General features: G+C 37.5%; 1 protein-coding gene across 1 annotated transcript; it reads right to left on the reverse strand.

The window, feature by feature from the left end:
- Window positions 1–28,542: 28,542 nt before the first annotated feature.
- On the reverse strand, window positions 28,543–60,704 carry LOC149792932 (uncharacterized). Its single transcript, XM_089968922.1, has 9 exons — window positions 60,591–60,704; window positions 59,649–60,050; window positions 41,796–41,918; window positions 41,139–41,336; window positions 39,068–39,325; window positions 34,359–34,514; window positions 31,355–31,534; window positions 30,906–30,953; window positions 28,543–29,197 (listed from the first exon to the last, which is right to left on the reverse strand). The coding sequence occupies exons 1-9, from the start codon at window positions 60,702–60,704 to the stop codon at window positions 29,093–29,095; spliced, it is 1,584 nt and encodes a 527-aa protein (XP_089825048.1). The 3' UTR covers window positions 28,543–29,092.
- Window positions 60,705–67,633: the final 6,929 nt, after the last annotated feature.

Here is a 67,633-nt window from a genome sequence, read left to right on the forward strand (position 1 = left end):
CACATTACGGCCCTGCTAGGAGGGTTTCCATCCGACTCTCAAATATCACGGATGCGTAAGTCCTTTTGTCGTGCGGTAGCACTAGCTGAGCTTCCTCGATGTCTACATGTCAGTATCACGACATTAAGTCTAATGACAACATCCAGCCCATGACCGAAAACGAAATCAAAACTAGTATCGATTCTAGGAAGAGGGTAGGCATCTTTCTCGGTAACGGAATTTAGAACTTGAGTCCATCCAAAATCGTTTCTTCCCATCTGTGTGGGTTATAAATAATTTTGGAATAGACTAAAAGGACTTACAGGAGGTTTTATTACCCTTTTGTTCTTCATTTCATCGACGTGTGTTAATCTTCTATGGAAGATAGGTCGTCAGTCTGTGCAGCATTTTCTAGACGGAATGTTTTATTGAAATGGCTCTACGCACATCATTATCATCTATTGCCAACACTATAGTAAATTAGTCCAACTAGATATTTTTGGGACCAGCAGTTTCATTTGATGTCAAATTGCAATATAATTTCTCGAACAGCCTAAACAAATATGAAGGTAGATTATCATTGTGTACACCTTTGAAAAAAAGATATCTGGCTTCGATACTACCGCACTGGCTTAGGCACACTACCCTGCAAACGTACTACATTTCTATTCAGATTCAGGTACAGTAGTGGTACTGTCTCTAGCTTTGACACCTGCTCGTACAAAAAAGTTCACTCTAAGTTTTTCGTTTCATACCGAAATATGCATACTAGCTCAAGTTGCGATTCAGTTGCGAGCCTTTTGATGCAGACGCTCGGAATCTATCTTCGTGTGATAACTGCTCTCTCTGCTGAAACTTTGATCTCCCCACCCAAAATGAGACAGTGTCAGCTCACGGATCCGACAAGATAACAAGGAAGTTTTGGCTCCTGCATTCTTTATTTGCATCAACTGATGCTGATGTCACTTATACTGCAATAAATTAAATAAAACTCAAGAATTCTATCAGGATTAATGTCAGCTGCAACAAAAACATGTTGTCATTTTACACTTTCCCTTTCTGTCAAGAACTATTTTAGCAAGGAGTTACAGTGTTAAAATTGGAAGCACTGATGTGTTGGCTGTTAACGGTGCTGAACTTTGGTTTTTCGTTGATCAAATCTCTCCCTCTTGCTGATCATCGAAATGGCAGCACCTTTGTCCGCTTGTACAGTAAACTCCATCCATTACCTAAACAATGAGTGTTCTACCCTTTTATTTTTCATTCACATAAATTGCATGCCTTTTTATATTTATTTTTAGGAGTTCTTTTAAGCTGACCACTTTTACTGCACCGACATTGCATTTGTTTAAGCGCTCGGTACAGTTGCATTCTCTCATAATTTATAGCTTCGTTTGCTGGGAGACGCAAATAAACATCCAGCGCTTTACCATTTATTTTAGCACAGCGCTGAGATGAAATGACCCATCATCCTTTGTTCACTTATCGACAGTGGCATATCTCTCAAACCTGTGAAATATATTTCTCGTCCTCAGTTCAAGAAATTATGATCTTGAGAGAAAAGAAAATTAATATCTGGTTGGAGTGGAGTTCCCAGCCACTCATGTACCGCGTCCCCAATATCAGGGAACATCAATCATGATTACCTACAAAACAGCAGTGTATACCATTGTCTGTACAGTAACCATAAAGTCAGCTTGACTTGAATTAGTAATTACGTCATTATGCTTATGATATTTACTATATGTAGCCCAGTAACTTTTCAGGTCACCGTCCTTAAATCTAGCTAAAATTACCTAATTCGTTTCACATAAAGTATTTAAAACGAATCATATAATTGTATTTCTATTAAAATGGCGCTGACCTGAAAGCTTATTAGGCTATAAATAGAATCAAATTTGAAATGGTATTTATAGTTTCTAGCATAATACATGTACCAAATAGCCCGCCTTCGTATGCGTGTATGTATATGTTTCTCTCAAGATTGGTTGTATGATGTATTATCAAAGTTGGAGAGGCTTTCGTTTTGTTATATATCTGTTGGTGTTGTTTGATTTTATAAATAAATAAAAATTCCGATGTGCAGAGCAGTAGACAACAAGGGTTTCTTCTTTTTAAAATTAGTAAGTCCCTAGCGCTTGGACACCATGACTGAGACGACCGGACTGAGAAAACCAGGCTGAGATAGGAAAGTAAAGGTAGCAAAACCGCTAGATTTCTCTGTCGCATGGGTGAAGAATAATTTGTCCTGCACAAATGAGACTTAGATGATTACTTTTTCAAGGGCTGATTAATTATTTCTGCTAAATTGTTTTAAATATTGTTATGTATATCTATATTTTCAGTAACTTCTGGTGTATGATTTTATTTAATTTTCATAATTTTTATTTATGGTCGTAAACTGCATAGAATATTTTTTTAATTATAAATTGTGTGTGTAATTTGGCTCTGTTGAGAACACAAATCACGTGCGATCTATAAATAGTTGTTTACCTTCGTGTCGACAATTAGTAATAATAATCGTATTAATAAGACTTAAAATGGCGCGTATGGCATAGTTTCTCAGTAACTGATGGGATATGGAAGTTTCAAGAAGACTTTTGTGGCTTCCCCATTGGTTGTGTGAGGTCATATGAATTCAATACGTCATGACTTGGTACGTCGTAAATCAAAATGTATGTTGTCACATGAGTAGTAAATGGGGATACCGTAGGGACTAGGGGACTTATCATTAAAAACATGGGTTTTGTACCGTAGGCACTATAGAAACAAATCCGTTGTACTATAGGGACAACATAATGTTATTTTCCCATAGTCCCTAGAGTACAAATAACTTTACAAAAAATCATAGGTATTATAGGGACAAGGAAATTGAACATGGGGAAAATAACATTAGTTTCCCATTGTGGCTCTACAGTCCCAAGGGAATGGAACATGGATGGGTTTGTATAGGGACAATGGAAATTTAACATGGGAATACAGGACCGGTACTTGGGGGACAATGGGACTGTAACATGGTGGGTTTGTCTAGGGACAATGGGACTTTAACATGGGTGGGACTATAGAGAGACAAAAGGTATTAGGACTGTCTAGGGACAATGGTAAAAATCACGCTAGAAACAAAACAAACTCTTGCTTTACTATTCACAAGCCCCTAACCAGGGTGTATTGCCTATGTTAAATTTCCCCTTGTCGCCAGGGACTGTCTAGCGACAATGGGAATTTAACATTTGAATTTGAACAGGGATGGGTCTGTATAGCGACAAGGGAAAATGAACATGGGAATATATCTTGGGTTTGTATAGCGTCAAGGGAAAATGAACATGGGAGATGGAAATAACACAGACAAGAGACAAACACTGAGTTGACAAGCCAAATATAACCACAAGCTCTATTATCCACACAGAAGGGAAGGTTAAATAACCACACACTCTACTATCCACACAAAAGTACGTGATTGCATACAAAACCCAATCATATACTATCAACACAAACGTACGTGAAGGCATACAAAACCCAATCATATACTTTCCACACACGCTAATCATCCAAATCAAACATTAATCTACGATCCACACACGCTAAGCAGCCAAATTAAACCCCAATATACTATCCACACGCTTACAATTTGTAAGTATGTAAGTGTTTAAAAAAAAATTACATGACAAATGGAACATTTCACAGAAATAGGGTGACTACTGATCACAATTTTGGAGAGGTATCTTCACACGGGAACAGATACCCTTAAGATTTTAAACAACACTACTATGACGGAGAGAGAGAGAGAGAGAGAGAGAGAGAGTTATTCCTACTGTAGAACATACCAAGACACTTACGTTTGTTTTTACAGTCTATTTTCGTGAAGAAAGATTCAAAGAAACACTCATTCCACTCAGATAATCACAGCCATAGAAAAAAATCACCATTATTAAATATCACCAGAGTGAACTGCAGATTTAGGCAACTAAAATTCCCTCCTTTTTTCATAACGTGGATGTAAAGTTCTCACAGAATAGTTCATCCAAAATATGCTGTGATGTATTTGACTATAAAACTGATACAATGTCTGCGTGATCGCCCAGGGTACGATTGTTCTTGCGTTAGTTTTACTTTTTTTAATTATTTTATTAATCGACTAGCAGTGAGACACGACTTATCTCGACACTGTGTGAAGAGATACTGAAGTCAATTCGTAGTGAACGCGGTCAGAAAATAAGTCTAGCCAATGAAATCGTTTATGATGAGCGATGCATTGTTTTGTTCCAAGTTAGTTCTTCTAACCGTATCAACTACTGAATGGTCACAGTACTGGTTCACTTTTCTGAAATTGTCAATTTCTTTTTTACCTCACTTAAACATTTTGACATACACACTCACATAGGTGGAGTCAGAAGTGTACTGAGTGGTATGGTTTTTTTTTAAATTGTGAATCTGGGGTTTTTATGAAGTAAATAAACTAAAGTATAGTGAACCTCAAGGATGGTGACCCAAGCTGTCTGTCTATTGATGCGTGTATTTACTTCAGAAGAAATAGGACCTCTAAAACACAAAGATATACGGCAAGCATGATTAGAATGAACACATCGGCAGCTAACTGTAGGAACAAAGGGGGTGTTTTCCTTCACGTCCGTGTAACTTAGAATTTCAATCCTCTTTCAGTCCTCTTTCAAGACAAACTTGTATCCTTTTGTAGGGCTTGAAATAAAAAACTGAACAAACGGAAGCATTTTGCTCTAGATATTTCCTTTTTGCAGCAACAGACTATACAGCATAAACACTGTTACAACAATAGAAAGCCTTAAATCGCCTAGCAAAAAAGTAATCTCCACTTTCACACATTGGTAAATGGAATACTGTTTCTTTTCTAGAGTTTTAGTTAGCCCCTATGTTCTTATTCTACAACAAAGAGACACTTACGTTTTATGCCAGGTCTATTCTGATCCAGTGAGAGTGAAATGAATAGTGGACCGTAAGACCACCCCCCGCCCCTTTATATAGGCGCTTGGTCTGCCATGGAGATAAAGTAGCCCATGGTGTTTAAACTTTAGTCATTTGACGTTTTGCTATCAAGATGAAACGATTGAATCATTTCGAGAAGAAAGAAGAAGAAGAAAGCAAGAGGCAGAAACGTGATCCATCGCCTCGTACCATCGCTGAAGTCTTGGCACAAATTCATGCCAGTGATTTTGAAGATGATATGAGTGAACCAGAATCGAACTCCAGTGAGTCTGCACCTAACCCAAGTTCACCAGTCAACCCTGAAAAGTACTATTGCATTCGAGAGACGCAAAAGCGACCCTCTAGAAAATTTAGAACCACGACTTACAAATACACGGTGAAGTTTAATGATTTCAAGTCCGGCTTACCCTTGGAGAAAGCAAAAGGGTTCATCACCGAGGTGTGGGATTCTTTGCTCACCACACTCAAGCGACAATGTCAACCCAAAGAAGACGATCGCTTGGGACTATCCATATATCACGACGGCATGAAATCCCCTGTCTGGATCGAGTTTATCAGACCCGCAGAACTAACCCCTTCCAAAGTCATGGACAAGATACACCGATGGAAAAGCCACAGTGAAAATGACCCACACATCTCCTCCTCAAGGGAGTGGTCGCAAAAAGGTCTTTATGGTGAACGACCTTCGTAGTATTAAGCGTAGCCTCGTCCAAATTCACAACCCTCAAGACCAGATGTGTTTAGCCAGGGCTATCGTGGTGGGACGAGCGTATGCCGACAAGAACGACGCGGCAGAATGGAAAAGAGCCTGGGAGAACATTCGAAAATCGAACCGAGCCAAACAACGAAACGAAGCAGAACTCCTGTTACAACAAGCCGGCCTGTCCACCCTGTGGCATTCCTGAAATGCAAAAATTGCAAGATGTCCTAGCTCCACTCTACACCTTGAAAGTGCACCCTCAAGAAATGCGTGGGCCTCTGTTGTTTCGAGGCCAAGATTTTAAAGATGGAAAATACATTCACCTTTATCATCACGAAGAACATTTCGATGCCATTACCACCATCACTGCATTCCTAGGATACGTTATTATTGTGCAAAAAGTGACTATGGCTATAACAATCGAGAGCAACACAAGCATTGTGGATCGAAATGCTCAGGATGTTTGGCCTCTCAACCCTGTCTGGACGAAGGACAAAAACAAGTGCACTGTTCAGCTTGTCTGCGTACGTTTGTCAGTCCTACCTGTTACCAACAACATTTGAAGACACAAGGTTCACAGAAGAAATGCGCTTGTCAACTCCTGAGATTGTGCCCTACGTGTGGACAAGGCATACGTACCAATAGTACCAAGGCACACGTATGTAAAGGAAAGAAAAAATGTCACATTTGTCATCACATCGTGGACTTGGAACATCAATGCTACATGCAAAAATACCAATCGCAACAAGAGGAAGATGACAGAAACAAAGGCAATTTCATCTTTTTTGATTTCGAATGCATGCAAGACACCGGTACTCACATTCCTAATTTCTGCGTGGCTCATCGAGCGTGCGAAAAGTGCATTCAAGAACCTATCGTGAGTCATTTCCCTCATTGCAGTAAGATTCATGGAGGGCGTGAAAAAATCTTTCGAAGACCCAAGACGCTAGAAGATTTTGCCCAATGGGTCTTAGACCCCATCGACGAAACGTGGAGCCAAGAGGACATCGAAAGTTATGGTAATTGTCATCGTCACGCCACAGCGATGGCTCACAATTTCTCCGAATACGATGGACAGTTTCTTCTCAGATACTATGCAGAACATGGCACCGAACGTCCTAAAGTGACTTTGAACGGAGCCAAAATCATTTTCATGCAAGTGGGACAAGTACAGTTTAAAGATTCGATGAGCTATTTGGCCATGCCTTTGAGTCGAATGCCAAAACGTTTGGAATGACAGAAATGGCTAAAGGGTACTTTCCACACTTTTTCAATACCAAAGCCAATCAACACGCCGTTCTACCCCATTTGCCTAAGGCTCACTATTACGACCCCGACAACATGCATACCGAACAACGAGAAGCTTTCTACGCTTGGTACCAGGCTCACGCCTCCGACCCTTTTGACTTTCAGAAAGAAATGCTAAAGTATTGTCGTTGAGACGTGGACATTTTACGGCGTTGCTGTGGAAAATTTCGAGAACTGTTCATGGAACACGGAGGGGTCAATCCTTTGAAAGAAGCTTGCACCATTGCCAAAGCGTGTTCCTTAGTATACCGGCAACGATTCATGCCTGAAAACACCGTGGCTGTCATCAGTCCTCAAACGACCAACTATCTCAAACGTCAATACTCGGTCAAAGCCCTACGCTGGTTACATTACTTGTGCGATAAAGAAGACAAATGGATTCAACATGCCGCAACGGAGGAGGCGAAAAGACCATCGGAAATTGTTCCGTGGATGGCTGGGACTTGGAAAACCCCAAGATCGTGTACGAGTTTAACGGTTGCTTATTTCACGGATGTCCCGTCTGTTACCCTGACCGTGGCACTAAAAATCAGTTTTTGCAACGAACCATGGAAGACTTGTACCAGGACACTTGTCAGCGACGTTTGAAGTTAGAACAGCAAGGATACCAAGTGGTGGAAATGTGGGAACACGAATACGATCGCCGTTTGAAAACCGATCCCGAGTTTAAACGTGTTGTGGAAAGTTACAAGCTGATGGCCCCCCTGAACCCGAGGGATAGTTTGTACGGAGGAAGGACCAATGCCACCTGTTTGCTGTACCAAGTCGACGAAGAGAAAGGAAAAGAAATCAAATACTTGGACGTGTGTTCGCTGTATCCCTACGTGTGCAAATATTGTCACTTTCCTGCAGGGCACCCGCAATTGTTGACGGAACACATCGACCTGACCAACATTCGACAATACGAAGGCTTGATCAAGTGCAAAGTTTTGCCTCCCACCGACTTGTACCATCCCGTCTTACCTCACCATTACCAAGACAAATTGATGTTTCCCTTGTGTCGTACATGTGCCGAAACTTGCAACCAAGACCAACCTTGTCATCACACCCAGGAAGAACGAGCCTTGACGGGAACCTGGGTCAGCGTAAAATTGTTCAAAGCTCTGGACATGGGATACCAACTGTTAGAAGTGTACGAAATTTGCCACTTTCCCAAGACACAACAATACGACAAGGGTGACCCCACTGAAAAAGGCATTTTCGCAGACTACGTGGACGCCTTTTTGAAACTGAAGCAAGAAGCCAGCGGCTATCCTTCCTGGTGTCACACTGCCGAAGACCAAATAAAATTCAAAGAGAAATACTGGGAACAAGAAGGCATCCCTTTAGACCACATTGAGAAAAATGAAAGCAGGCGATCGTTTGCCAAAGTGATGTTAAATTGCTTGTGGGGCAAAATGGCACAACGACCGTGTTTACCCAAGACGGAATATTTGACAGAACCTTCCCCCTACTTCCAGATGATTCACGACAAAACGAAATTTATCAAAGACGTGGACTTCGTTCGTAAGGATTTGATCTTAGTCAATTACGAAGAAGATATGAACTTTGTACAAGACGATCCATTTGGAAATGTCATCATTGCGGCTTACGTGACAGTCCCTGCTCGCTTAAAATTGTACGAAGCTTTAGAACTGTTAGGGGATCGCGTCCTGTACTTTGACACGGACAGTTGCATCTACATCCATCGCCCGCGTCAGCAACACCCTAACATCGAAGGAGACCGATTAGGAGCCTGGACAGACGAACATCCTGATGACAAGATTCTAAGTTTCGCGAGTGGCGGTCATAAAAATTACGGCTACGAATACCGTGACAAACAAGGAGAAGTGTACACGAAGTGTAAAGTGAAAATATTGACTCTGAATTATCGTACCAGTCGAGTGGTCAACTTTGGCGTATTGAAAGAAGCCTTGCAGTCTGGACAGGATGAAAACTTTAAAGTGACCACCCACCAACCGAACAAGATTGTACGTTTACCCACTCACCACATCCTCAGTCGACCCTTGGAAAAAGTCTATCAAATCGTGTACCAGAAGCGAGTGCGTCTTCCCAACCACTTTACTTTGTCGTACGGTCACATCGATATTGGACAGTATATCAAAAGGAATCATATGCAAGGCCAATAGTAAATGGTCAAGTGTCAGAAGAACCCGTCACCGAGGACAACCATTCCCTTCAGGACAGGACTGTCGTTTTCATTCCCAAAAGACCCTTTCGGAAGGACACTTGTGTGACAATACCTCATGTAAAGACTGTCAGAACATTACACTCTGTCCCTAAGACATCTTAGTGACCAAACACATGTTTTACAGAGACTTGTTTCTATTTCACTTTGATCGTTTTCATGTGCCTTTTATCGTTGTACATAACTATTTGACTTTGATGTATTTTAGTCTTTCGTGTTTATTTTTGAAACCTCAATAAACGTGTCCTGAAAAAGTATATAAACTCTTGTCTTGTCTGTTTTCGTGTCACAAGTGACATTCCTGACACTATGACTACCTCTGCTGTCTCTGCTCCCTCTTCCTCCACTTTCAAAGTCACCGAAGAACACTTAGATCGTGCCAGTTGGGAGCCTTTGTATCTTCGCCATCCCTTTAACATGCTCATTGCTGGACCTAGCAGTTCAGGCAAAACCGAATTCGTCAAACGTTTGATCGAACATAAACATCATTTGATCGATCGTTCACCTCAACGCATCGTGTGGTGTTACAAAGAGTGGCAATTGGCGTACAGTCTCTTGCGAGAAAGTCAAGGTGATTCCATCGTGTTTGTGGAAGGCATTCCTAAAGAAGACGACGGAATCGTCTCTGACTCCCGTCAAACCCATTTGGTCATTTTCGACGACATGTTAGGAGAAGACGAAGAAGAAATTAAACTGTGGTTTACGCGCAAAGGGCATCACCGTAATGCCAGTGTCGTTTACATCACTCAAAATTTGTCTTAACAAAGTAAAGCCCATCGTACCATCAGTCTCAATGCTCATTACGTGGTCTTGTTTAAAAGCCCTCGAGATAAATCGCAAGTGGAAGTCTTAGCCAAACAGTTAGGAACGCCTTGGCTCACTCAGGCATACGACGATGCCACTCAAACTCCACATGCCTATTTACTCGTCGATTTGAAACCCACTACCCCCGATGATTTGCGATTTCGTACCCATTTGTTTCACCACTGGTGTCAAGAAGAAGGGCCTGTTCTCTACACGTCCCCGTCCTCAACTTAACTTCACTCAAAAAAGAAAAATTTATAAAAACCTCAGACACTTTTTTTCAGTCTCACACAGCGTCAACATGACGTCCCTTCAGTCTCATCTTCCCGTCAAATTGATTCATGCCTTGTATGGCATCAGTCGAGAAAAAAATCCACAAATACGTGCTCGTGTCATAGAAGCCAGTCTCAAAGAAGTCTTACGATGGTTCACGGTGACAGCACGTCAATTACTATAAGGGATCATTCAGATTCCTCATCAGACCAAACGCTTCTTTGATAGAAACAAAGTCGCTTTGACCCAACACTCCAACCAAAAAGCAAATCATTTTGAAACCTGGAGGGAACGGTAATCTAGGTGGGGTCATCATTCGCTCCCTCTTAAGATGGGATCCTAATGCTCCCAAAGTTCTCCCCAAGAAAAAAGCCAAACGAAGCCCCAAGAAGAAAAAGAGCCACGGTGTCAAGACCAGGTCACCACCCCAGAAAAAGAAAAGCCCACATAAAACACGCAAGAGAGGCACTTCAGCTAGGACGCAACCATACATTCGCAAACCACGACCTGCAAGGGCGGTGACCGACTCTCCGGTAGCCTCAGGTTCATCCACTTCTCCGTTGATGACACCACGGAAGCCCGTGTCTCCAAAAACTTCTCCTCCAGGGGTGACACCCTCCTCCTCTTCATTAGTGCCAGTGGCCGCTGCTCACAAAGTACCTGCTCCCAAAATCAAAGTCCAAGAGAGATCGGGCATGTTACAGAGTTTACAGGATTTGTCCAAGCCAGAACTGACTAGATTTTGTCCGTTGCGAACCCCTCCACGACGTGTGATGCCTGTCCTCAAGTTGATACGAAGTAAAGACAATCAGTGGCGACGCGTTCCAGTATAAAAATGACCTGAGACAAAGCCTGGGAATCGGGGCCCCGAGTGGCGGAGTGGTCTAAAGCGCTCTTCGTTACGGATCACTACCATCTCACCTGTCTGAATGTGGATATGTGAGAAAGCTTGCTAGTAGCTTCTCATGGGTCGGTGGTTCTTTCCGGGGTTTTCCCGGGTTCTTCCTCCACCATTAATACTGGCCGCCATATATAGCCTATCTTGTGCTGAAAAAATGGCGTTAAACCCGACAACAACAACAACAACAAAGCCTGGGAATCAGTGTTTTTGTGCTCCTGAAGAACCAAAGATGTCACCCCCCAGAAAACATCCCTCTTCTAAACCCCAAGGAAAGAAAAGGAAAGTACTACCTCCTCGTTTAGTCAAACATGGGGACATGTTGTCTGTCCTGTCCAAAGCTTCTCCACCCCTACGAAAAAAACTCATTCAATCAGCCTCCAAAGAGGTCATCGATACCGTGTGCGAATGTTGTTTGAGCGTCTTGAAAGGCACGATCCCTTTGTCCAAACACCAGAAACAATGCTTAGGCAAACATCGTCACGTTCTTCGCCAAATGGTTCAAAAGACAATTCCCACTGGACAAAAGAAGAAGATGTTGGTGCAACGTGGAGGAATTTTACCCCTCTTGTTAGGCCCATTGCTGAAAGGAATCTTGGGAACCATGTTGGGAGGACTGGTGGGAGCAAGATAAAAAGGACCTCTGAAGTCCCGAGATCTCAGAATTGATCCTTGACATCGAATGGAAGGACGAAAACTAGCTTTAGTGTCTTACAAACGATGGATGGAATACCATCTTTGGCAAGAACAACGCACCCCGCATTTACCTCCCAATCCCCATTTGAGCGAGATGTCCCAGTTACAACACAAATTGCAGTCCTTGATGGATCGCCACGATTTGTCCGAAACAGAAAAATCGCAAAAGTACGGTCAACTCTTGCAATGACTGCAACTCTTTCACCAAAAAGCTTCAGACAAAATATCTCTACCCACTCTGAAAGATTTTAAGACCTTGATGAAAAGTCCATCCCAAACGCCACTACCACCACCAGTGCCACCACCATCCCCAGGGATCGTGAGAGACGCTACCCCACGAAGGCCTGAGGAAGAAGAGATACGAGAAGTCTTTCAAACACCGTCAGCAGCTCCCATTTCTAGTAAGATTGCAGCGTCCTTCTTGACCCCATCCCCCACACCCCAACGAGAAGAAATGAAAGCCTGGGTTAAAAAGATGATGTCCACTCCTCCTTCGACAGAAGTGAAAAAGAAAGAAGGGAAACCAGAAGTGAAACAAGAAAAGAAGGCCAAAGCCATTCCATTACCACCTCCACCACTACCTTCGACTTGTACTCCCGTAGCCCATCAAACACGTAAATTCGTTTCCAAACCACCTTTCGGCCCGCCCACAGTAGCATCACCGAAGAGTGGGTGACTTATTAACACACAAAAAAATGGAGAAGATGTTAGCCAGCATTTACTACGATCCATCCCATCCTGCAGGTTACGGAGGAGTTCAGAAATTGTATCGTGCTGCCAAAACTCGACTGAAAAGTCTCCGTTTACCTCAAGTGCAACGATGGTTACAAGAACAAGCTACCTACACTTTGCACGAACCCATTCGACGCAAGTTTTCTAGAAGTCGTACCCTAGTGGATTGCATCGATCATCAATGGCAAGCCGATTTAGCCGATGTATCTCATTTGGCCAGCTACAATCGTGGCTACAAATATTTATTTTGTGTCATTGACGTCTTTTCCAAATTCGCCTGGGTCGTACCATTGACTTCCAAATCGAGCAGTGAGTTAGTGCGAGCCCTGCAACAAGTGTTGCCCTTTCACACAGATGCAGCTACTGCGACCACTCCTTCACCCAGTTCTTCTCTCCAAGATTTACAAAAACAACTCTTGTGGGTGTGGTGTGGAGAACGTGTGCCTAAAACGCAAATCGTCTTTTTCTGCCAAATCTTCGTGGTGTATTGTGTCATCGGTGCAGCCATTGCCAATTTGAGTTTGCAACAAGGAGACAAACAATTGTGGACCATTTTATTGAGCAGTTGCATCGGTTGCCTGCTTCCCAATCCCTCCCTGAAATTCTCCTCGAACGGGAACAACGGGAACCTTGTGTCCAGTGCTAGTGCCAGTCACCACTCCAACAACAAGAATAACCCCATTTTGGGCGGAGACACTCCTCTGACTTCCAGTAACCCCTCGGACAGTCACAGAACTCTGGAATTATGAACAATAACAACCAATTTTACTTATTCTTACTCAGTGACAGTTCTATTTAGGTGTTTCCTAACAACACTTTGTGCTGTTACACGGCCAAATTACCTCAGGCCATCCAATTAGATCACGAAGCCCATTGGGAAGTGGCTTTAGTGGAAATCATTCACCCGACCCAAGTCCTCAATGTCCTTCCCAATCAAAATTCTTTTACGGTGGAAGTTCATGACGAGCAAATGCAAAAGTACTTGAATACCCATGTCAAATATGACAATAAAACCTATGATGACAAAACTCAAAAGTGGACCTACCACTTGTTCGTTCCCCCAGGCTATTATTTTAGTGGTCATCATTTGGTCAGCACCATAGCCTCCAGGTTTAATGGCGTGTTTCTTAAAGCTTTGGAGAGTGTCAGAAAAAGTGTCACCCTGGAGTACCACAAAGTAGCTCGTCGCTTTCTGGTGAAATTTGAGGGAGGTAAAACGATGTCTATTTTATTGTGTCCTGAATTGCTTGGCATGTTGGGCGGGGACATGGAGATGAGAAAGAAATTTGAGCAAAAAGGTGAGCTAGCAGTCATTTCCGACAACGATTCTTTTAGCAAGTTATTTCGTTCCCCGGTAGAAATGAACCAAGGACTGAATTTGATCTTTGTGTACTCCGATGTGGCGGAGTACAATGTGGTGGGACACACCTCCGCACCGTTACTGCGTGTCATTCCTTTCAAAGTGGATTCTGCCACGATCGCTGACGAGGAAGGTGGAAACACTTATCACGTTCACCGCGAATTTGTACATCCTCATTATTTGACCGTCAGTAAGTCGTATTTGGACACTGTCACCATTGCTATAAAAGGAGATCTGGGACAAAATATTCAATTCACCAAAGGAAAAAAGTCACGGTGAAACTTCATTTTCGAAAACGGTTCTCTCACGACTCGTAAGTCATGTATCCAGTGTACCGAGGGGTTGCTCGACAGCGAGGACACGGTTTAGGAGATATGTTAAAATCGGCCTTTCGTTCGGTGGCTCCCGTCTTGAAACCGATAGTGACACGAGGATTGCACGCCTTGAAAGATGCCGCACTGACGCAAGGCAAAGAATTTCTCCAAAATGTCATCATCGACAAACAAAACCCTAAAGAAGCCTTCATGAGGGCAGGCAAAAATGTCTTGCTGCAAACGGGCAAAGACATTTTGGGTCGACGAGAAACACATATAAATGCCCTGAACGCTACCGATTCAGGCATTCCCGCTTCCCTGACTCCACAGCAAGGACACGACAGAAAAAGGCGACGAAGAAAACACCCCTTCACCAGTCTTCACACTTCTAAAGCTAGAAAGACAAAGAAAAGAAGAACCGTTCGAGACTTAGACGTTTCTGATTACTAAAAATTATTGAGACACAGAAAAATGATGCACCGAGAGTCTTGTGCCTGTTCCAAGTCGGAACTAGATCTCTTTGCCATGCCCCCTACCATGATAACGATGCAAGAATCCCAGTGGGTCGAATTTCATCCCGTCTCCTCTTTGACGGAATCAGCTCACATTGAGTTTGATATAAAAGGTCAACCCGAAGATTACATCGATCTGAATAGCAGTTACCTGTACTTGAAAGTCAAAGTGATTAAAACGGACAACACCAATCCAGGAGCCGATGCTAGAGTAGCTCCCGTCAATAATTTCATGCATTCCTTGTTCAGCGAAGTGGACTTGTACTTGAATAACAAACTGGTCAGCAGCAGCATAGATACTTACCCTTATCGAGCCTACCTGGAAAATCTCTTGACGTACGGAAAAGAAGTCAAGAATACTTATCTGGATGCTTGCGTGGTATGGAAACCTGACACAGCGGGTGAGAACACGTTTAACGACACAGTCCTGACAGCAGATGACGATCCTACAATGTGGGGTTTAATGACCGTCGTAAGAAAATTCTGCAAGGGCGAAGTTTAGAACTGATGGATCGTTTGCATTTGGACATGTGGTTACAAGAAAAGTATTTGCTAAACAGAGTGGATGTCCGCCTGAGACTGAATCGTAGCAGTGCCGCTTTCCATTTGATGGCCCATGCCAACGAATACAAAACTATCATCCAAGAAGCCACGCTCTACGTGCGTCGTGTGGAAGTGTTACCTAAAGTTGGAAACGACATCAGTCACACTTTGAGCAGAACCACCGCCAAGTATCCGATACGAAGAGTGGAAGTGAAAACGTTCTCTATTCCTGCTGGAAAGCGATCCATGATCGAAGATCATCTCTTCCAAGGACAATTACCAAAACGTTTGATCGTTAGTATCGTCAAGAATTCATCCTTCAGTGGACTTCACAATGAAAACCCTTTCCAGTTTCAACATTACAACGTAGCCAAAATCGAAGTCAGTCGCGATGGCAAGACTTTGTGTACCAGACCCTTCGAACCTAAGTTTGGTGACAGGAATTATTTGAGATCGTACTTGTCCCTGTACGAAGCCACTGGTCAGTTAGGAACCAACACCAGTCACGGTATTACGTACGAGGATTATGCAGGAGGCTATGCTTTGTGGGCTTTTGATTTCACTCCAGACCAAGGCAGCGACGAGGGACATTTCCACCCTATAAAATCCGGCCAGATTCGTGTGCAACTTCAGTTTGCAAATCCACCTCCAGATCACACAGTGAACGTCATCCTGTATGCCGAATTTGACAATACCCTAGAAATCAACAGTTTGAGAGAAGTCATTCTAGACTATTAGACTATTAGAAGCATGGAAGACTGTTCTCCCTCTTTACCTAGTGGAGAAGCTTTGAAGATGGAATGTGAGGAGACCGTGGAAGGAGAATCCCACGACAAGGACGGAAAGGACATCGTGATCAAGTCGAGATGTCCAGAACAAGAACAGCAATTGGTCTCCTACTGTGCTACATACCTGGCAGACACAATTACGATATGGATGAAGCATGATTACTATGGATGTCAAAACATCAGTCAAGAAGAAAAATTCAACGAATATCTGGAGTCTGTTTAAAAAAGACGTGTTACATTGGTGGTATAAAGACTTGCGTGAACATTTCTGTCCTCCATTAACGACTCAAGAAATCCATTACATCAAAGCCCTTTTTGACAAATTCAAAGAGAAAGTCGAGATCGAAATTGATCACTTATCATCAGCAAAAGAACATTTAGTGACTTATTTTGTTCGTGATTTTTCTAGAAACGATGAGAAAGTAAATCGTTGATTTTGTGACTAGTATGCTTATTTTGTTGTCTTCAGCTAGGGAACGTAGTGTCCATCCATGACTCAATGACTTGCAACAGTGGAAATCTCAATTTCATTCACCATGTTGTCTACCTTGTGTAAAAAAGAGAGTGAAAAAAATGTTTGTTATTGAATTGAATGATTATTGTTGAAAAAATGTTTATTGTTAAATTGAATGATTATTGTTGAAAAAAAATTGTGAATTGTTAGTGTTAAGTGATTTGAATAAAAATGTTGTGTTTTGAAAAAAATGCCTTTGTCGTTTGTTTTGCTATGGGTATCATGATTCATGCTCTTTGACTTCTCTCTATCCCTCCCATGTCACTAATTTAGCGTTCCGACTCGATCTGTTGCTGCAAAAGGAAATATCTAGAGCAAAGTGCTTACGTTTGTTCAGTTTTTATTTCAAGCCCTACAAAAGGATACAAGTTTGTCTTGAAAGAGGATTGAAAGAGGATTGAAATTCTAAGTTACACGGACGTGAAGGAAAACACCCCCTTTGTTCCTACAGTTAGCTGCCGATGTGTTCATTCTAATCATGCTTGCCTTATATCTTTGTTATTTTAGAGGTCCTATTTCTTCTGAAGTAAATACACGCATCAATAGACAGACAGCTTGGGTCACCATCCTTGAGGTTCACTATACTTTGGTTTATTTACTTCATAAAAACCCCAGATTCACAATTTAAAAAAACAGAACAAACCATGCCACTCAGTACACTTCTGACTCCACCTATGTGAGTGTGTATGTCAAAATGTTTAAGTGAGGTAAAAAAGAAATTGACAATTTTAGAAAAGTGAACCAGTACTGTGACCTTTCAGTAGTTGATACGATTAGAAGAAATGGTACAATACACAACAGAGCGATTCAAGTTCATATTCAGTCTGTCTGCACTGCAATAGTAACAATGCAAGAGCGTAGGCATTATTTTGCCTCACTAACTTCGAACAAAACAATGCATCGCTCATCATAAACGATTTCATTGGCTAGACTTATTTTCTGACCGCGTTCACTACGAATTGACTTCAGTATCTCTTCACACAGTGTCGAGATAAGTCGTGTCTCACTGCTAGTCGATTAATAAAATAATTAAAAAAAGTAAAACTAACGCAAGAACAATCGTACCCTGGGCGATCACGCAGACATTGTATCAGTTTTATAGTCAAATACATCACAGCATATTTTGGATGAACTATTCTGTGAGAACTTTACATCCACGTTATGAAAAAAGGAGGGAATTTTAGTTGCCTAAATCTGCAGTTCACTCTGGTGATATTTAATAATGGTGATTTTTTTCTATGGCTGTGATTATCTGAGTGGAATGAGTGTTTCTTTGAATCTTTCTTCACGAAAATAGACTGTAAAAACAAACGTAAGTGTCTTGGTATGTTCTACAGTAGGAATAACTCTCTCTCTCTCTCTCTCTCTCTCTCTCTCTCTCTCTCTCTCCGTCATAGTAGTGTTGTTTGAAATCTTAAGGGTATCTGTTCCCGTGTGAAGATACCTCTCCAAAATTGTGATCAGTAGTCACCCTATTTCTGTGAAATGTTCCATTTGTCATGTAATTTTTTTTTAAACACTTACATACTTACAAATTGTAAGCGTGTGGATAGTATATTGGGGTTTAATTTGGCTGCTTAGCGTGTGTGGATCGTAGATTAATGTTTGATTTGGATGATTAGCGTGTGTGGAAAGTATATGATTGGGTTTTGTATGCCTTCACGTACGTTTGTGTTGATAGTATATGATTGGGTTTTGTATGCAATCACGTACTTTTGTGTGGATAGTAGAGTGTGTGGTTATTTAACCTTCCCTTCTGTGTGGATAATAGAGCTTGTGGTTATATTTGGCTTGTCAACTCAGTGTTTGTCTCTTGTCTGTGTTATTTCCATCTCCCATGTTCATTTTCCCTTGACGCTATACAAACCCAAGATATATTCCCATGTTCATTTTCCCTTGTCGCTATACAGACCCATCCCTGTTCAAATTCAAATGTTAAATTCCCATTGTCGCTAGACAGTCCCTGGCGACAAGGGGAAATTTAACATAGGCAATACACCCTGGTTAGGGGCTTGTGAATAGTAAAGCAAGAGTTTGTTTTGTTTCTAGCGTGATTTTTACCATTGTCCCTAGACAGTCCTAATACCTTTTGTCTCTCTATAGTCCCACCCATGTTAAAGTCCCATTGTCCCTAGACAAACCCACCATGTTACAGTCCCATTGTCCCCCAAGTACCGGTCCTGTATTCCCATGTTAAATTTCCATTGTCCCTATACAAACCCATCCATGTTCCATTCCCTTGGGACTGTAGAGCCACAATGGGAAACTAATGTTATTTTCCCCATGTTCAATTTCCTTGTCCCTATAATACCTATGATTTTTTGTAAAGTTATTTGTACTCTAGGGACTATGGGAAAATAACATTATGTTGTCCCTATAGTACAACGGATTTGTTTCTATAGTGCCTACGGTACAAAACCCATGTTTTTAATGATAAGTCCCCTAGTCCCTACGGTATCCCCATTTACTACTCATGTGACAACATACATTTTGATTTACGACGTACCAAGTCATGACGTATTGAATTCATATGACCTCACACAACCAATGGGGAAGCCACAAAAGTCTTCTTGAAACTTCCATATCCCATCAGTTACTGAGAAACTATGCCATACGCGCCATTTTAAGTCTTATTAATACGATTATTATTACTAATTGTCGACACGAAGGTAAACAACTATTTATAGATTTCACGTGATTTGTGTTCTCAACAGAGTCAAATTACACACACAATTTATAATTAAAAAAATATTCTATGCAGTTTACGACCATAAATAAAAATTATGAAAATTAAATAAAATCATACACCAGAAGTTACTGAAATTATAGATATACATAACAATATTTAAAACAATTTAGCAGAAATAATTAATCAACCCTTGAAAAAGTAATCACCTAAGTCTCATTTGTGCAGGACAAATTATTCTTCACCCATGCGACAGAGAAATCTAGCGGTTTTGCTACCTTTACTTTCCTATCTCAGCCTGGTTTTCTCAGTCCGGTCGTCTCAGTCATGGTGTCCAAGCGCTAGGGACTTACTAATTTTAAAAAGAAGAAACCCTTGTTGTCTACTGCTCTGCACATCGGAATTTTTATTTATTTATAAAATCAAACAACACCAACAGATATATAACAAAACGAAAGCCTCTCCAACTTTGATAATACATCATACAACCAATCTTGAGAGAAAAATATACATACACGCATACGAAGGCGGGCTATTTGGTACATGTATTATGCTAGAAACTATAAATACCATTTCAAATTTGATTCTATTTATAGCCTAATAAGCTTTCAGGTTAGCGCCATTTAATAGAGATACAATTATATGATTCGTTTTAAATACTTTGTGTGAAACGAATTAGGTAATTTTAGTTAGATTTAAGGACGGTGACCTGAAAAGTTACTGAGCTACAAATAGGAAGTATCATAAGCATAATGATGCAAAATCGTAATTACTATTTCAAGTCAAGCTGATTTGATGGTTATTGTGCAAGCACAGACAATGGTATATACTGCTGTTTTGTAGCTAATAATGATTGATTTTCTCTCATATTGGGGACGCGGTAGATGCGTGGCTGGGAACTCCACTCCAACCAGATATTAATTTTCTTTTCTTTCAAGATCATAATTTCTTGAACTGAGGACCCATGCGACAGAGAAATCTAGCGGTTTTGCTACCTTTACTTTCCTATACGTGGCTGGGAACTCCACTCCAACCAGATATTAATTTTCTTTTCTCTCAAGATCATAATTTCTTGAACTGAGGACGAGAAATATATTTCACAGGTTTGAGAGATATGCCACTGTCGATAAGTGAACAAAAGGTGATGGGACATTTCATCTCAGCTCTGTGCTAAAATAAATGGTAAAGCGCTGGATATATATTTGCGTCTCGCAGCAAACGACGCTATACATTATGAGAGAATGCAATTGTTCAGAGCTTTTAAACAAATGCAGTGTTGGTGCGGGAAAAGTGGTCAGCTTAAAGAAATTCCAAAAAATACAAATAAAAAAGGCATGCAAGTTATGTGAATGAAATACCAGGGTAGTACACGCATTATTTAGGTAATGGATGGAGTTTACTGTCCAAGCGGACAAAGGTCCTGCTATTTCGATCATCTGGAAAAACCAAAGTTCAGCACCATTAACAGCCCACACATCAGTGCTTCCAATTTTAACATTGACACTCTTTGGTAAGATAGTTCTTGATAGCAAGGGAACGTGTAAGAAGACAACATGTTTTTTGTTGCAACTGACATTAAGCCTGATAGAATTCTTGAGTTTTGTTTAATTTCTTGCAGTATAAGTGACATCAGCATCAGTTGATGCAAATAAAGGATGCAGGAGCCGAAACTTCCTTGTTATCTTGTCGGATCCGTGTTAAAGCTACAGACAGTACTACTACTGTTCCTGAATCCGAATAGAAATGTAATACGTTTGCAGGGTAGTGTGCCTAAGCCAGTGCGGTAGTATCGACACCAAATATCTATTTTTCCAAGGTGTATACACTGGCAATCTACCTTCACATATGATTAGGGTGTTCGAGCAATTATATTGCAATTTGACACCAAATGAAACTGCTGGTCTCAAAAATGTCTGGTCGGACTAATTTACTAGTGTTTGGAATAGATGATAATGATGTGCGTAGAGCTATTTCAATAAAACATTGTCCCCCAAGTACCGGTCCTGTATTCCTATGTTAAATTTCCATTGTCCCTATACAAACCCATCCATGTTCCATTCCCTTGGGACTGTAGAGCCACAATGGGAAACTAATGTTATTTTCCCCATGTTCAATTTCCTTGTCCCTATAATACCTATGATATTTTGTAAAGTTATTTGTACTCTAGGGACTATGGGAAAATAACATTATGTTGTCCTTATAGTACAACGAATTTTTTCCTATAGTCCCTACGGTACAAAACCCATGTTTTTAATGATAAGTCCCCTAGTCCCTACGGTATCCCCATTTACTACTCACATGGTGTCCATTTCGAAATACAGTCGCAATGTACAGTATACATAAGGAGAAAGTTAAGCATTCAGTTTCATTCCGATTCCAGGAGTCATTCACACTTTTAGTGTTCCTGATTTAAGTCTGCAGATGTATTTTATGTTGTACTTAGATATGTTTCGAGAGGAAAAACATTTGTTTGGACTGCTTAGCGGTAATAGAAAGTAATCGTTACTTAGAAAATAATGTTATTCTGGAACTGTTATAAATTATTCTTGGATGACCAGTACATTTCCGGTATTGAAATTATATGGGACGTTTCATTCGTTCAGGACTGTCAAAGACTTTTATAAGGACAAATTTGGATTTACTTCATTATTCTGTAAGTTCCTCGCACATTTTTTTTTATCACTTTAATAATTAGATTGTTTGTTAAGTTTTACAAAACTTGTTGGTTTTGCTTTTTTTTTGTTAATTAGTTAGCAACCATAGCGTCCTAGCAACATGAAATATAAAATTTCATGCTTTCCTGGTGCATAAAAATAACAATATCCAATGTCGTTAAACTTTCAAATCACCGACGGCTTACTACATTTCTAGTACTTTGATCGTTTTCTTGTTGCAGTAATATCGGTGCCGAGTTTCATGGCTTTTCTTTACTACTTATACATCGTGACGTCAGGTAGGTTGTCCTATTTATTTTAGATGCAGTAGACCTTCAGCTCTAATTAAATGATCAATAGAAGAAAACCATACATGACCATGATTAAACCACGGAAGACTTACACGGTAAAGCGCATTAGTTCAAAGAAAACAGGAATAAGAAAAGGGATTAACTGAATGAAAGATTGCAAAAATGGTTCGGCAAGTCAATACTTGAACAGACTGATTGATGCTTTGAGCTATATGAATCCTGATAAGTATAAAGATCCGAATGCGGAAAATAATGTAAAACTTAAAAGTCCAAGGCAAGCTAAATTTAGAGATTCTGACACACATTGTCCTCCCTATCCTTGTTCTATACCAAATGATTTCACATCTAACATTGCTCATCCAAGGGCTTCAGAAACGATGGAAGGTAACTGCTAAGTGGAAAACATGTATCTAGAACATGATTCGATTATCTAAGAATCAGTTGCATAATGTATTAGTGAAACCGACAAACAGAAGTGGAATAGATGTATTTTATTACCATATCGCTTGTGCGGAAATCAACAAGGCAGTCAATGCAAATTTAACAATGTTAAACTTGATTCACCTTAAATAAGTTTAATTTATTTTAATACTGCGTAAAATGTTTAGACGATGATCCTAAAATAGTATACTAAGTGACTAGACAATATCAGTAATTATTGAAGATGGGTTAAATATTTTTTAATCCATAGGCTTCAAAAGACGCAATTACTTACAGAAGCCATAAATGTACACATCATCTAAAACAAGTATTAATTTGTGCTTCAGTGATAACCGTTGTATCTTCTTCGGTCTAAGTAGCAAATATGATTAAAGGTTATCAAAGAAATTGTCATAGACTGGATAATATTCGACAACGTATCCGCTTGCAGACTAACGGGAAAGAAAAATGTAAATGTTCACAAAATGAATATTTTTGCTGTAATGCTCAGGTAAATAGCAGAGACAATCAATTAAAATCAACAATAATCTTGCAGAAGGTGACTTGTGTCTTTGGTAGTGTTATGCATATTTAATTTGCATTGTTGCTAGATGTTCCAGAGTACATATAATTACATGTTAGACTTGAATTTGTCGAAAATCAACTTCATTCTATACCTAACTAGAGCGGTCATTTTATAAACGAATAATATATTGGTAATATTTCCCAGGAGTGTGTTTTGTTGCTGGCTTTGCTCTTTTGTATTATTTAGTTTAAGACCACAATAAGTAGCAATAAATGTATTTGAAAAAACCTTGCAAGATAACTTGTGGAACGACTAACTAAAGCAGGACCATCTTTGCAGTAAATCTATCTGTTTGAAACTAGCTTTCAATGACAGGCATTTTGAAATATCTGATAGTGCAAAATTATCACTATCTGATCAAATTATATTTTTGCATTCTGTCTAATATATATATATATATATATATATATATATATATATATATATATATATATATATATATATATATATGTATATTTAATTTGCATTGTTTGTTAGCTTTCTTAATTTCTTTATCTGATATGGGTAATTTACAATTGTATCTAATAGCTGGCCTTGTCCAAGGTCAGTGACTGTTTCGTAAACAACATTGTTTACCTTTTTCTGACTGAAGGATAAATATTATGAATATTATCTCAAGCTTAGTCAAGGACATTTGAATTTTTTCACGTATCTAGACCTTTTAATTGTTCTCTAAGAATGAACTTTTGATCTTTATCAGGATTTTTTTGTGTCTTAATGTTTAATACAAAATTTTGTTTACTGGAAAATGTGTCATTCTTGCGAAAACATCTGAGAAGAATCAAGTTGTATTATTGTTGTGAAGTATTTTGTTTTGGGTTTATTTAATTTAATTCAAATTCTTCTTCTCTGGAAACACAAAGTGCTCAAGAATAATATTCTTGGACATAGACACCTGGATTTATAGTGAACTTTAAATATCGACATATTCTTGGATTGTGTTATTGGGATCCTACGACGAAAGACTGTTGGCACATCGCCACGACACATGTCATCACAGACACATCAGTACTTCAAGCGTTGGATTTATTTAGTCCACAACTAAAGTTTATTCAGAACTTTAATCATTAGGACATGTGTTACAAATTTTATGATTATCTAGGATTTATTTCGCAATACCTTAAGTTATTTTTGGAACATGTTCACATTATATTCTAGGGATATTAATTATTTGTTGAATTTTACAAAACTTGTTGGCTTTCGCTCTTTATTGTTACTTTTTGTAAGTCTTAGAGTCGTAACAATATTCAGTTAAGTGTATAATTTAGACCATGGTTGTTTGCTACTGCCAGAAATATTTAAGGTTTCTGTAGTGAATGGCATAAGTCTTTGTAACGTTGCCCTCTTAGAAAGAGGGGTGATTAACTGGATTTGGCTGGCGTTATCTAGAAGATGACCTCCCTCGATATTATAGCCGGTGGGAGTGAAAGAAAAATGTAAAATTTCAACAGAGAACTGAGCCAGGATACTGGGAGGAAATACAGCAATACGAGCCCCCCTTTGACAAGGAAATAACAAATTTAATTAGAACAGATTAATAACGGCAATTCCCATTCAAGTTACATTATATGAATAGATTTTTAAAAGTATGTCTAATTTGGATTTATTTCATCATCATAACAAGAGGTGAAAAGAACGCAATGTCCACGACCAATTTGTATCACCTTCCTGTCTGGAACGTATATCAACGTCTCCTAGTTCATCCTTCCTAAGCTCTATGCTTTGCTTTGCCCCTTCATTTTGCTTCCTGGTCCCTTTATTCTGACATAGTCCTTCTTTTCCCCGGACTTTTGTCTTCAGACTGTCCCGTCTTTCTCTCAGAAAGCTGTTCCATATTGCTGTTCTCTTTCAGAAATTGTGCGTCCTAGCACTAAAACATGTCTTTCTTTTTACAAGACGGCCACCTGGTCCCTTTCTTGTTTAATCTCTTATATATATACGGTCTTCGGTATAGTTGGCTTTGTAGCCTTGCAATCAAATACCAATTTCCTTTGCAAGGGAAGTAATTACGTTTCATCTGGAATTAATTTATCTGGCTCAGATAATTGCCCCTGAAATGGCCATGTAAATGTAGCGGTATCGCTAAATTCACTTCGAAAATTCAACCATTAATATCGTCGTCTAATGATTTAAGCATATTTTCTTGTACCCATCTAATTGGTTCAACAATTGCCTATCAAACTGTACTTACTGTCATGTATTGACTAGTCCCCACTGATAGACGTTGTCATGGAGATACATCATGAATAACCATAGCCTTGACCTTTCGTGCCTCCCATCAGACTTTTTATTGCCATCCTGGTCCAAGTAGGATTCATAGTTTTCAAACGTGCCAATGTGACATCGTGCTAATTCCCTCTCTTTTTATGGTCAGAATGACCAATAACATATCATAGACAAAATGTTTTAAATTTTTCACCTGTTGTCTTTAAAGATGTATCTTGTATTGATGCAAGGGCACCGTGATAAAGATGTAATTGTTTACAATCATTACGAAACTGTTCAAAAAGGTACACAACTTTAAAGTATCTTTTAGTGTACAATACTTCTCTAGACTTCCATTTGTTTGAATGCGGGTTGAAAACATTTAAGTCAAACTGTTAAAACACACTACTCTGTGTGTGTGTGTGTGTACACGTGTGTGTCTGTGAAGTCCTGGCCATAGAGAATCTGAGTAGGGAATAGTAGTAGTAACCGACTGCTACACACACACACACACACACACACACACACACACACACACACACACTAATGTAAACAATGTCACTTACACGGACTTCTTTCTTGAATCATACGAACATTATTTTCTCCCTTGCATTATAATAGTACTGGAACATAGGCAGCGTCAATAATGTTAACGTTTTGCGCTAATGTTTTGTGCAATATTTTGAAAAGATAGATACACCAGTAAACGGATACAGGTGAGATTAAGTTCTTCTGGAGCCCTTCCTTTTGGTGACCACACTCATTTTATTTTGTTTTTCAACATGTGTTTACAAGTTTTTCAACCCGTCTTTAGCACAAGTGTTTCAACCTGTCTGTAGGACAAGTTTTTCAACCTGTCTGTAGGACAAGTTTTTCAACCTGTCTGTAGGAGAAGTGTTTCATCCTTTAATTCACCCTAAAAATTCTTAATAAGGTAAATATAATTTTGAGATTTTTAAATAATCTGATACGTGCATATTTTGTATAATAAAATAAATACCCAATTACATGCAAACAAAATATTTATTTCCTTAATTTAAACAAAAACAATAGCAAAAAAGCAAACTAACAAAAATCTCATCTCCCATACAAATATAAAGCAAGTATAAAGCTAGTTTTATTTTATATAGTTTAAATAATGTCAACGTGCACAGAAATTGGAAATTTAAACAATTGTATGACTGTTTTAATACTGACCGCAGAAATATCCACCTGTCGACTTCCTTAGTAACGTTTGTGTTTTCTACATTCATAGACGACAAAACATATGAAGTGAAAAACAGAAGCGCAAAATGCAACCAGTTGATAACGAACACGTGAAGAGATTGTAAACGCAATCGCTAAAAAAAATTCGCTAAAATGCAGTGTAAATACTGAGATTACAAATAGTAAACAATGTTATTTTAGCTTAAAAACGCAAACGCTAATGAATTTCATTTAAAACGAAAACAAATGCCATTGAGAGTTATTTTGGTGCGTTAATAAATATTTCAGAAATTGTCAATATATAGAATAATTAAGTATCCTGTCATAAATGGAGTTATTGCATGCACATTTCGTACTGTCGCCATGGTAAGAAATTTTATAAAATTGATCAAAGATGTCAACACGCAAACACACAAAACTACACTTTACATATAATATAATAATTAAACATTGTAACATCACTCTCTCTCTCTCTCTCTCTCTCTCTCTCTCTCTCTCTCTCTCTCTCTCTCTCTCCGACTCTGTCTTTCTCTTTGCTCCGATGAGGTGTTTGAAGCGTTCGCCTAGGATGCGGCAGGTCGCGGGTTCTATCCCCGGCCGAGTCATGCCAGAGACTTATACAAATGGTACTAGCAGCTGCCTCGCTAGGCAGTCAACATTAAGAAGTTAGTGTTAGGACTGGTCGGCCTGGTATCAGGATAATGTGACTGGGTGGGACATCAAACACACACACACACACACACACACACACACACACACACACACACATTCTCTCTCTCTCTCTCTCTCTCTCACACACACGCACACACTCACATACACACACTGACACCCTCCCTCCCTCTCTCTCTCTCTCTCTCTCTCTCTCTCTCACACACACACACACACACACACACACACATCAGGCCATCGGTGATAGTCAACATTTGTCATGACAGGAAATTTAAACAAAAATCCCGTTTCCATATGAAGAGGAGTGCAAACACGCTGACGTTCATTCGCTTGTTCTATTTAGAAGTGAGACATTGCTTATATGACATTTGGACGCATGCGCCGTTGTGAAACTTTTGCTCTGTGTAAACATTTATAGAAAAACCTCTTATTTTGTTGCCTGGACTAAAACCGACGGAACTCGTAGTCGACCATGTGTTTTATAGCTTTCTATGCCTATTCAGAATGCCCTGTGATTGGGTTGACGTTTCACATACTCTATGTTCCGACCGTTGAGTTTTCTTTTAGGGGATAATTCACTTCTCCAAACATTATATATTTTAGCCATATAAGTATGTTTAGATGCTTGTACCTTAATTTCACTGTTTATTTTGCTTGTAGGTTGAATACATTTATTGTATTTACAGGTTTATATGGTTCGCATGTCTTTATATGCAGATATGTCATTTGTTTTATTAATGGTCACAAGAGTAACAATCCTTTTCAGCTGATTGTAAATTATATGCATTAATCAGACGTGTTTTTCTCGGTCGTCGTCTTTGAAGGACGCTAATGCCCTTCGTTCCTATTTGAGTGTTCGTGTGTTACTGAGTTGTCTTTCCTACCACGATGATGCGTTGAATGAATCACGCCTGTTTTGTACTGACTGACCAATGAAAGCTGCACTAGTCACGGCGTATTAAAATATATTAAAATTATTAACGTATTAAAATTATGTAAATTTCAAGTAAATTTTAATTATATATCTCATCCTTTATTCTTTCTTCCATCATTTGAATTTTGTTATATAAAATCGCAAAATAACTTTCTTCGGATGTTTTTTTCCAGATTCCTTAGGGTACACGCAGCGTGATGTACAGTAACTTTGCGTGTATTCAGCTCGTATCGTTACATATATTGACTATATGTAGAGAGTAAAATAATTGCATAATTATACTTCTTGAGTTATTTTTGGTTTTCTTTAATAATTTTTTTTAAAGAATCCCTGCACCCGCATGTAGCAATAATATCACCATTTACTTTCCCTCTAATGTAGAATTCTCACATGGGCATTCAAAGAGTCACAGGAACATTCAAAGAGTTCTCACATGGGCATTCAAATAGTTCTCACAAAGGTTTTCAAAGAGTTCTCACATGGGCATTCATAAAGTTCTCACATGGGCATTAAAAGAGTTCTCACAAGGGTATGCAAAGAGTTCTCACATGGGCATTCAAAGAGATCTCACAAAGGTTTTAAAAGAGTTCTCACAAGGGTATGCAAAGAGTTCTCACGAGGGCATTCAAAGAGTTCTCACGAGGGAATTCAAAGAGTTCACTCATGGGCTTTCACAAGAGAATAGAAAAAAAAGAATACATCACATCGTTATTAAACTGATACCATTAACAAATTCAAGTCACATAATTCTACCAAGTGCAAACGTTGTAAATGAGTTTCGCGTCCTGTCAACTGCGATACAGCTGATGACTCCTCGGTGAAACTATCTATGGTAAAGAGACCTTCTTCAGTTCTAGATCTTGCCGTTGGATGCAGCAATTTTCCGCTTGTTACGCCTGACCTGAAGTGACGTTTTGCTACTTTTCCATGTCAATCCCATCACTTTTTGTGCTCGTTCCTGAATACATAAAAAAAGAACGAAGTGATAGGTCTTGATTGATGTATCAATGTATTCCTGTAATTTAAATATATAAACTTTATTCTTTTATCTCATTTGATGATAAGAATGAGTAGTTAGCAGAGTTCGAAGTTCTTGTTTTATAATTCGTAGACGGTAGTTTTCACACGATGGAGGGTTCTAAACAGCATCAAATAAATTCAGCATCAAATCTTTTCGCCAAAATGAGATACAATCAACTTGAAACCCCTTCATTACGTCAAAATTGTAGATACGAGATTAAAATTTTTAAACATAAATTATATTATAGCATAATTGTGTGCAGTCCTATTTCTATATCTCCCTGACTGACCGATACGTTGGCCTAAGTGTTTAGAACGTCGGCCTCGGATGCGGCAGGTCACGGGTTCGAACCCGGGTCGAGTCATACCAAAGACTTATAAAAATGGTACTAGCAGCTGCCACGCTTGGCGACCAGCATTAAGAGGTTAGTATTAGGACTAGTCGGCCTGGTGTCAGGATAATATGAAAGGTTGGGACATCATGCTACATATTGACGGCATGATGCCCCAGTGCTAGACATCGCAGACTGAATTTTTTTAAAGCTACGTTAAACACACACACACACACACACACACACAGACACAGACACACACACAGACACATACACACAGACAGAGACATAATCTCTCTCTAACACACACACACACACACACACACACACACACACACACACACACACACACACACACACATCTCCCTGATCAACCTTTCGAAGGCACACGCCACCTTGAGCTATTCTGACTGACGACTCTGAATGGCGGTGATGGAGTTCGTTTGAAGACTATTGCAAGTATTGGAGAGTTACCTTAAAGATAAGAAGATCTCATGCAAAATGTGCAAGAATTGTAGAAAGTGTGATAGAATAGAAATACATCATACAGATTTTGTGCCAACTGTCTCGGATAAACACCAGATTTGTAAAATTAAAGAGATATTGAATTCTTCGAAACTTTGCCATCACTCAATTCCCCAGCTAACCTCGTCGTCTACTGTGTTTTCATCGATTTAATTCAGATCTTAAGTTATTCGTATTTTGACGGGATTTTTAAGTGTAAACCAAATATAGCATGCTCTTTCTAAGCATTGAAAGAAAACATATGATAATATTAAAGGATTAATTACTTTATTATTTGAATGCTTGAGCTGTACACGCTGGGCACAATTTTGTTTTAAACATTTTATTTAAAAACCAGCGTATTTGAAAAATTAATCGACTTTGTACATTGATGTAGGAAACGAAAATTGCACCCTTGAAGAAAACGTTGAATTACATGTAATGCCATAAAAGATGAACGAGATATGAGAATACAAATTTGAATATCTTAACAAAACTCAGCTCGCCGGTTACTTAACAAGGAAATAAATACAAATAGTTAATGAAATCTTCACACAAACTATGAAATGATTAGAACACAGCTGTGAGGTTTCCTGGAAGTGCGTCATATACTGGAGATTTCATTGTCTTAGCGATCAGGAATTTGATAAGATTTTGTAATTCTGTGTACCTTGACGTTAATAATGATGTCAAAAACAAATAAGTCAAAGGTCAAAGATAAACATTTAGATGAAAGGCATCCTCCACTGATACTGTAACTACTTGACGCCCTTTTTAATAAAAGGTTACATGAGAACATCCGTGACTTACCAAATACAGAGCTTCTCTGTCTTTGACCATATTTCTTCTCATCAAATACTGTAAAAGATGTGTATATTAGAAAATTTTAGAGATGGTTAGCGAGTCCAAATTTTTGCATAAAAATTCCTTTATGTCTCGATGTTATGGGTCGGTTACATATCGTGATGATACAACACAGTCAAACGCAAAGGTAAATACGAAACCCGTCTATCATATGAAAACGAGACAATTATTGTCTTCTATCAAAACAGCGGAAGGTTATGTTCTTTGGCAATAATATTAACGATAGCAACAGCAGCAACGCCAAGAACAACGGAAAAGTTACAAGACTATTTAAACAGAATATATTGCATGAACTGAAGCAGTTATACCTGCAACACAATAAAGAACATTATAACAGCAATGCCACCACAAAAGTAGTAAGTAAACAAGAAGAAGAAGAAGAACAGCACTTATACCTTAATTAACACCATCAGAAAGAAGTAGGCCTGGAAAGCTCCATATATTATTATGAAGCCCATGAAAGCCCACCAGTCCAGCAGTATTTCAAGGTTCCTGTTATATGCAAACCGGCTTACTACTCCGTGCCAGATCGTAACCAACCAGTTAAATATCATGCTCCCCAGGATGTATTTATCCTGAAGTAGAATATTATCTCGTAAGAAAGATGAAATAAAAGAACATTCTGAATTATTTGTCAAACTATCGTTTAGTGCATCAAATATGTGTGTGTGTGTGTGTGTGTGTGTGTGTGTAATTAAAGCTTTAAAGAATTCTAACTTTTTTCTCTCAATGAAAGCATATATAATTTTGAACATAATATGCCAATTCAAGGAGACTTATTCCAATGAATTCTCCTTCGTTTCATAATTGTGGAAACAATGAATTATATCACAGAGAATGCGGTCAAAGAAAGGGAATCGCATGGTCACTAGATTAAGTTCAATATAGTGGGATTAAAAAATTAAAGCTCTAGTCGATGAGATTAGAGATCTTGCATAGATTCTCAGTGTAAACTATTGTCCGAATCTCGAATGCATTATTAAAGTCAGAGAAAGAATCAAGGGGATTCAGACCGAAGGAACAAGGGTTACAACACAGCCAGGGGATTCAGGCCGAAGGAAAAGGGTTTCAACGCATTCAGGGGATTCGGACCGAAGGAACAAGGGTTACAACGCATCCAGGGCATTCGGACCGAAGGAACAAGGGTTACAACACAGCCAGTGGATTCAGACCGAAGGAACAAGGGTTACAACGAATCCAGGGATTCAGACTGAAGGAGCAAGAGTTACAACACAGCCAAGGGATTCAGACCGAAGGAATAAGGGTTACAACGTATCCAGGGGATTCGGACCGAAGGAACAAGGGTTAGAAAACAGCCAGTGGATTCAGACAGAAGGAACAAGTGTTACAACGCATCCAGGGATTCAGACCGAAGGAATAAGGGTTTCAACACAGCCAGGGGATTCAGACCGAAGGAACAAGGGTTACAACGCATTCAGGGGATTCGGACCGAAGGAACAAGGGTTACAACGCATCCAGGGATTCAGACCGAAGGAACAAGGGTTACCACACAGCCAGGGGATTCAGACCTAAGAAACAAGGGTAACAACACAGCCAGAGGATTCAGACTGAATGAACAAGGGTTACAACACAGCCAAGGGATTCCGACTGAAGGAACAAGGGTTACAACACAGCCAAGGTATTCAGACCGAAGGAACAAGGGCTACAACACAGCCAGGGGATTCAGACCGAAGGAACAAGGGTTACAACACAGCCAAGGGATTCAGACCGAAGGAACAAGGGTTACAACACAGCCAGGGGATTCAGACCGAAGGAACAAGGGCTACAACACAGCCAGGGGATTCAGACCGAAGGAACAAGGGTTACAACGCATCCAGAGATTCAGACTGAAGGTACAAGGGTTACAACACAACCAAGGGATTCAGACCAAAGGAACAAGGGTTACAACACAGCCAGGAGATTCAGACTGAAGGAATAAGGATTACAACACAACAAGGGGATTCAGACCGAAGGAACAAGGATTACAACGCATCCAGGGATTCAGACCGAAGGAACAAGGGTTACAACACAGCCAGGGGATTCAGACCGACGGAACAAGGTTTACAACATAGCCAAACGATTCTGTGAATGTTAGAAAGATTAAAAAAGTACACACACACACATATTTATGATCTCTCTTCTTACAGGAAATATAGAATACAACTTAGAAAATTCAAAAACTATATCAAAATATTTCAATGAAGAAGATGTCGATTCTTGTCAAGATGCTTTCTTGTTCTTTATCTAGATGCCGTGCGCTTAGATCTAATAACTAATGGAAGAACTGAAAGTTGATGTACAGGTACGTCTTGCACGATAATAAACCGGACAAGTCCATGGCTAAAATACGCTCTTTAGAAAGTCATTGGACACTGTGTTATTTATTATAAACAAAGCCTCTGTCAAATATTTTAAAAGTAATCAAGTGAAGTTAGACAGTTTCTCAATCACATTTAACCGGTACGCACTTGGAAATACTCGGCACTCTTGATAGAAAATCGATCAGTTTTAATTCCCCATTGCATGCATGGTTTTAGCTATTACCTTTGGGTAATTAAGAAGTGCTAAGGAAAATATTTCTTACTTTTTATTGAACACACCTTTGCACCTCAAACAATAAACAATAGATGCAGAATTCCGAGTCAATACTATCGGTGCGGTCACAGGTGCTTGTTAGAAATTATATTAAGAGTATCGGTGAATTGATGAAGAGCTGAGAGGATCCAAACCTATAACAATGCAACACATCGGAAGACACGATTTAATATTTAATTTTTAATTCATAGTAGATGTTGTTGTGAACATACCTTGTCGTCAAGGAATATTGCACATTGTATTAGATCAGCGTAAAAGGGTGAAATCCAAGTCTATCCAAACGCTAATTTCAACTTCCGTCCTGGATGTGTCCTGTCGCTTGAAATCGGCTCGTGTCGAGTTTCTTCATTGTGTCACTAGTTGAACGAAGTCCATTGTGATACTTTGAAACTAGATTGCATTTGCGTAATAATCGTGAGGTGAACATAGGACGGGCTAGCTGGGTTTGAAATACTTGGCGTTGAGGAATCGTCTTCAATTGTGTTATATTGAAGTTTTGGACCCACCCACCCCTCAGCATACCATCAATCGACCGATACTTTTCATTTCATTTCTAACCTGCCTCTCATTGGGGTTCTCCATAATAAAGAATAAGTATAACAAAGGCACCGTGTCAGTAAATCGCATAAACTTTGATGCATTCATGCAACTAATTCAACAACAATGCGTATATGTTTCTATATAATAATGAATATTCCAAATACTTCAGTCTTTAGCACGTGAGCGCGTGTATATGTAGCATCACATGCACAACATATAAGGGTCCAACATAAGATTTTATATTCACGATCAGTGATCTCTTACCAGATTGGTCAGGTATGGGATCTTAGGAAGGCTTTGATTGGTCACAAATCTGAAAGTGACACTTGTCAGCGTGATGATGAAAGACAGCTGTAGACGATTCTGCGGAAGGGCGGTATCCACAGCAAATGTAGTGAATGATAGCGTGCTAATCAGCATCTGAAAATAAAATCATATCAGCAGACAAATCTAATTATGTCATGTAAGTTGGACAGACTTGGCAATCACTGCTTGCATGCCAAACACACACACACACACACACACTGAAACAAATATAAGGTGATGCACAATCAATTGGCCACTAGAAAGAATACACAAATCAGCTGAAATCCTGGGTCTTTAGTTGCACATGATCCCGTGTAATCTTGGATGGCGTGATAGTAAATATATAAGGCTAATTAACATAACAAATGGGTCAGGTGATATATGTGGCAATTTCACATGTGTACACTACCAGTCGACACTCGATACAATTTTATTATATTTCGTTTCTCCTATTAAGATATGTGCTAAGTAGAATAAATCAAAGAGGACACCGTTCACCGTTCACCGTTCTGCTTTTTTCCTCCTGATGAAATAGTACACAAGGTAATGTGCTACCTTATACATGCTAGTAAGTATATTTGTAAACTCGATCCAGAGAGAGAGAGAGAGAGGTGGCAAATGTGTTGATTACTGATAGGATATAATTGCCTGATCGGCAGAAAAAAATATTTTAGCCAACATTTTCCATTTTGTCGATATGATTGGTGCAGGCAAAAATACAGCTTATAGTATTTTTCTGTCGTCTTCAGAGTACAAACATATATGCCAGCTTTGACTTCCGACTTTATTTCTAGAAGGATTCAGTTTATATGTGAAAGAGCTATGCATGTACGCAGTACATTTTATTGTGACCTTGTAAAAAGAGTATTCGTAAACATCCGTATCTAGCTAACTCTTTGTCTCCAATATGAATGGTTGTCGCCAACAATAACTAAAACGAATACATTGAAGAAAGAAAAGAAAAAGAAACAGCCGGCTGTTTTGCATGAACAATGCATTGACTATATAATACTGCAATCGTAATGATCTTAAGGTGTTGATGAGACCTTGATGGTATCTAACTAAATGCATCAACATGCAAATATATCTCATATAATATATCTCATATAATATATATATATATATATATATATATATATATATATATATATATATATATATATATATATATATATATATAATATATCTCATTTAATCGAGAACCATCTTGATGAAAACTATAAGTGATTGTAGAATAGTTCTTAAATATTACTACAAAGGTAAATTCGTGTACCAATTTTCGGTTTTAATGTAATTAACCTTTTCAAAGAATCGAAGCCCAAAAGAACCTCTAGACCAAATCATGCTTGGAGTTGTACAGTTGTATCGCGGTTGTATCAAGGTTGATACATCTTCTAGAGCAAAACATGCCTGTAGTGGTACGGTTGTATTAAGGTTGTATCAAGGTCGATACATCTTCTAGAGCAAAGCATGCCTTGGGTGGTGAAGTTGTATCAATGTTTTATCAAGGTATATACACCCTCTAGTGCGAACCATGCCTGGAGTGGTACAGTTATATCAAGGTTGTATCTAGGTTGATACATCCTCTAGAGCGAAACATGCCTGGAGTGGTAAAGTTTCATCATGGTTGATATATCTTCTAGAAAAAAATGCCTAGACTGGTACAGTTCTATCTAGTTTTAGTAGAATATGTTCTAGATTCAGTTTCAAAATGAGGAGAGAGATTAGACCGATATTTTGTTGTATTTGCACAAAGAAAACCCCCAGCGTACTTAAGATGACCAAAGTTTGTATTGACAAGAAGAAAATATTAATTCGTCGTCATCGTGTATGCTCATCTTCAAACGACAAAAGAATGAACCGGATCAAGGAAGGTGTTCGCGCAGGTGTTTTTCAGGTAATAACTCATGCTAAGATATGCTTCCGACAAACACGCAGAAAACAGGTCGTCGAAGTCTCAAGGACAAGATCAAAAACAGTTTGCAAGTGTCTATGCACTTTCATAAAACCATTGCCGCAAGACAATTTTATTCCTAAATACCCGTTCACCATGAACGTTTCGGAACGGCTTAACGACAGAATGGAAACTTGGCTTCAGTTTAACGATCGCCTTATCTCCTCTCAGAAACGCTTTCAACCCTTGTGTGCTGTATTTATTGCGAAAGATGAGAGATATCAATCAGGATTGCGTCCTAAATCCTAAGATCACCTGATCGTCATCGATGATTCCATTACCCATTCGTCATGTGACCATTAGGTCAGTGTATCATTTACGAGATGCAACCATCACTGAAACATTTCTCTCTGTCATTGCTATAAAGTTCTCGACTTTGACAAGGATCCGACTCGTGAACGAAATTTTAATTATATAGTTCTTTCTAAAAATTCGCATATAGTAAAACCCAAGCAATGATTCTGGTTGGACCTATATATCGGAACAATTCATGGTACATAATGCGTCGATTTGAGGAAGTTACTATATTGCTTTGATTCTTTACTTAGGAGTCTGTGTCAGTGTGCTTTATTTAAAAACGCAAAAAGGAACACACAACTCTACAAAATAACCCCACCCCCCCCCAAAAAAAATTCATGGACACGAGTACAGTCTAAGAACAACTCACGAAAGAATTATTTGCCATACGGACGGCTGTGCCATTTTGCAAGGAAACTTTCGACGAACACCTGACAGACTCCGAACTCAGAAGACGAGAATAATGGCGCCACCAACTCAGCAGATGTCGGAAAAATCTCCAGACTCAGATGAGGATGATAATGGAAGCACCAACTCAGAAATACTCTCCTGTGTATTTATTATGGATATGTGTGTATGCTTACCAATGAAAATCATGACATGGAATCTTCTTTCCATACATGCGTGTTTGCATATGTTCTGGCGAATAGTCATACAAAACGGAAGACCAGAGCAAGCCTCACTCAGGAATTATTCACCCAGCTTTCTTCTACTACCAAGAGGAATAAATTTGATCAGCTTTTAAATAACAATTAGATAATTTCAACTCGGCAAACAAGCGAAGAACCACGTTATCGATGACTCTTTGTTCTGTATACCCGTGATGAGATTTTTCCCCCTTGTGACAATAAATGAAGTGAACAGTCTTTTATTCAACGTGACATATGGAAACCGTTCTTGTTCGTATGGGTCAATTTGGATTTTCCAGTTTTGTCTTTAATTAGAGATTCCATGAGGAGAGTGCATTTTTCTTGGTAATATGCCACTGTAGTGACAATTTTGATGCATTTTATTTGAACTTGCACGTAGACATTCTTGTCGACAAACACTTTTGGAAGACTCATGCTGGCTTCGTGTTGGGGACAAATGGTTCATGTGAACTGAACATGCCATGCCAGATCTGCACACAGAGTCTTAGTATATGAATTTATTCGGTTTTCTTTCCTCCAGTCTCTTTACGGGACTCTCTTGCTTTTCTCTGATGACAATAGATGCATCACTCGTATCAAAGAAATTAACGTACATCCACTGCGAGGTCGAGGAACAAAACTGATTTAGGTTTGCGTGTATTGATATGTATATGAATTATAATCTAATCATGCGAATGTATTCAAAACTTTTGAACTATTCCATGCTCTTCGTAGGCCAGGTAACCAGTGTGTGAGTCGTACTCTACTATAAAACCTAACATTATCGCTGCATCCTAGGTACACAAAAGTCTACCATTCCAGCAGCTGATCTTGGTCCTGATACGATAAGTGAACACTTATCTTTCAACCTGAATTGGCCTGTCTTAAATTCTGAATAACAAAGCAAAGCAGTGAAAATACATGATTGTTCATTTCAAGTGCTTTCTGCGAAGGCGGAGCCAATTGCTATGGTGCTATCGTTTCACACCATACAGACAGAAATAATTTGCGTTTTGTTTGATTCCAGATGGTGTCATATCTACTCGATGTCTTTTCTTGTTCGATCAGAAAAGGAGACACAGTTTGGTCGCTGTAATGTCTTATAACCTCTACATCATAGTAATTATATGGTTCATGTATTATTTTAGGAATAAAATGTGAATCTCAGAGACTTGTTCTAATGGATGGATCTGTTTACTGGATTTGTTTTCGTCTAATGGATGTTACTGAGAGAAAGAACGTACCTGTTGAAACAGCCTTTGCATGGTGGAGACAGTGGAGCGTAGGTCGAAAACACGATCAAAACTTCTGACAGATGAGTCAGTAAGTTTCAAAGACAACTAAATTGCAACCTAAGCTAATTGATACTCGTGACAGCAGCAGCCTCTAGCCCCATTTTGTTTCATATACAGGACACTGAACTAGCTTAAAATCAGGTCAGTCAGTGTTAGCCCCCATAGCGAGGCCTTTGACATTAACCCAAAAGCTCATGTATTGGTGACTGACCCCCATAAAAATATAAAAACTCGAATTAATAACAATAATAATAACAAATAGTATGTATGTATGTCTGTATGTACGTGTGTGTGTGTGTGTGTGTGTGTGTGTGTAAAAAAAAAGCGGAGACCTACATACATGGTCATCCTAACCCTAAATGATTAGAACAGAACCGTTAATTTCAGTTTTGACAATCTGACCATTTTGTGTTAAATTGCGAGCAAAACCACCCAGGCAAACACAATAAACGGTAAATAAACATTTTTTTTTTCAAACTGAGCGTGATGTACCATGATAACAAGGATATTCCAAATGAAGAATCCAGCGCGTCGCTCGGCTACAGTGCGCATGATCAGACCTGGATTCCGAAATTTTGCATCTGTATAATCTTTCGACACTTCTCGCTTTTCCGAGTCCACGAAGTCGTGCAATTGCCATTCCTGCTCGTCAACAAAACACTGCACGTTAACGATGCTCACTTCGTAGTCGTCTTCCACAAGTTCTGCCGCCGTCTCAGCATGCTCAGTACAAACTATGATAGACAGGTCCTGCAATGGAATGTAAACCAGAAAGACCTGTTACATCCATGGTAGCCTGAGACTTGGACATCGCCCAACAAGAGAAAACTGCTCTGCATTTCTCTTGCTAAAGCAAATGTGTGCATGGTCATCCAACCCTAGGAAATACACAATGTGTAGCAACATAAAACGAAATATCGACCATGAAAAGCCACATTCAGTTCAGTACATACATAAGCCGAAGGAATCGAAAAAAAAATTAAACAGTTCCGTTAATTTTATATCATGTAAAGTTTATTTTGTCCGTTACATCAAGGCCACTCATAAAACACAAGATTTAGACAATACTCCATACAGAAATATTATCTTTAGAGACATACAATTAAGTGAGACGTTCTCTGAGTTATTCCTTTGAAGCAAGCAATTGCTGAAGCTAGAACTTTGAAGAACATCTCACAACCCAGCACTAATGTTTACTAAGGAAACAATTAGTTCAAATCAAAACGACAGTTGTTATCTCACTTCATACTATCTTAAACAATTAGTACAAATTTAAGTGACAGTTGATACAGTTATCTCACTGTATACTAAGGAAAACAATCGGTAAAATTAAAATGACAGTTGATACATGCACTGATGTTATCGCACGAGAATTAATCTTCTTCAGTTTTCTTTTTTCTTTCGAAACTTGTGTTAGTTTAGTCTTCTGGTGGGTAATTACCAAACTTTGTCTTAACTTAGACTTCTAGTGAATAATTATCAAACTTTGTATAAGCTTAGACTTCTGGTGATTAATTGTCAATCCTTGTATTGGTTTAGACTTCTAGTGAGTACCAAACTTTGTATTAGCTTAAACGTCTAGTGTATAATTACCATACCATGTCTTAAATTAGACTTCTAGTGAGTAATTACCAAACTTTGTATTGGCTTAGACTTCTAGTGAGTAATTAACTAACCTTGTAATTAGCTTAGAATTCTAGTGAGTAATTAGCAAAAGTAATAGACAATCCAAATAAGACGTCGTTTTGTGCTAAGTGCTTGATTTAACTGATGGGACGACTTCAAATGTTTGCTTTTAGCCAATTGTTTTCTGAACAAGAAAACTAAAATTGACCTGCACCGTATCAATTTTGTCAAGAACATAAACCTTTCTTCTTTAAAACTGGTTGTTTAATGAATGTATTCAGGGAGAGAGTGATTATTTACATCCCTACACATGAGTGTCTGTGTGTTTGTACGTGTGTGAAATATTATAGTCCGAGAGTATTGACGTATTAGTGATAGAACAAATCTATTGTCTCCTCGAATTTGTTTAAATAACTGATCTGTGTTCAGGATTATTTAATTCTTTGTGTGTATCGTGGCTGTTGGAGGGTCTTACTTTTTGGGTCAATGTGACCGGAACACGCTCAAAGTTGTTTGTTACTTATAGGGAAAGAAAACAATAAAAGCCAAGGGTCTCCGGTTGTCAGTACGCGAAAACCCACATTTTTACAGCTTCAGCATCTTAAAACTTCGCAATTACAGTCAATTGTTTCCGAACTGTGGTATGTTTTCACAGTATTTGTTTTAATTTAGTGACAGAAAAATGTCACTGAAAAATAAATTCTGTCTGCAGTTTGAAAATGTTTCAATGTTTGCTCCAACAATGACCTGCATAATTTGTCCATTTTTCTTGTCAACAAATGTTATTCTTGCATCATTTGGAAGTGAACCGTTCTTTTTTCTCTTACATGATACTTGTTACATGAGAACTCGGAATATTAAACAAAACTGCATGCTGTAACGCCAAACTGACCGATATACTGCAAACGGCAAAGGAGAAAAATTATTGTGTACGTACCTGAAAGTCAAATGGGAAATCCTGTAATTCCATTCTCTCTCCAAACGTCCCACTTATTCGCCTCTTTTCTACTATATAGGCCTCCCCCGTAGGTCCTTGTCCCAATTCCGTCCATGTTGATTGCTGCGATTCACCAATTAGATTAGAAACGTGTATTTTGGGGTTCCAGTATTTCTTGAAATCAACAGGGGAGTTGCTCTGCAGAATATAGTAGTAGCAGTCGTAGCAGCAGCAGTAGTAGTAGCAACAGCATTAGTAGTAGCAGTAGTAGTTACAGGATGGTGGTGATGGAAATAGTGTGAAGAGTGCATTTGGAAAGGAGTACGTTATCTCTTGTATGTCATCATTGTTCGTGTAAATGATGATGATGACAAGAATAACAATATTATTATTATTATTATTATTATTATTATTATTATTATTATTTGTATTATTATTAACAATATTACTATCATTATCATTATTATTATTATTATTATTATCATCATCATCAGCATCATTATTATTATTATTAGTACTGTTGTTGTTGTTTTTGGTGTTGTAAGAAACAAAACTGATGCTTCACGACTGTTTTAAAAGTTAATGACTTGTGACTAGTTTTAAGTATATTCTAACAAGTGAGAGAGAGAGAGAGAGAGAGAGAGAGAGAGAGAGTACTTTTACGCCATCTAGAGCAGGTTCTCTCCATCGTGCTCTAAGGCAAATGTCAGCAATGAACTGTTCCTTGACCGTATCCACCTCTCCCACCTTTAGATATACAGCTTTCAGCAAGACTGTTTTCTGGAAGAAACGTTTAATATACTCTAGTTTTCTTTTCAAGACGTAAAAAGCCAACTAATGTTACATCTTACTCAATTTAGTCCCTACTTTACCTTCTCTTTTTCAGATCCATGTATTGTAATACTTTCCTTCCTGTTTGCCATCATTCCTTTTACACCCAAGACATCACCCTTTCCTACCTAATCCTCCTTTAGGAATCGACCATGCTTCAATATATTACAACAGTTTTATCTGTCCAGAGTCTCAAGATTTCTATATAATATTGGTTAGTGCTGATTCCAAACAGTAGACCCAATATCCCATAGCGAGCATTGAATTTTTAACTATTAAAGTCACTATGTAAACAGTGATCCTAACTGAAAAGATTCATTGTGTCAAGAACGACACGAATATGACCAGACCGCTAATTGATTTACCATGCTTCTATTGTTTGGAGAACGTTAAAATACATCGATCCAGAATAACACATTAAAAATATGACCCAGAAAGTTCATCGTAAATCTATAAAACCAGCACGCATATCCTCTATAACGGATGATTAATAAACCTTATTGAGAACCTGCTAAAAATTCCTTTATATTGAAGTTTTGTCTTTACATAGTCGGGTTCATTGTTTGGAAATACAGGTCATGAACTTTAAATAATTCTTATCAAATGTAGACACTTAACAGTTCTATTTCAGATGTTTCCGTTCCATCGCGCGATTAACGCGTGGACAGACTGTATTAAAGCAGTCCGATGTATACAGCAGTATTTTTTTTCCTGGTGGTACACTCCATGGTACATTTTCACTGTACCGTACTTCGGTAGTTTTCGTCAGTAAGGAAAGTACGGAAATTTCCACGTAATTGTTTTTACTACTAAAATGATATTACTAGTATGTTTTAAGTATTCATGACAATTTATATTTTACAAAATAGTTGTATTGGTTACAAATTAAGGTTGAATATTACAATGCAATTATATTTATGATCCCTTAACCACATGTTTGACACATGTCACGTATGCCGACGTAGAGACAAAATGGAATGTTTCGAAAGATATTCGGATCAAATACAATATTTGGCAAAGTTTAAAAAAATAAGATGTTATTTTTATTTATATGTTATCGTGTTAAGTTATATGTTATCGTGTTAAGTTATATGTTATCGTGTTAAGTTATATGTTATCGTGTTAATTGTTATCGTGTTAAGTGCATGCATCACAGTGTAAGAACGCAAATCATCTTAAGAGGTGAGGGCAGTTTTTTTCTGTTTGAATGTTATGTCCAGTAAATATTTTCTCGTTTGTTGAGTAAGTGTGTTTTATGTTTACCAGCCTTCTCTGATAAAAATCTTGCCCGGATGTTGGCATCCAACTCAAAGTTTCCCTCCCTGTTATTATATTTTGTACATTTCCATTTTTGTCAACAAGCACTCTAATGGCAGCACAATGTTTTTCACAGGTATCAAGTCTAGGTTAAGCTCAATCATCCCACTTTCGATACAGTGTTTAGATTACCACTGCGATTTATTTTGGGGTGAGAATTTTATTTTGTTTTATCTGAAGATAATTGTTTTTTTTTCAAATAATATAATTCATATAATATGGTGTTATTTCGTTTTAAACTAGGGCTATTGACATACTTAGTTTGTCTTGAAAAACGTCAGATCCCTAAAACATTTAGTTGTTGGTCCCTAACATTATTCTGGTATACCGTGGTACATATAGCTATGTTCAACATATAGCTATGTTCAAACATACCGCAGTATACTGAGGTACAACATTTGTCGTGGTACCTAGCTGTAGTAGGAAGTGGCGTATTGCCAAAAGGGTAGAACTATTATTGATATAATTTTTAATTGTTGCCCTGTCTTGCCGTTTAACACGCTTATAGCGTTCTTTGATGTCGGTATTAATCATTTCCAGCCTGAATTAGATGAATTGTTTGATTTGATTAGGTATCACTTCATGCATGTTGTCCTTCTATATGTTTCAAAGACTAAAGAAGAAGACATTTTCTTAATATAATGTCACCATATCAAAAGTAAAGTTAAAGCTTCAGGATTTTAAGATTTCTTGATAATTTTGTTAGACCTAATTGTCGCCGTTAGTTACCAAACAGTTTGATAGTAGAAAAGTTATATTTCTAGCGGAGCATGTTCGATTTGATTCACAACAAGAGAAAAAAATCATAGACTTATTTCATTATTAGAGATGAACCGGTGAACTACATACTATGAACGTTTTCATACAACCCCTGGTTTATATACAACCATATTGGTTTCTCGAAATAGAATCATCTATATCACTATTACAATGCAGTGGAATGTTTGAGTTGTGAAGCTGTTGTGTTGCTAAAGTTCTGGTGAGCTTTCGACATCCGGTAACGTTTACTAAAATGTTAGATGCCATTTAGATTAGCTGGAAAAGTTGTTAAATAACATAGTTTTCTTAAAGATATAAAACAAGGTGTGAACGTTGCCAGCGAATTTGCTGCTAAACGGAAGTTAAACCAGGCACCGTGCAACGAGTATTTCTCAGGCATGATTTATTAATGACTATCACTGTGATTTTTTTTTTTGATTTTTTTTTTTTTTTTTTTTGGGGGGGGGGGGGGACCAGAAGCTGTTGAGTTGTACTATTTTTCAAGGAGAAAAGGTTAGAGGTGACAGTTTCATGCAATTATCAAAATCAAATTGGAAATTGTTTTTATCTATTTAATAAATTTTTATTCTCACACATTAAATTCCTATATATTTAAGATTTCGTCTGTATCAGCAGCATGTCGGATGTTACCAGAAGTATGATAACAACCGAATAACTCCGAGATCTATTGAAGGTTATCCTTCCTGTACACGTACTTCCGTTCTATATTGACCAATGCATCACGAGATCTCGAACAATATTGTAACGCATTAGCGATCAGTATGCATCAGTAATAAATAGTGGTGTAGTCTACAAATTTATGTTAAGTCTGAACCAATCTGATAGGAGTGAAATCGGTTGTGTTGTATATAAAAAAAGTAAATTCTATTCACTCAATGATTCACGCACGCGTATTTAAGTTTTCATTTTGAATTCTGTGAAATAAAATATTTCTTGAAGTTTACGAAACGTGATGGCTTTTTTCTCTTTTCTGTTACTTAGTTTCAGATCATAATTCTGTAACAATATCTTATTTTTTAAATTTTAAATTATGTTTATTTGCTCCTTGCAGGACTAGATTATCTCTAAGTGAAAATGGGCAAAATTAACTTCTTTCCCTACACAGATTCATGTTTGGTGATCTATACATAAAACCAATCTGTTATGTCCAGAGTTTGGTCTTTGGTGGTCGTTAATGCATGCAAAACCGTTGTTTGCATAAATAAGCTTCCCCTTTATATATATAATAGCGCATCAAACTAATGATTTAGCTATATTTACGTTCTAAAATTAAACGCCTGTCATACGTATCAGTCAATACACACGTCATGTTTCTAAAGTTTTAGTCAATGAGAACATGCCACAGAATATTCATACATACATCGACATAATCACATATCACCAGACAGATTTAGAAGCAAACATGACAAACCATTGTACAGCAAGCCTGAGAAACGGTCCTATCCTTTCAGGATTTACCAATGTCTTTTGCATGGAACATTGGACAAATAAAATTGCATTTTCAAACACAAATGCGTACGCAAAATATATATTTAAATGCTGTTGTATTATTGAAACCATAACATAATTTAATAATGAGCCAATGCCTTACACTTTGAAATATTTACATTTTGGCAAAACGATTTCTGAAGAAAATTCGTTTGCGTTTAACTTACCTGTACGCAACCTATTTATCTGCCTTGACAATCAAACGTAATAGGTTATGTCCATGAAGTGGATGGATGACTACCAAAAATTATGTCCCGGATAATATTTGCTGTTAAGTGAACATATAGTTCTTGTAAAAGTAAGTGTGAGATGATATGTTTATATGTTTCATCATTTAACGGCTCATCATGGAAATACTGGCTTAATGGTGACAATTTAAAGCAAAGCTCCAAACATATATCAACCGGGGATCTCTGAAAGGTAAACCATTCAAATGTAAATATAATGAGGGAAGTACGTTTGTAGCATGCTTTATAAGAATAAAAATGAGTTGCTTTACATGATATTATTCGTGCAAAATGAGTTGATATGCATGTATATATTTCTGTAAAATGAGTTGATATGCATGTATCTATTTGTGTAAGATGTGTGGATATGCATGTATCTATTTGTGTAAGATGAGTGGATATGCATGTATTTATTTGTGTAAGATGATTTGATATGCATGTATCTATTTGTGTAAGATGAATTGATATGCAGCTATCTATTTGTGTAAAATGAGTTGATATGCATGTATCTATTTGTGTAAGATGAGTTTATATGCAGGTATCTATTTGTGTACAATGAGTTGATATGCATGTATCTATTTGTGTAAGATGAATTGATATGCATGTATCTATTTGTGTAAGATGAATTGACATGCATGTATCTATTTCTGTAAGATGAATTGATATGCATGTATCTATTTGTGTAAAATGAATTGATATGCATGTATCTATTTGTGTAAAATGAATTGATATGCATATGTCTATTTGTGTAAAGTGAGTTGATCTGCATGTATCTATTTGTGTAAGATGAGTTGATATTATAGGTATCTATTTGTGTAAGATGAATTGATATGCATGTATCTATTTGTGAGCAGCAGGGAAGTCGAACAGACCTTTTTTTCCAGACCAAAAAAAACTTTCTACGTGAACTTTTCTCGTAGAAGCCTTTATTTTCATTTTTACGGCCTTCTACGAGGGTCAATTTTCGCATATAACAGACCATATGCATCAGGTGGGTATACCAAGTGTGTCATAAAAACATGATGCCCCTGGCAAATTTTTTAAGGAAATGGATTATAATTTTGTTCGATTTTTTGTGTTGCAGGTATTCGCTGTCATTTCACGAATAAATTTGATCAAGACCGACTCGATATCGACCACGCGGATCATGTAAATTTATCGTAATAAAACCGTGCGGCGTTGACTGAGCGCGACTAAACAAATTTTTAAATTTATTTATATCCATGTCGCCGTTGCACCAAGTTTGATGGATATTTCTCAACGTGTGCGTATCTACGCCATTAAACACGGACAAAATATTACAATTATCCCTAATTACCTTGGGAATCTGCGTATATCTCTGTGTCACGTAAATCACATCGGTATTCTTGTGTCTGCCACGCGAAAATATTCTCGCCGGGTTCGTTTGTTTATCGAGCATCACATCGTCGTAAACGACAAGATTATTAACATCACCGTCAAGATTCTCCACGGAGGGAGCTTCATTAATATCTGTGATAAATTCGATCACGCCCTCACCGATATTGTCACTAAAATCTTTTAGAACCTGATAACATCGCTGATCATCGACGGATGGTGCTACTAGATACAATTTTTCCCATTTTAACCATCTCATTATCAAATTCAACAATAACTGTGTTTTTCCTGACCATGATGGGCCGATTATTATCATCTTAATCGAATTTGGTAATGCCGCGTGATGCTTCACCTTCTCGCGTCTTTTCGTGGCTGAAAAATCAATTACATTCATGTTATAAAATATTATGGATCTATATTGCGTTAGGTGTCGTACTCACACAGCTACAAAAAATCCAACGGAAATCATCACACGCAATAACAGAAATGCTATCGCAGGGTAATGTGAAATTTGTAACACGCGCAAATTCAAATTTGTCAAAAAAAAGTAAAAGCGGAGGAGATATCGCAGCCTCCTTAAAAAATTTACCTGGTTTTCCTTGGGCAAAATATCCCGGAGAAAAACATTTACCTGGGTATAATTACTGCGGACCTGGAACGAGACTCGATATTAGACTCGATAAAAATAATAAACCGAAACAAGGTGAAGATCCAATAAACGCTATTGATCAAGCTTTTTATCTTCACGATCTCGCATATTACAGTGGGGATCTACAACAAAGGCATCTCGCTGATGTAAAATTAATTCACGCGTTAAATGCAATTCCTAACAAGACTCTCAAAGAGAAATTAGCAACGTTATTAATCAAAGGCGCGATAAAAAGCAAATTAGCATTCGGCGCGGGTAAATAATATGGAAGAGATATATTATTCTCCACGGGGATTTTGGCGAGGAAAATCGGCGATTACAAACTTGCTACATCCGCTAAAGTAAAAAGATCCGTGGCTGCATCGTGGTTATCAAAACAGGCAATTTGGCAAATATATATTCCTCCGCCTAAAAAAATACCATACGCGAGTTTTACGGTCAGTGTTCCCAATGAGGTACATCAGGCGGACTTGATGTTTCTTCCTCACGATACCGTTAACGGGGTTACCTACAAATACGTTTTAACCGTCGTTGATATCGCTAGCAGGTACAAGGAAGCTGCGCCATTATCGAATAAAAACATCTACAGAGATAGCTAACACATTTAACGATATTTATTCACGATCTCCATTAACATGGCCGAAACTTCTCCAGATTGATCCAGGAAGGGAATTCCTCGGTGCGGTTACCTCGTTGATGAAGAAAAACAACGTAAAAATCCGACGCGGTCACGTGGGGGTTCATCGCGATCAAGCTATCGTTGAGAGATTTAACAAAACGCTCGCAGAACGGTTATTCGGATATCAATACGCGCGTGAATTTATTCAAGATAAGCGATCCCACAATTGGGTATTAAGATTACCTCAGGTAATTAACGCGCTAAATAACGAACCAACTCGAGCAATATCGATGAAGCCGGCAATTGCTATCACAAAATCCAATATACCAATAAAACGAGATTCTACGATGCAACCTGTATTAGGTAATATCACCGTTAGGTATTTGTATAAGGAAGGTGAAGCTGAGGGAGGAAGAAAAAGAGCAACCGATCCAATCTGGAGCGTTATTACGCACAAAATATCCGCCGTAACAAGATCGTCAGGAAGACCGGCAATCTATATACTAGATTCGCTAGCTCCACAACTAGGATTCACCAGAGAAGAATTGCAGGTAATTCCCGAGGATACTCAATTACCACCAGCGTCATTAAGATAATTTTCTAGACGAATTCGACCTAATTGGGATAATTTTCTGACTCTCGATACGGCCAAGTAAACCAAATTTGACCAAGTGATCCTATCATCGACGATCCAAACTTTACCATCGACGGTTAATCTCTGAGACGAGTGTATCGTTGTTGTGTAACCTAATTTCCTCGGTGATTTTTCTGCGTTTAGCGCATCATCAACAAGATTAATATCAACGAAAATAATATCGTTCAAAACTAAATTTTTTTTCTCTCCATTTGGCAAAGTAACATCGATATTTTGTCGTCGAGTATCAGCAGGTCTATAACACAGCGGAACCTGCAACGTTGGAAATTTCTCACAATGTAGCTTAAATAATTTTTCCTGAATAATATCACGAACAATTTTCCTACTAGCGACGATTAAATGATCGGGGCGCCATAAATTTAGGAAATCGCTCATCGGTGTTTCGTCGATTATTTTTCTCATTACATCGCATTGGACCTTATCTGGCTGTAATCGAATTAATTTTTTAGACTCGATTAACAATTTATCGGTCGATCTATAATCGACATCGATTTCTTCGTAATAATCAACAAAATTCTTAAGCCACTCATGAGGCGATTCGCCATCAATCGGATTAGGTTGGCCATGATCGCCATACATTATCACGGCGGTATTTTTCTCCGATAACCAAGCCAGAAACGATTTTAATATACCTAAATTTACCGTACAAATCTCATCGAAAATTATAACCTTGTTAATATATTTATCGCCCATTCTAGCCGAATCCCATAATCCACCGCTGTATTTGAAATAGCTATGGTACGTGCATGAATTAACACCACGTTGCTTTATTTCTCGCGCTAATCTGTGTGTCGGTGTTAATACGATCATATCTGAATTTGCAAATAGATTTATCACTCTAGTGGTTTTACCGCTACCGCTAGGTCTATTTAGGTAAACGAATTTACATCGCGAAATTGGATCGAACGCAGATGCGGCTATCGATATTTCCTCAAATATACCTCGGTGAAATTCATCGCGATCCTCAACATCAGCGTCTTCACAATATCCTAAAATATTTTCGTTTTTTATTCTCCAGGTTCCCCAGGAGCTACCATCTGTGATTAAATTTTCCAACCTACCCAGGTATTTTTTATCGATATAGAACGAATCTGTTGCGACTCTCACTGCGATATCGGAGAATTTATTTATCATCGAAAGTAAATTTATGCTAACATAAGCTAGCATCGACGATCTTAAATGAGTATATTGCGCCGATTCTCCATCGAGATAGCTAACGACGGTACCTAACTTTGTTCCGTCAATGATAATATTTTCTCTATTACAGAATATTCCTCGTGACGCTGTATCGGCGATTTTAAAATCCAACTCGGCGTCGTTAATTATTAATCTAGCGTGTCGGTGTTTATGATCGACAGAGCCACCCTGAGTAAATTTGCCTATTATTTTTCTTCCGATATCTTTCGCGTTGTCACAATCCGTCGGCAGCCACACGTCGGTTTGTTTTTTATACGATATAATTGCCTCACTTACCGTCAGCGACACTAACATTGACGAATCTATCATATACCTTAATAACACCGTGGGAACCCAGCGACGTTGAGAGAAATGCCTGCCGAACCAAATATAACAAATTTTATGTAAATTTTCAGCGAATTCGAATGATATTACACGAGCAAATCCGGTCATAACAAAATCTTGTAACGGTCCGTTAATCGCGACTCTTGTCATTTCGTTAGTAGGATGACCGAATTTAGCAAAATACTCGGCACAATCGCCATATCCGAGAAAACTACCAGGATAACACGCCGACATATCAACGGATATCATATCCTCAAAGTCATACTTGGTATTCCACAATCCGCCATGGCCGTATTCGATGCAGCTATTTTGAATATCAGCAAGAAATTCGGATCGTGTAGGTTTCCACGAATTTCGTTCTCTAGCGGCGTGAGCGGCAACTGATGGAATAGTAAAGCAATTTGTCAATAATTGATCGGGATTTGACGAATATCTTACTGCGAGTTCTCTCATCGATTCGTGTAGCGATTTTTCCCTATAAATATCACCGCGTGGTAGAATAAATTGATCGTATTTTTCTTCGCTGGAAAATAACCACACTGATATGGGATCAGATTCGCTTAATTTTTTGATAAACCTAAACATTGCCGTAGAATCATTCTCCGTAGTATCCACGGGATAAAATTTAACCACACGATCCCGCGGAAATATCATCACAGAACGTGACCACGCGTGAGAATTGTGATCGATGATCTCGATTGGCGCTCCTCGAGATTTGTACGGCGACGAGTATAATATTTCTCCCGATAACGTTTTTACCGAAATTGGAAATTTTAATTTTTTACTTAACACAGCTACATCATTTACAGACGCTCCATTAATAACAGTCTCCGCCCAGGCGTTTATTTTTTCTAATCTTAATTGGGTTAAACCAGATCCGCTTTTCGCATTTCTCATGTGCTCAATAACACGTTCGGCTACGCAATTTATTACCTAAGATTCTTTCATCACAGGCAAATTTTTAATATCCGGATTATTATTTAGCCGATAAATCCCATAAACAACCGCGCTGACTGGATACGCCTTGGCGTAATAAGGACCATCGATACCTAATAATAATCCCGGTCGAGAATTTTTGTCAAGAATAACATTTTTTTTACCACCGCGAATAGGATCTTGTTTGTCACGAATAACCCAAGTTTCATCAGGCATTTGTGCGATAAACTTTATTCCGAAAATAAATCTCTCTTCGAGGTGTTCCGTTTTTATGTGATCTATTATTTTCTTAGCTCGTTCCAAATTCATCGTAACATCGATAGAATTTGTTTTCCAGGTTGACCAAGTATGAACCGCTCCATCATCGAAAAATTCTTTCTTAGCTTGATCAACGTCAGGAATCTCATATTCTGCTTCGTCAAGGTCAAATATATCCATTATTATATTTTAGACAAATATCTAAATAATAATGAACCGTTGTAGATGGCTATTAATCGGTTCGGTACATTTCTGTGACAAGACATGTAGAAAAGATTATTGTGGCGCTCATATATGTGCGATTCGAAAAGGCAGTAAAGGACCACAGCGATGCTTAATTTGCCAAGTTGGTATACGAGGGAAAACTCGATTGTGTTTGAAATGTGGTGGAAAAAATTATCGAAAATTAAAACGATATTACGAAAAAAAATCTTTGTCGGTAATAACTTGCGAGGAAGATTATATTAATCGATTTCGAACAAATAACGATTTAAACAAATAAAATATTATATATGAATCAAAAATCAGCGATTTCAGAGTTTAAAATCCATCCAATTATTAGCGGATACGAGGCATCGTCTGATGGTATCGTTAGAAATATTAAAACAAAAAATCGAGTTGGTAATATTAATAAATTTGGCTATTTGACATATAAATTTGGTAAAATAAATTATTTTCTTCACAGATTTATATTCGAATGTTATCATGGATTAATCAGAGATAAATTGGTTATTAACCATATTGATGGAAATAAACTAAATAACAAATTGTCTAATCTCCGAGCGGTAACTTATAAGGAAAATTCTAAATTTGGTAACTGTGGTGGATACAGAATAGCCAAGGCGGTCAAATCAATAAATAAAGAAACTAACGAAGAAATAATATTTACGTCGATGAATGCCGCAGCAAAATATTTTAGTATCAATTCAGCTTCGGTGCAGCGAGTTGCAGAAGGAATAATCAGCATGACATTTTCTTACAGATTTGGTACATGGATCGAATTTTATTATATTCCAATAATATCTGATTCGGAAAAAATAATACTAGAAAATTATAAATTTCGATAATTAAAGATAAAAATATAATATAATGAACGAAGAAAATATAAATAATATCATCGAAGCTATCGAAGATTTAAGAAGTAAAAATATTGAATTATCTTCGGATTTGGACACCGATAAAATTCAATCTGAGTTTGAGACGATTGTTCAAGGTAAACTCGAACACATATACACGCTACCATCCGAATATAAGTTTATAAAGAAAATCCAATCTGCGATGTATCAATCACTTGCGTCTGTCGATGATGATCAAATTAAGGATTTTGTTGCGTTATCGGTGTTGGTAGAAAAAATAAGATCGAGTTTATCTAACGAATACGAGTCGAGAAAAATTACTAGTTTACGCATCAGGCAATTAAGAAAATTGGTCGAGGAAAACAAGAATTAAACCACAAAAAAAAAACAATTTCCTGCAATTTTACTGATTTTTGAAATTTTTACCAATTTTATTTATTTTTTACCGGTTTTTATTTATTTTTTTGCCATTTTTTTACCGTTGACAGGTTAAGATTTTCAGGATTTTACTAGCAAATTGATACTTAACGTTTCGCCGCGTATATCAAATAAATTTCCGTTTTGATCCGTCAATTTGAAATTTATTCTCGACAATAATCGATTATGGCATCGTAGATAAAATAAATTGACCGGTTCTTTCACGATGAAATATACCGGAGAAGCTGTTGGGGCAAACGAATAAAGAATAAAACCTTGTTGAGCCCGATCCGATACAGAGGCATCTACGTTGTAGCTACCATCGATAATATCCGCGTGAAGATTAATCGCGACAACTTCGGTTATATTAACGATACCTGGCGAGATATGCCGCCTTTGCCCGGATAGATCGTTATCGTGTTTAAGAAATAATGATAATGGCATTATTCTTTTAACCCATGCGGCGTGTAATTGAGGGAAATACTCGTCGATGGTATCGGTGACAGATTTTCTCATTCCATCAACGTCATAACCAGGAAATTTGAAATTAGGTAATGTTTCCTCGGTTAATCTATACGCTGTCATAAATTTTTGTTTTTCACGAGAATTTTTATAAATATTTATTTTTTTTCCACCTCCGGTTTTATCAGTAGGATTATATGGGATGTATATACTCACTAGTTTTTTATCATCGATTATTGCCTGAATTAAAATTTTATGATAAAATTCCAGATCGTATGTGAGTTTATTCAAAATCTCCACACGTTTAATAATTTCGTTACAAGAATTTGTTATATCAAATATACATGCATTGAAAAATTTTCGTAATAAATTTAATTGTTTTTCATGTTGCTGATTAGTATATGTGATCAAGAACATTGCATGTGAATAATTTGAGATAAAAGTAGAATTACTATCAGGACTATCTGAATAATATGACCATCTCATATTATCTTGAGAATCATAATTAAAACGTATGATTTTTTTTCGCGATATAATCTTTATTAAAAAGAGCAGAAATATAATTTTCTTTTTTATTATCAATTTTACTTTCTCTTATATTTTCGAAATCTGAATAATAATAAACATCGTGATAATCTTTCTTGTCGCTGACAAAATCGGATTTTTTTGGTTCTGGTGGAATTGGTGGTGCTGGGGGTATTTCTTCGGGCCAACCTAGTACGGTCCTGATTGTCGATTGATAAATATCAATAACATACGGTGATTTTACCTCGATTGTTGATGCTAACGTTGGTTCATGTACGGATATTTTTATTCCAGGTTCAGCATCACCGGTTATGTTTGATATTCTACGAACAAGTTCGTTATTTATTTGTTCAATCTCGTAGCTGCCCGTTGGTATACCAACGGTAATCCAATCTGGGGTTCCATCGGGACGGTTTTTATTAGCAAAAACAAGAGAATTATTTGATAATAGAGCACCAAATGATTTTGCTCTAATATTAGGCCAACTATTATAAACACGTAACTGTGATAACGCAATTTCGTTAGCGCTAATTGGCGTTGGAAAATTAATATTAAACTCGGGTTTGGTCGAATTTACCGATATCATCGTTATTACCGACGGTGTTGTGTTTGTTACAATCTGAGCCAGCTCCGACATTATTAATATCTATTTGTTCAATCTCAGAGTAGATTTTTATCATCATAGAAAATTCATAATCGGAAATAATACCGTCGTTGAGACTTTCAGAAAGCAACGATGATAATTTCGAATACGCTTCTGTTATTAAGGATAATTTGCTCGTGTATAAAGATAATTTTATATTTGCACACGAATATAATTTTTTTGCGATGATATTAAGAACACCTGCGATTGTAGTTGTTGCTGCGATAATTATCGTTGCCGCGACCGGTGCGATCACTGTTACCGCGGATAATATTACCCCTGCACCAGCGATGACTGCGCTTGCTGTGTACACGGTAACGTCGATTGTAATTAATTTACGTTCATATTTTTTTACTTTTTCCTGATACTCGTCAAGTAGCCTTTTTAGCGAATCTTGCCATGAGCGCGCCTGATTATACCGATATTCCGACGCGGTCATTATTAATTTGTTGTCCAACTAAATGATGAAGGTATCTCGGCAATAAACTCCATGCACCAGAAATAATCGGTCGATACTGTTGTGGACCTTTCTGGTGGTTCTAGCTCAAATGTTTCTTCGATATCTTTACTTAGTAAAATATTTAAAAATCCGAGAAACCTATCGGTAGCATGGCGCCATTTATGCGATTTAGCTATTATTCTAAATCTTACTTTGGATAAAACGTATAATTGATATATTCCTGTAACTGGCGCTGTGTATTTAAATGTGTTATTTTCCGGTGTCCACGTTCCTAATCCCGACGATGTTGTGAAGGTCATGTTATGAAATTGCTGCAATGTTACACCTGACGGAATTTTGATATAGTTTGTTTTATCGATAATTCCGGGTATTAGCACATTTATTCCGTCAAATAGATCAGCGGATTTTTTAATTTCGGTAATTTTTGTGTTAAATTCGCTAATTTTTTTGTTTATTTCGCTAATTTCAGCGTTCAAATCTTGAATTACATTATCGTGTAGCGATATATCAACTTTCTGACGCGTAAAAGATGCGTCGTTGCAATATCAACATTAACTTTAAGAATATCATCGTTAATTTTTTTTTATATTTTCAAGGGTCGTATCAAGGTTATTATTAATTTTTTTAATTTCATTTTCCATTTTTTCTGTATCTGTTTTATCAGCTTTTAGGATCAACTTTGCCGTGAATTCGTTAATATCACCGCTATTTCTTCTCGCTAATTCCGTTAAACGAGAAAAATGATCAACGTGTTCGTTATATTCCTCTCGCTTGATTATATCGGTTATTTTGATATTACTTGTTCGTAATTTTCCTTCTTTATCTTGAAAAATAGCAACATCGTTAGGTTCTATTCCCACCAACGATAAAAGATTATTAACATCGTCCTTAGTTGCGTATTTTGATAAATCGATATCGGTTTTTGTTTTCTCCCTAAAAAGAAATCTTCCATAAATGTCAACCATATTTACTTATCGCGTATTCAAATACTATTTTATGATACGGGCCAGATGATTTTGAAATTGCATTAAGAACGTTAATCGATTCAGGACCACAGATAGGTGGATCCGTTAGTGTCTGTGTAGGTAACGTCGAATACCAAATTGGAATATTTAATTTTGATACGTAATTGATAAATTCCCTTGGTGGTGCTAATCCGTACGAATCAAAATAAACAACTTCGCGAGGATTAATCGCGTAGGCAACCCAGTGTGTTCCAGGACCTGTGCTTGAATCAAGGTTTATTATCCCTGTCTCGGTGGAATTTGGTTTATCAGGTAGCTGATCCCGCATAAACACACCTCTGAAAAATTTTATTTTTTTATTCTTCGCTTCGTTAGATAAATCTAAATTTGAGGAGGGCGTGCTAATATTAGGCCGTATCCGTATGGAGGTGGTCGTCTTAGATAAAGGCCGCTGCTCTTTTTTTTGCCATATCGCCCTCCTGTTATTTTTTGAGCCAATTTACTACCTGCGTATCCAGCTGCTCCTGTTAGCGCACCTTTTGCTATTATCGGAGCAGCAGCGGCTAATAATCCGGGAATAGCAGTTAGCAAGGGAAATATTCAACCTGTTTTTACCATATCTCTGATGGCACCTGGACTAAGATTAATATGAACACCAGAGTTTGTCGATTTGGCCTTGATAAAATGTCCATACTGAGTCTTAGTTAACGATATTTTATTAGGTCCACCTTGAATTTGATCATTTTTTGGGGTTAATCTTACACCGCATCGCTTCGTCGTCGCTGATTGGAGCTTTTTTTACCTGACCCGGAGTAAGAGTCACGCTGATGTGTTCGTATGGCATATTATAATCGTTTTAATCTAAATTTGGAATTCTCACATATTTTCGACGGGTGCATCGATAACTCTCATTCTGCCGCTAATACCCTCAAGGATCATCGTTCTGTCGCTGAGAATTACCGCGATTGCCCTAGTTGGTCCACCTGTGTTAATTCTGGCCTTAAAATGGATATCAACAACGGATTGTTTTACCAAATCGAGATGTTCCAGAGAGAAATAATAGATGGGATAAAGAGTATTAAAATCCAACTGTGATATTTGTAATCCGGTATCGATATTTTGATCACGCCCCATGAAACTTAATAAACGATAATACGCACGGGCCGTCGAGAAATTAGCAAAATTGATCGATATATCCTCGGATGGTTCTTGTTGCCCGTTTATTCTCAGCGATACCTCTGTGGCGTTAAAATTATCAAATATCATGTGACTGTGTACTTGATCGTATCTATTTGCTCTTTGAAGAACAATAAAGATGTGCCTAGGTGCAGAGACACCCTGTTGTGATGCGATACGCCAGGTAAATATTCCATTAATATTAACATCGGTATTATCGGTAGTCGTTGTGAGCCAGGACATGATAGATTTACCACCTTGGTTCATAAACGATAATAATTTTTCTTCCTCGGTAATCAATGGGGTTATCGCGGGCATCCAAGGGTAAATTTAGTTAATAAAACTTTACCAGCGTCATTAGCTTCCACACCAACTTCTCGCCAGATAGCTCTATCACTGCCAGCAGCATCTCGAACAAAGGAAATCGTGTGTTTTGCTCCGTAAATTACTTTTCTGAAATGTCTGCAAAATCCAAATATGTGAGATAATGGAATAGCACAAGAAAATCTTCGTTCATTACCTCTTAACATTGCCCTTCGCATGGCAAATCCGAGATTATAATTCGCGTTGGTATTAATAATCATATCCTCGATATTAGCAACAGCAACAGGAGGATCGGCGCGATTATTCGGTTGCCTAATAATATATTGAATATGATCAGCGTTGTCACTATTATCCTTAGCAAACATCATACTAGGACCAGCTGACTTAATAAAATCATCCGAGTATCTAGCTAAGCCTATAATTGTCGTTGCTATATCAACATCGCTTATAATTGACTCGATTTCTCTTCCATCGATCATATACGTGGCGTTCTTGAACAAAGCCATAATACCGTTATTGACAAATCCTATTCTAAAATCTGCATTATAGGCTGTATTATCCGTTTTTACAATTTCACCAACAAATTCGATAAACGCCTCAGAAGGAAGAAAATACCTTGTAGTATCATGAACTTGAATTTCCACGCGATTAGGTTCGTTTGGTTTTACCGCATCATACGAAAAATATTGAAAATCTCGCACGGACGAGTCCCTGCCTACAGGCTCGTCCATGTCGAATACCTCGTTGGACACTTGCGCAAACATTTTATTATAAAGATTATCATCTAAAACGAAGACCGCTGCCTGATACAAAACTTGTGTTTACCGCTTTTTCGACTTCCTGATTTACTAGCTCATCTATTTTTTTGTTTGCTGCACCGTTTATTATTTTATTAACGTCGCTGGGCATCTCATCGGTACTGGGTAATTTGATCGGTTTTTTCTTATCTTTTTTGCGTAATAAATTTGTTATTTTACCCTTAACAACATCGAAGCCTTTGCTAGCTAAATTACCGATACCAGAAACAGCTTTCTCGCTAATCTTTCCTATCGATTTTAATGAAATTTGCTTAGCTATAGGTCCGATTTTTGGGGATATTCTTGTGACGAAACTTTTAACAATATCGCCAAGTCCGTTGCCATGAACGTATTTGTACACGGGTAATCGAGACTTAACCACGCGGACCTGTACAGGTCTGCGTTGATATTTATGAACGATCATTATCTAATTTGGTATTATTTAATCAATAAGCTCGTCGATAAGTTCCTTGTAGATATGCGAGTCAATAACACCACCGCGGAATAATCGTTGACAAATATCTGAGGCTTCGTTAATTATTTCAGGAGAGTTATTTCCGGCTCGTTTTCCTCCGATTAATACCTCGAGGCGAGATACATCGTTGACAACGCTTTTTGGGCAAATGGTATATCCGCTGCCTGTTTTATATGATGACCCTGAGGAGTAAGGAACTTCTTCCTCATATTGTTTTTACATTTTAGATACCTTAGTACAAAATCTTTTATAACCAGTATCATCTAAATTAATTTTTTTTTTTTTATGGGAAAAATATAATAAACTCGGCCAATCATCTTCGTCCACATATCGGATATGTTTTTCTTCCATATATTTATATCTTCTATCGTAATCGAGTGCAGCAATTTTAGTTATTTCGGGTAAACTTGGTAATATCCTTAATCTAGTATCTGAGGTAAATATTTTAATTGGATTTTTTTTTATATTCATTATATCAACAACATTTTCATTAAAAATTAAATAATCTGGGTCATTTTTTATTAATTTCTTTTCTTAAATTAGCAAAAAATACCATTGGAACCCAATCTTCCCTTGTTATATCTCGAGCATGAGATTTATTCCTTAAATATTTTTCCGTTTTGTAATATTCGTTTACAGCAATATTAATTAATTCAGCTTCGTTTTTAAAATTATCAAGAGCATTTTCCGTAAAATACTTGTGAGGCATAATCTCAGATTCAGAAGGTTCCTCTTTATCATCGAATCCAATTTCTTCCTCCTCTGTGGGCGAAGAAGATTCCTCTATCGGTGGTGTTTTTTCCCGTGGTTGAGATATCTCTTTTGGTCTTGCTCCTAATTCTCGAGGAGGAGATTCCGTTTTTTCCGGTGGAGGAGATATCTCTTTTGGTCCTGCTTCTAATTCTCGAGGAGGAGGTGGATATCGCCTTTTCTTCGCTTCTTCTTTATTTATTTTCTTTCGTTCATATGCAAATGATACAAAATTAGCATATGTTGGATCTGTTTTTCTCACTAGTGGTATTTCTAATCTGGCTCTATACAGCAAATTATACCAATTTTCACGTGATCTAATACTATCTAACCCTTTCTGTGTCAAAAAAAGTTTTCTATTATCGAAAGAATCTTCTGGAAATGCAGCAAATTGATCCATTCTCTGGATAATCTCAAACTGTTTTGTTATTAATGTCCACCCCGTCTCGGTAAATTTTCTTTTTATTTTTTCAACAAAAGGTTCTTTTATGTCAACTTTTTTCATTTTCCCTATTTTAAACACTGGTCCTCGTCTTTGTGCTTGCTGTTGTGCTTGTTCTAGTTGATCCGGTAACATTCGCGTATGTTCCTCAATGTCTCTCAACACAGGAAGAATTCCACGTTTTCTCACATCCGGATCTCTTTCATCCGCGAGTAAAACTTTTTCGGTCGTTTCGGTAACTGGCTTTAATAATTTCGACGATAATTCAGTAAATCCCTGCTCTGCGTCTTCGTGTTCACGTACCTTTTTCTTAAATAATTCTTTTGTGGGAATAAAATTCCTTAATGCCGCTAATTTTTCTCGACCTAATCTAGCGGAATGAGGTTCTCCAATACCGGTACTAGTATACGGATCCATTTATTTCTAATATATTATTTTAATGCAACGTAAAAATGGAACATGACAACGAATACCTGCAACACAAAAAATCGAACAAAATTATATTCCATTTCCTTAAAAAATTTGCCTGGGGCATCATGTTTTTATGACACACTTGGTATACCCACCTGATGCATATGGTCTGTTATATGCGAAAATTGACCCTCGTAGAAGGCCGTAAAAATGAAAATAAAGGCTTCTACGAGAAAAGTTCACGTAGAAAATTTTTTTTGGTCTGGAAAAAAGGTCTGTTCGACTTCCCTGCTGCTATTTGTGTAAGATGAGTTGATATGCCTGTATCTATTTGTGTAAGATGAATTGACATGCATGTATCTATTTCTGTAAGATGAATTGATATGCATGTATCTATTTGTGTAACATGAATTGATATGCATGTATCTATTTGTGTAAAATGAATTGATATGCATATGTCTATTTGTGTAAAGTGAGTTGATCTGCATGTATCTATTTGTGTAAGATGAGTTGATATTACATGTATCTATTTGTGTAAGATGAATTGATATGCATGTATCTATTTGTGTAAGATGAGTTGATATGCCTGTATCTATTTGTGTAAGATGAATTGCTATGTATGTATCTATTTGTGTAAGATGAGTTGATATGCAGGTATTTATTTGCATAAGATGAATTGATATGCATATGTCTATTCGTGTAAAATGAGTTGATATGCATGTATATATTTGTGTAAGAAGAATTGATATGCATATGTCTATTCCTGTAAAATGAGCTGATGTACGTGTCAAAGGAAATGTGCACATTGATTGCTATGTTTGCCAATTATACGTAAAAATCAAAACCTGTGAAAACCAATAATTCAACAAAACACTAGGAATGTTAACCCACCCAAACCAGTGTAAACAAACAGAGGGAAATGGGTTATATTCTTAATTATTCAAGCCATCTGGTTTGGGAGTTCTAAAGCAGCGAATTCAACACGTTTCCTTTGCTCTTCCGGTTTCGATGCTCCAATTTTGATCGTAAGCTATTTCGATCAGAATAATTTAAATGAAATAGTCACCAGTGGAAGAAATGTATTCCGTAACTAGGGTGCTAACAAATAGTATGGCTTGCAAGTCGGGCCGATTTGGAGTCATCCTCTTGTTTAGTATTTCTGTCACGTTTACAGACTGCACGTTGTTAGATATATCACATTTTGTGTCACGTTCACAGACTGCACGATGTTAGATATACCACAATTTGTGTCACGTTCACAGACTGCACGTTGTTAGATATACCATATTTTGTGTCACGTACAAAGACTCGACGTTGTTAGATATACCACACCTTGTGTTTTGCATGCGATGGTGTTAATGGGACCACATGTTGGGACCACATGTTTAGCCTGTCATAGTGTTAATGGGACCACATGTTTAGCCTGTCATAATGCATGAGAAAGCATATGCATGATCATGTTTGCAAATATTGCTTCTTTTATCCTCACACCGTTCGCAGGATCATTTCGTGGTTTGGTTTTTCAATTGTTGATATTTCCTCCAATGTGTCAATTTGGCATCATACATTTTGCTAATACACAATGCTGTCTCTTATAATGTGGTCTGCAATATGCTATGTCAGGCTTATTTGTTTAGGGTTTAAGGTCACTCAATAGTAAAGCAGTGTTGCTCGATGATTTTGCCTACTTCATGGCAAACTGGATAGGATATCAGGAAGAATGATCTCTATTCAATAATGTATATACTGTTAAAGATCGTTCCGATTGTCTAGATTCATAATTTCCTATGGCACCATCTACACGTATTCTGTCATAACCCAAATTTACTCTGTGATAATCCACAATTATTTTGCCATAATCCACAGTTACTTCGTCATAATCCACATTTACAATGCAAATAGTTAATACAGCCACCCGTTAATATAAAACAGTAATGGAAATAATTTTAACGAAACGAAGCATTTGACTATCAAGAAAAGCGGAGTCTCTAATATGTGATGAAATACTGGAAAGATTATTTATTATAGAAGTAAACATTTTTTAAATGCTTGTATAAATAGTCAATTTCAGCAATATCTGGCAGTTATTACTCATATATATTGGGTATAAGGAAATACATAAGCAAAGGAAGAATTGCAACTAATAAGATAAATTACAAAAACTGTTGCAAATTATTAAAACCAAAAGGCACAAATAGTTGGACATTTAACTTTAGAAATACCGATACTATAGATATCTAAGTTAGGTAAAAATTATCAAGGCTTAAACAATTGAAGAAGTAGAAAAGCGTGGCCGTTGTTACAATGTTGACATCAACCAGTAATACAGTAGCAACTTTTAGTTGAACTGTGCAAAATATTTGATAGGATGTTTAGTAGATGTGGTGTTAAAGGAAATTTAGAGTCAATCGTTGACAACGTTAAACAGTTAATTAACAATATTGTCAACTATTTATTTGAGCTAACTTAGAAAGCATAATCTTCATTGCCAGCTATTATTGGCAGGGTAATAAATCTGGTATTTTATACCAGATGGACAAATTGTTTCTATGTTAGCGTGTCATACCATTTTCCTTATTTTAGCATTAATTATATAGTTTTATATGCAGCTGCAAAGCAAGGTCTATGTTTGGCACGCAAAAAGAGAACGAAGAAAGGGCAATAATTATAAAAATTGAAACCTAATTAGCAACAGCTAATGAAGCCAGATCCTGACTCATGTACTTCATTCTAATGTCATATGTATTTCTTCGTAAAGGAAGCTAACATTGTTCTCTATGCATTTTAACTCCTAAGCTGTTTTAACTGTAGCGATTGCAAGACTCTTACCATTTTCGTCCTATTTGTTTCGATAATTCACATTTTATCTTTTATTTTGTGACTGTCATTTAGAAAAATTGTTCCAAAAATTGCTGATGATATATTTTTGTTTCCCATTCCGTACTGATAGCAGTATTCATTCCAAGAATGAGCGTATTTAATGATTTTTCAGAAATGATTGTTATTCAGTAATGTTACCAGTATTCATCACTATATGACTAGGTAACACGAATACACAACCATCGCTATATCGATAGGTGACACGAATACACAATCATCGATATATGACTAGGTAACACAAATACACAACCATCGCAATATGACTAGGTAACACGAAAACACAACTAGGTAACACGAATGCACAACCATCGCAATATGACTATGTAACACAAATCCACAACCATCGCTGTATGATTAGGTAACACGAACACACCACCATCGCTATATGACTAGGTAACACGAATACACAAACATCGCAATATGACTAGGTAGCACGAAAACACAACTAGGTAACACGAATACACAACCATCGCTGTGTGATTAGGTAACACGAACACACCACCATCGCTATATGACTAGGTAACACGAACAAACAATCATCGATATATGACTAGGTAACACGAATACACAACCATCACTATATGACTAGGTAACACGAATACAAAACCATCGATGTATGACTAGGTAACACGAACACACCACCATCGCTATATGATTAGGTGACACGAATACACAATCATCGCTATATGACTAGATAACACGAATACACAACCATCGCTATATGACTAGGCAACACGAATACGCAACCATGGCTACATGACTAGGTAACACGAATACACAACCATCACTATATGACTAAGTAGCACGAATACACATGCATCACTATATGACTAGGTAACACGAATACACAACCATCGCTATATGACTAGGTGACACGAATACACCACCATCGCTGTATGACTAGGTAACACGAATACACAACCATCATCGCTGTATGACTAGGTAACACAAATACACAACCATCGCTATATGACTAGGTAACACGAATACACCACCATCGCTATATGACTAGGTAATACGAATACACAATCATCGCTATATGACTAGGTAACACGAATACACAACCATCACTGTATGACTAGGTAACACGAATACACCAGCATCACTATATGACTAGGTAACACGAATGCACAACCATCACTATATGACTAGGTAACACGAATACACCACCATCGCTATATGACTAGGTAACACGAATACACAACCATCGCTATATGACTAGGTAACACAAATACACAACCATCGCTATATGACTAGGTAATACGAATACACCACCATCGCTATATGACTAGGTAACACGAATACACAACCATCGCTGTATGACTAGGTAACACAAATACACAGCCATCGCTATATGACTAGGTAACACGAATACACCACCATCGCTATATGACTGGGTAACACGAATACATAACCATTGCCATATGACTAGGTAACACGAATACACAGCCATCACTATATGACTAGGTAACACGAATACACAATCATCACTATATGACTAGTTAACACGAATACACAACCATGGCTACATGAGTAGGTAACACGAATACACAACCGTCGCTAATTGCATATCTTAGATGAACTGTTGAATGTGAAATAGGTTACTGAAATTTCATTGCAGTGCTTCCATCAGAAGTTCAACTAAGATTTATTACAGTGTCTTCAGCACTGGAACAGATTCCATGATAGATGTCATGTTTACGACTCGAGCACTAACAAACATACCACATAAACTCTAATATCTTGATTTAAATTTGATATTCTTTCTTCTGTAGGACCAATACAATCCTGTCGAAAAAGTAAGTCCAGCAAGTAAATTCATTTGTACTAATATTTTCTTACTGAATTCGTAACGTTTGTTCAAGTTTATCATCCTGAAATCCATATTCTTCGTATTTTGTGTCTTCCGTATAGTTCGTTTCCTCATCTGTTGCATCCGTTTATTTTGTCCAATACAAACTAATTAAGTACTAGTTGATTGTTGTTCGTGATTAAGTGGAATGTTAATCATATTGCATAATATGTTAAATTGTTTTAAATCTATGTTTTTGTTGTTTGATTTTGAAAACTCTTTCATTGGGTAGAAATACCAAGTATTCATACAACGTTACACCTGTACGTCGAGTTTACTAGCTCTGGGACACTTTTCTCTGTTAAATATCAACTGACTGGGACACTTTTCTCTGTTAAATCTCAATATTACTGGGACGCTTTTTTGTTAAATATCAATTGACTGGGATACATTTCTCTGTTAAATGTCAATATGACTGGAACACTTATCACTGTTAAATGTCAATGTGACTGGGACACTTTTCTTTGTTAAATGTCAATGTGACTGGGACACTTTATCTCTGTTAAATGTCAATATTACTGGGACACTTATCTCTGTTTAATGTCAATGTGACTGGGACACTTATCTCTGTTAAATGTCAATGTGACTGAGACACTTATGTCTGTTAAATGTCAATGTGACTGGGACACTTTTCTCTGTTAAATGTCAATGTGACTGAGACACTTATCTCTGTTAAATGTCAATGTGACTGAGACACTTATCTCTGTTAAATTTCAGTGTGATTGGGACTGGTTAATGCGTTTTATCTAAATTAGCCATTTTCAGAGCATATAATGTTATCTCGTAAAATATTTGTTAAGGCTTCAGTGTTATATTGACTGGCTCTGTTGACCTAGTGGTTAGAGCGTCCACATCTGATGCTTCAGGTCGCGGGTTCGAACCTCGGCCGAGGCATACCAAAGACATAAAAATGGTACTAACAGCTGCCTCGCTAGGCGCTCAGAATGATCAAGTTAGTGTTAAGACTGGTCGGCCTGGTATCAAGATAATGTGACTGGGTGGGACATCATGCTACATGTTTGCGGCATGATGCCCCAGTGCTAGACATCGCTATAAACTGCCACACTGCAGACATCGCAGCGATATGATCGAAAAATTGTTAAAGTTACGATAAAAATCCAAAAATATACACACATTTAAACTTAATTGTACGTCAAAGATGCAGTTCACTGCTTTTCAGTTTATTTGAATCTGAAGTCGATTTATTAATTTTCACAAATATTTACATCTCAACTAAATTGTAAACAATAACACATTTATTATTGTGTTTGCTTGCTTGTTTATTTTCCTCTTTCATTTGTCTTGGTTTTTCTTTTATTCCTCTATTTCATATTTTCATTCTTATGATTCTCAGCATACAAGAACACTTTTTATTTGCGGGCATTTTAGACTTTCCATTGTTTCGCTGAACTAAGTTTACAATAGTGGAAGAATAGAAATATGAAAAATGAATGGTTATCGTTCGTTTTCTATTGACATTTCTTTGCATGGTCTTCATTGAATATATGACCTTGGTGGGTGGGTGTAATATATATATATATATATATATATATATATATATATATATATATATATATATATATATATATATATATATATATATTTAGTTTGTAGTTGGATATATATATATATATATATATATATATATATATATATATATATATATATATATATATATATATATATATATATATATATATATATATATGTATACAACTACAAACTGAAGTTCAACTAATTTCATGTTCGTATGATGGTTTCTGTCAAATTTGATACATTCTATTCAAGGGTTTGTGAAAGTCACTAAACGTTATGTTATTCTCGAAAAGGTAGCGGTATTTGACAACTGATTGCCATAATTTGTACAAATATTATCAGTTTTGTTTCTATTCTTTTTAAACATTTTAATACTCGCTTTAAAAACCTTATTTCAGGCACTATAATTAGTTATGACTGACATTTTTAATTGCAGATGGAATTATTTGAATATTTTTTCACATACTTGAGGCCAGAATACTTCGATCAGAGTTGGTCAACTTTCGTAGAATTGTTTTGAGAACAATCCTTTTTAACATCTTTTCCTATTTTTTTTCTCTCGATCTGGTAGCAAATTTATTTAAGATGGATTGACATTATATATATATATATATATATATATATATATATATATATATATATATATATATATATATATATATATATA

The sequence above is a fragment of the Sinohyriopsis cumingii genome, chromosome 8, assembly GCF_028554795.1.
Source record: "Sinohyriopsis cumingii isolate HCF-2022 chromosome 8, ASM2855479v2, whole genome shotgun sequence".
In the NCBI taxonomy this organism is placed as follows: Eukaryota; Metazoa; Mollusca; class Bivalvia; order Unionida; family Unionidae; genus Sinohyriopsis; species Sinohyriopsis cumingii.

What these genes read in the sequence shown, in the direction of transcription:
- LOC149792932 (XM_089968922.1), bottom strand. Translation starts at nt 60,704, where the DNA reads ATGGATCCGTATACTAGTACCGGTATTGGAGAACCTCATTCCGCTAGA. An exon ending in AAGAATTATTTAAGAAAAAG is followed by an intron (nt 60,051 to 60,590) that starts GTACGTGAACAC and finishes TATGAACGAAAG; the next exon opens with AAAATAAATAAAGAAGAAGC. An exon ending in ATTTCCCATTTGACTTTCAG is followed by an intron (nt 39,326 to 41,138) that starts GTACGTACACAA and finishes ATTCCATTGCAG; the next exon opens with GACCTGTCTATCATAGTTTG.